This window comes from Erinaceus europaeus, chromosome 18, assembly GCF_950295315.1.
Source record: "Erinaceus europaeus chromosome 18, mEriEur2.1, whole genome shotgun sequence".
Classification (NCBI taxonomy): Eukaryota; Metazoa; Chordata; class Mammalia; order Eulipotyphla; family Erinaceidae; genus Erinaceus; species Erinaceus europaeus.
Window position 1 is genome coordinate 68,346,924 of NC_080179.1, and position 72,089 is coordinate 68,419,012.

General features: G+C 42.7%; 1 long non-coding RNA gene across 2 annotated transcripts; it reads left to right on the forward strand.

The window, feature by feature from the left end:
* Positions 1–14,523: 14,523 nt before the first annotated feature.
* LOC132534345 (uncharacterized) lies at positions 14,524–50,174 on the forward strand. Of its 2 annotated transcripts, none has more exons than XR_009546077.1 (3): positions 14,524–14,633; positions 47,560–47,698; positions 49,499–50,174. It is a non-coding gene; the product is annotated as an uncharacterized LOC132534345 (long non-coding RNA). The 2 variants fall into 2 exon arrangements; XR_009546078.1 differs by lacking the exon at positions 14,524–14,633 and adding an exon at positions 45,634–46,102.
* Positions 50,175–72,089: the final 21,915 nt, after the last annotated feature.

A 72,089-nucleotide genomic window follows, 5' to 3' on the forward strand; every position in this document is an offset into this window, starting at 1 on the left:
TTCACCCACTGTGCCACCTCCCTGGTTGCTGCTCCCCCCCCCCATGAGTTCTTTACTGACTAGGTCACTTTATCCTCACTGACATCCCTTCAGATATTTTTCTGATAACTTCCACTTAAGGAGAGCCATGAAATAACCCAGTAGCAAGAGTTGCCCAGAATTTGGCAGGATGTAAAGGAGAAGTTATTGTGACTACATAGTCATAAACAGTAATAGTGATTTTGTTGTTGTTGTTGTTGTTGTTACATAGGTTTCGTGACACCCTGTGTTGTCCATGCTTGTGGTCTTGGAGATAGAAATTGTGTATGCTTAAGAGAGGTGGGGGGATGGTCTCAGTAATGAGTTGCTTTGAATTTGTTCTGAGTGTTAGGACTGTTGGGAAACTGTTGGTTTGTTGGAAAAGTCATGACCCTATTTTTGCATAGGAAAATATGGAAAAGGACATCATGACTTTTCTGACAGCCCAACACTTACTTGATGCAGGAAGCTTATATGATCAGGATCAAAATGAATTAGAAAGTGGCCTAAATTGAGATTCTACTGCCAAGCCCAGCTTTGGGCTAATAGGATCTGACTCATGTTAAGGAGCAGGTTGGGCAGGAAGGATGTGTGGTCTGGATGTTGCATTAGCCAGCCTGGCATTTAAATACTGTCCAAGACTTTGTGGCATTACAACAGTAAAAAAAAGTCACCATGGCAAGTTTCTGTATTTGAGTCTCTGGTTACCCTGAATCCTAAGTTTTCATTTCATTTCATTTCATTTCATTTCATTTCATTTCATTTCATTTCATTTCATTTCATTTCATTTCATTTGCTAGGACAGAGAGAATTTGAGAGGGGAGGTGGGGCGGAGAGGGAGAGAGACAAAGATAACACCTGCAGTGCTTACTTCACCACTTTTGAAGCTTCCCCTCTGCAGGTGGGGAGCTGGGGCTTGAACTTGGGTTCTTGAACAGTTTACACTGAAAGCTAATTAAAGTTGTTTTTTAAAACACTTTTTTAATTTATTTATTTTATTCCCTTTTGTTGCCCTTGTTGTTTTATTGTTGTAGTTATTATTGATGTCATCGTTGTTGGATAGAACAGAGAGAAATGGAGAGAGGGTGGAAGAAGACAGAGAAGGGGAGAGAAAGATAGACACCTGCAGACCTGCTTCACCGCCTGTGAAGCGACTCCCCTGCAGGTGGGGAGCCGGGGGCTCGAACCAGGATCCTTAGACTGTTTTTTTTTTTTTTAAGCCAATGAAATAGCTCACTTGGATAGTGTATTTATTTGCCGTGTTCTTGGTCCAGGTATGAGCTAAATTCCCACTCACTGAAGGAAGCTTCAGTGCCTCTCCTCTCTCCCTCTCCCTCCCCTCTCCCCCCTTTCTCACTTTCCTTTTGTTTCTCTGCCTTTCTATCTCTACTTAAAAAAAATAACCTGGGAGCCAGGCGGTGGTGCAGCAGGATAAGCACACATGGCGGAAAGCACAGGGATCTGCATCAGGATCCTGGTTCGAGCCCCTGACTCCCCACCTGCAGGGGAGTCGCTTCACAGGCGGTGAAGCAGGTCTGCAGGTGTCTGTCTTTCTCTCCCCCTTTCTGTCTTCCCCTCCTCTCTCCATTTCTCTCTGTCCTATCCAATAACAATAATAACAATGATGACAAACAACAAGGGCAACAAAAGGGAAAAATGAATAAATAAAGTTTATTTTAAAAAATCTTTTTTAACTTTTCATTTTTATTAATAGAAGCTTGGGATCTTTTTTTACTTTCTTGGATGGGATGGGTTGTTCTCTTGAAACATGGATGTGTGACTTCTTGGAAAAATCACCACCATGGAGTTTTAAGTTAATGAAAACTGCATAAATAGGCAACTTTCCTAGGATGGATATAAAGGCCTGGGTTTTGCAAAGCTAAGTTTCAGGAGATCCCTGCTACTCTCAGGCCTTTTAACACCCCTCCCAATGCATGTGCACTTCACTCCCTCACTGACTTCTTGGAAGCCCCCCAGGACGCCAGCCATGGGACACTGGCTCAGATGTTCCCTTTGCCTACAGTGTTCTCTCCATTTCTCTGCAAGCCTGGCCCCTTCACTTCCTCAGATTCAAATTATGAACTTGCTTTTGTCTTATTTTATTTTACTTTCATCAGTGGGGCTTCGCTACTTCAGGCCCACGTTTTCAGGTAGAAAGATGGAGAGAGAAAGATACCATAGCCTCTAGCTTCCCTTCAGTGCTGTGGGAGCTGACCTCAACGCTGGGTTGTGCCCATGAGAAAGCAGAATATTATCCAAGGAGGCTGTTTTGCTGGCCCCTCATGTGAGCTAGCCAAGGATGTCCTGGGCTGGCCATGTATAATTTCACTTCCTCACTTTGGCTTTGTGCCATTTCAAACCCTGCTTCCCCAGTTCCCCAGTTTCTTTCTTTTTCTTCTTCTCCTCCTCCTCCTCTTCCTTCTTCTTTTTCATCGTCTTCTTCTCATTCTTCTTCTCCTTCTTCTCTTTCTCCATCTCCTCCTCCTCCTCTACTACCACTACCACTTCCTCCTCCTCTTCCTCTTCCTTCTTCTTTTTCATCATCTTCTTCTCATTCTTCTTCTCCTTCTTCTCTTTCTCCATCTCCTCCTCCTCCTCTACTACCACTACCACCACCACTTCCTCCTCCTCTTCCTCCTCCTCCTCCTCCGTCTTTTAATGGAGTCCTGATCAGCTCTGGCTTATGGTGATACAGGGGATTGAACCTGGGATTTGGGAGCCTCAATTATGAGAGAGACTCTTTACATAATCATTATGCTACCTACCCCAGCCCTCAATTTTTTTTTGTCTTTACTGTGTATAAGTATTCAAATACACTATAAATCGTACTTATTTATCCTGTCGATCTCTCCCCATCCTACCCTCCTCTCTCTCCTTTCTTCTATCATTCGGGCTTTATTTCCACTACATTCCTAGAGCCTGGACCATGATAAAAAAAAAAAAAGATGACATCATATAAAGTGCTTACTAAATAATGACTGGATGGAGGGGGGAGGGAAGGTTGTAAATGTCTCTCGTTGGCTTATTCTTGTGACTGCTGACCTTTCCACATTTCAGACAGATCAGTATATTCTAGCGCTGGACTCACTCTCTGCAGGGGACAGCCTGGGATTTTGCGGTGAATTCTGTAGCACCCTGGGTTCTGGCAGGCTCCACACTGGGTGGCTGTAGGATGTCCAGTCTCACTGGTAGTTGCTGTATCGATGCATGTTTTGAGAAGCCAGCAAACACCTCTGTCTACACAGTTTTCCGGTTGCCTCCATCTCTGAGAAGGCAACAGGTAGTAACAGATACAGCCCGGTTGCTTTCTGAGATGGTTCAGGCAAAGTGTGTTTGCTATGGGATAGGTAAATGGAATTTCTGGCACTGAGCTTCCATTCTCTTTTGTCCATGGATAAAAGGTGTGTATGGCTTGCTTAAGATTTAATCCCCCTACAGCATCAGCAGGACTGATAGGTGAGGGGGTTTGTAAATAGTGATAAGAGGGTGGAACAGAAAACTTGGTTTGGCAGGGCTGGCCTGGGATTTGGTTAAGGCCATAGTAATCATTAACTCTGTAAACATTCTATTCAAGATAAGACTATAACAGTTGCCTCGGGGAAAATTCTTTGAGTCAATATTTGATCCTTTCTGTCTTGTCTCGGCTTTGCTGTGCATGCTAAGGCAAAGTTCCTATCAGGAATGCCATTTTTGGGGATTTGCTATGTTTGCACCCCAGGTCAGTTTGGGAGAAGTAAAGGAATAGAGGCACTGTGGAAATAGAGGTTCCAAGGCAGGGATGGGAAACATCTTGCCCCCTGGACCATGCACAGCCTGTGACATAATTTGGTTTGGCCCTGCCAAGGCAACCACAGGTAGGACTCAAAATTCAATCAATAGAAAAGCTTTTCTCTATCAGATAAGAGAAAGGAAGAAAGAAAGAAAAAAAGAAAGAAAGAAAAGGCCACTAGAAACAGAAATTGATAGAGAGGGAGAGAGAGAGAGAGAACTGCAGCACTGTTTGACCATTTGAGAAGTTTCTCTCAGGCAGGTGGGGGGACCAGAAGTTTGAACCTAGGTACTTGCACATTGTACCATATGCACTCTACTGGGTGTGCCACTGCCTACTTCCATTTTTAATTCTTATCTTTCCAAAATTAATTTATAAGATTCTTTTTTGGTTAACATGTGCACTCAACCAGGTGCGCCATCATCTGGTCCCTATAAGATTCTCTTTTTTTGTTGTAATTAAAAAAGTAGGGACTAGGGCGGCCTGTCAATGCCCATGTTCAGTGGGGGAACAATTACAGAAGCCAGACCTTCCACCTTCTGCACCCCACAATGACCTTGGGTCCATACTCCCAGAGGGTTAAGGAATAGGAAAGCTGTCAGGGGAAGGGATGGGATACAGAGTTCTGGTGGTGGGAATTGTATGAAATTGTACCTGTCTTAGCCTATGGTTTTTGTCAGTGTTTCACTTTATAAATAAAAGTTAAAAAAAAAAAGAAAAAAGCTTTTCCCATAGCAACATTATATGATAATTTTTTCCCTTTTTTTTATTTAAGAAAGTATTAATTAACAAAACCATAGGGTAGGAGGGGTACAATTCCACACAATTCCCACCACCCATTCTCCATATCCCACCCCCTCCCCTGATAGCTTTCCCATTCTCTAGCCCTCTGGGAGCATGGACCCAGGGTCATTGAGGGTTGCAGAAGGTAGAAGGTCTGGCTTCTGTAATTGCTTCCCTGCTGAACATGGGCGTTGACTGGTCGGTCCATACTCCCAGTCTGCGTCTCTCTTTCTCTAGTAGGGTGGGGCTCTGGGGAAGCGGAGCTCCAGGACACATTGGTGGGGTCTTCAGTCCAGGGAAGCCTGGCCGGCATCCTGATGACATCTGGAACCTGGTGACTGAAAAGAGAGTTAACATACGAAGCCAAACAAGTTGTTGAGCAATCATGGACCCAAAGCTTGGAATAGTGGAGAGGAAGTGTTAGGGAGGTACTCACTGCAAACTCTAGTGTACTTCTGCTTTCAGGTATAAATTTTGCAGTAGTTTATGGATACGTGTGAACATATGCTCTCTCGCACAGAAACTGGTGTATATCTAGGTTTTGGGACTTTGTTAGAAAGTGAACCACCTGAGATGGAATTAGAGTATACTATGAAAGGAAAGGTCTCACCCGAGTAATGAAGCTGAAGGGTTGTCATTCCACACGTGAAGTCTCTGGACACAGTCTGAAGTGAAGCATGTTGAGGTGGCAATCGTTGTGTTGGTTAGGTTGTGATCGGCAGATGCAATATTATTTGATATGGATTGGGAGATGCATACGGGAAAGTGGGCCCTATCCAAGGGTTCCAGGACTGGGGGAAGTAGAGGCTCTATAGTGGAGATGTGAGGTTCCTGCTGTCTTAGGGTTCAAAAAGACAATCGATAGTTAATGTTATCATCACATTATTTGGTAATTGGGTTAACTTTGAAAAGTCCTTTTGTTAGGGTTTGCTGTACAGTACTCAGTATCTTGTATATAGCTGTGCTTATATGCTAATTTTTAAGTTGATGACTTTGGATGGTTCATAAGTGATGTTCTGAATCTTCAGATGACCCTTGGCAGGAAAAATAAATAAATAAATAAATAAATAAATAAATAAATAATTCCTCATTTCTGTTGTGAGGGGTCTTAAGTAAAATTTTAAAGGTAGAAATCCGTTGTTTGATTCAGTTGACAAATAATTACCAAAGAAGCAACTACCTGTGTTAAGGAATCTGGAGGATTCTAGAACTAAGGCTAGAACCTTTGCCCTTAGGCTGGTGACAAAGCTCCCTTGTATAGTGTGCCTGCTTTGCCCTGTGTGTGACGCAAGTTTGAGCCTGGCTCAATCACACTGGAGGAAGCTTCAGGGCTGTGGTCTGAGACTCTTTCCCTCTCCCTCTTTCTTTTTCTTTTTCTTTTTTAAAATCTATACCTCAATTATCCAAAGGGACTAATTGGAAGGGCCATATGCACCCCTATGTTCATAGCTGCATTATTCACAATAGTCAAAGAGTGGAAGCAGCCTAAATGCCCGTTAGCAGATAACTGACTAAACAATGGGATATGTATCTCATGGAATACTACTCTGCAACCAAAAAGGTGATATTATGTCCTAGGAGACAAAATGGATGCAACTGTAGGTGGTTATGCTTAGTGAAAAAGTGAATAAATGAAAGACAATTACCAGATGGTGTTACTCATATCTGGACTCTAGAGATATAATACACATGAATTTAATAAAAAAATAAGCAAGTAAACTAAGCATTGTGAGAACTATGGTGGTTATCTTTGGGAGGTGGAAGAGTGGAGATAAAATTTTAGTGGAGGGTGTGGTGTAATATTACAATCTTGCAACCTACTATTAGTCAGAAATAAAAAAAATTTTAAAAGCTTTGCCTTCAACTTATTCATAATCTAGCTGTAGAAGTAAGACTTTTGTTAGGACAGGGGAGATGGCACAGTGGTTATTCAAAGTATTTTTATGCCTGGGCTGTAAGACTTCAGGCTTAATCCTAAGCACCACCATCAACCAGAACTGAACGGTGCCCTGGAAAAGACTATGTTCAGCTTATATAATGCAAGTTACATATAGTTACATGTGTATACGAGATATATATTTATATACACGAACTATGACCAGGATTTGTTGGATACTTAACAGCAGTACCATTTTTATCTGGAACTCCAGCTTGAATTCTCCCCATAGTCCAGTGAGGTAGGTGGTAGATGCTATCAGCTCAGGTGAAATGGACAATACTGTGGGTATCTGGGGAAAGGAGAGACTAGCGAGCAGAGACATGAAGAGAAACTTTAAGAAGGGAGGTTTCTCAATGTGGATCTTAAGGACTGAGAAGGAAATGGCTGTGGAATGGTGAGAAGAAAAAGGTCATAAAGCACACTTGGTTTTGCTTGCAATATATATATTTCTCTGTTGGAAGTTATTTTTTTTAAATATTTATTTATTTCCTTTTGTTGCCCTTGTTGTTTTATTGTCATAGTTATTATTGTTGTTGTTATGGATGTCATCCTTGTTGGATAGGACAGAGAGAAATGGAGAGAGAAGGGGAAAACAGAGAGGGGAAGAGAAAGACAGACACCTGCAGACCTGCTTCACTGCTTGTGAAGCGACTCCTCTGCAGGTGGGGAGCAGGGGGCTTGAACCAGGATCTTTACGCTGTTCCTTGCGTTTTGCACCTCGTGCACTTAACCCACTGGGCTATAGCCCGACTCCCCTGTTGGATGTTATTTTTACCCAACCTAGATATGTACCTCTTGGTGAACAATTAGAGTGCAAAGAGACTCAGTTCTTAAACTCAGAGGAAAGCACTTGAGGTGATAAAAAGTTTTCTGCTGTTTCCTTCTATTCTTAGTAGAGAAAGCTAACTACTGGGGTGGGGTGGGGCCCACAGTAGCATTTTTCCTCTTCACAGATTTACTTGGCTCATTTCATAATAGAGGCCAGAAAAGCAGCTAGTCTGTGCAGGTATCAGCGTACACTTGCAAGTCAATTGTGCCACCTCCTGGGTCAGCTTTTGTGAATCTGGTGTGTATCAAGATGTGTCAGGGCTAGAGAAGAGTCACTGAGCTGAAAAATGTTATTATAATGAAATCATAAGGCCAGCGTAATATCTTGCTAGGATAGTGCTTGTGTGCTACCCAGACTGGCCCCCACAGCATTGAAAGCTGTGATCTCTTTCTCTTAATTTTTTAAAAAGTTATCTTTATGTGGTCCTGGATGTGGCACAATGGATAAAGCATTGGATTCTTTTTTAAATTTTAAATTATTTATAAAAAGGAAACATTGACAAAACCATAGGATAAGAGGGGTACAACTCCACACAATTCCCACCACCAGAACTCTGTATCCCACCCCTTCCCCTGATAATTTTCCTATTCTTTAACCCTCTGGGAGTATGGACCCAAGGTCATTGTGGGATGCAGAAGGTGGAGGGTCTGGCTTCTGTAATTGCTTCCCCGATGAACATGGGCATTGACAGGTCAATCCATACTCCCAGCCTGTCTCTCTCTTTCCCTAATGGGGCGGGGTTCTGGGGAATCAGAGTTCCAGGACATATTGGTGGGGTTGTCTTTCCAGGGAAGTCTGGTTGGCATCAGGGTAGCATCTGGAACCTGGTGGCTGAAAAGAGAGTTAACATATAAAGCTAAACAAGTTGTTGACTAATCATGAACCTAAAGGCTGGAATAGTGCAGATGAAGAGTTGGGGGGGGGCTCCATTTTGTAGATAGCTAATAGGCATATTTTAGTTATATTCCAAAGGGCCTGTGGCTATACTAATTTTTTTTCTTTTTTCCCCTGAGCCTGAGATTTGATATACAGGTGGATCCAAGTTATTGTCTGAGGAGATGATGTCATGGCTGGGAAAAGGACCAGAAAGCTGGATCAAGGAAGAGAGTAGCTTCTTAATATGGGAAAGGTGTATAACTATTGTTGACTGTAAACCCCATCGATTTGATGTGATTTGGGGCCCATATTCAGCTTAGGAGCCTATGTGACCTCTGCATCCCTGTAGATCTGAGCTCACATTCTGTGGTCATCAGTAGGAACGTTCCAAGCTGCCCCAATATCAGGACCCGTCTTCCTCAGGTGTAGCATAGAGTATATTGTCCAGCCTCCTTTCGGAGGATGGAACATTCTCTACCATTGTTGATCCAAGTTGAGGGCAAGGTCCTATGGGGCCCCAAAAGCATTGGATTCCTAAGCATGAGGTCCCGAGTTCAATCCCCAGCAGCACATGTACCAGAGTGATATCTGGTTCTTTCTCTCTCCTCATATATTTCTCATTAATAAATAAACACAATCTTTAAATAAAAAATTATCTTTACTTATTTATTGGATAGAGACAGCCAGAAATTGAGAGGGAAGGGGGTAGTAGGGAGAGAGGGAGAGAGACAGAGAGACACCCGCAGCACTGCTTCACCACTGGTGAAGCTTTCCCCCTGCAGGTGGGGGCTGGGGGCTTGAACCTGGGTCCTTGCACATTGTAACATGTGCGCTCAACCAGGTACACCACCATCTGCCCTCTCCCTCTCCTAGCAAGTGGTTAAAGATTTCCTCTTTGAGCCAAAATGATCATGGATTTAAGATATGTGGTTTCCTTCTAACTTTTCTGGGAAGTGGGCTAATGTATTAGATTTACTGAGCTTTCAGAATGTCTTAGGAAGTGTTTTTCTTTTTTAAAAATGTATTTTCTAGTAGGCAATTCACTCACATGTCTGGATATTTAAAAGTTGCAAAAGAATATTCAGTGACAATCCCCCTTCCCAGACCCCTTCTCCAACAGTCCAGTTTCCTCATCAAGGAGTTGATACCAATGAATATATTATATATATTTATTAGTTATATAGTCATTATGTAATAATTATATATATTCGTCATAGATATTAAGTGCTCAGCCAGTGTTAGTAAGACTAAGGAAAAACAAGGTGTCTTTTCTCTCTTTAAAGGTGTTATTTTAAAAAAGCAGCTGAGCTGTCAGTTATTTATAGCCATATATTGGGGATGTTTACTTTAAATCCGAGGATTACAAAATTCCTCTATTAGCTACTCTATTAGCTTGGTACTGCCCAGCCCAGCATCAGCCCCTGGGAGACTTTTTACAATGTGGTTCCACCCCAGGCCTCCTGGAGTGCAATTTGGATTTCACACAATTCATATGCTATGATTCAGAGACAGCTGGGAGCCCGAGTAACCAGTGTGTCTGTCATTTCTAGGGCACGGCCCGGCCCTTGGGTTTGTGGGGTAGGTAGCTTGGAGGTCATGTGGCTTGAAGAAGGGAGAGAGGTCTCAGCAGTAGAATGTGGCTCTTCCTGATAGCCCGAGGATTTTTTTTTAAATTTCTTTATTGAGGGAATAAATGGTTTACAGCTAACAGTAAAATACAATAGTTTGTACATGTGTTAACATTTCTCAGTTTTCCATGTAACAGTTCAACCCCCACTAGGTCCTCCTCTGCCATCATGTTTCAGGACCTGAACCTCCCCCCCAACCCCAGAGTCTTTTACTTTGGTGCAATACACCAACTCCAGTCCAAGTTCTGCTTAGTATTTTCCCTTCCGTTCTTATTTTTCAACTTCTGTGAGTGGTATCATCCCATGTTCATCCTTCTCTTTCTGGCTTATCTCACTTAACATGATTCCTTTAAGCTCCATCCAAGATGAGGTGAAGAAGGTGAAATCACTATTTTTAATAGCTGAGTAATATTCCATTGTGTATATAGGCCAAGGATTTGATGTAGTTGCTGAAGTCAGTGGCAGTTTTAGTTTTTATCCCCAGTTGAAAATGCTACAAGAACTTTTTGCAAAAAAGAAAAAAACAAAAACTTTTTGTGAACTTTTTGCAAAAAAGAAAAAAACAAAAACTTTTTGTGATTTATCAATAGATTTTTTTTTTTAATTTGGGAATTTCTCTCCTCGACTTCCTTACTCTCTTTTTTTTTTTAATTTATATTTATTTATTTATTTATTTATTTTCCCACTTGTTGCTCTTGTTTTTTATTGTTGTTGTAGATATTATTGTTGTCACAGTTGTTGGATAGGACAGAGAGAAATGGAGAGAGGAGGGGAAGGCAGAGAGGGAGAGAAAGACACCTACAGACTTGCTTCACCACCTGTGAAGCGACTCCGCTGCAGGTGGGGAGCTGAGGCTCGAACAGGGATCCTTATGCTGGTCCTTGTGCTTTGCGGCATGCGCGCTTAACCTGCTGTGCTACTGCCCGACTCCTGACTTTTTGTCTTTTTATGAGTTGTCCTTTTTGTCTTGTAATCACCACGATTCATTGCTCTGTGCTAAATAAAAAAATTAATATTTATTTATTTATTCTCTTTTGTTGCCCTTGTTGTTTTATTGTCATAGTTATTATTGTTGTTGTTATGGATGTCGTCGTTGTTGGGTAGGACAGAGAGAAATGGAGAGAGGAGGGGAGGACAGAGAGGGGAAGAGAAAGACAGACACCTGCAGACCTGCTTCACCACTTGAGAAGTGACTCCCTTGCAGGTGGGGGAGAGGGGAGGTGGCTCAAACCGGGACCCTTCCGCTGGTCCTTGTGCTTTGCGCCACCTGCGCTTAACCCGCTGCGCTACAGCCTGGCTTCCTGTGCTAAATTTTTAGACACATTTTCTCTCTCTCTCTCTCTCTCTCTCTCTCTCTCTGTCTCTCTCTCTGTCTCCCTCCCTCTCTCCCTCCCCCCCCTTCCTCCAGTGCAGTGAGGACTGGACTTAGCCTGGGTGAGCTATTTCTCTAGCTCCTTTGCTCAAAAATCGTTGGCACTGCTGTCTCTCATAGGGCTGTGTTGGTGTCAAGTAAATAAATAGAATGCAGATATTGATTTTAAAAAAAAGGTAGAAATACTCAATTAGACTTGGACAATTTTGATGTTGATGGATACTAATGTTTATGATTATGAGTTTAATACCTTGCTATGCAGTATGTACATTTTATTACATTTCTCATTTCTGAACAGTTTAGACTTAATGTTTGTTAAATCTTAGTGTGATGGGATTAAAGTATTTATGAGGTTTACAAAGAGTTTTAAATTTTTTAAAAATTGTCAAGCTTCTGATAAAAAAGATAGAAGGAAGCTTGCTTGTTTGCTATAAATGGGAAACTGGAAAGTAGAAATTATTGAAAGCTCTGTAGTGAATGAAGCTTTGATCTCATGCAGATGAGTTGAATAGGGCTGTTGACTGAGTACTTGTGGAAAATCTTCTAAAGAGAAAATTAGAAAGTAGGCCATTGGGCTATATTCATTTTGGGGGGTAGGTATTTAATAAGTATTTTAAATCACTAGAGGTTTTACATTCTATATACAAGATCTATATCTTGTATATAGAATGTATATATCAGTTGTGGTCCACATAGTTTATAAAGGCAATGTTAATGAATACATCAATTTTGTTGTTGTTGTCACTGGGCCTTCAGAGCTCTAAGTCAGCTTTGTTTTCTGTAAGATAGACAGACAGACAGACAACCACGTCACTGAAGCTTTATTCAATGCAGTTGAGGGCCAGACTTGAACTTGGCTCGTGTCCAAGACAAAGCAAGTGCACTACCGAAGTGAGCTATCCTGCTGACCTAGAGTGCTTTAAAAAAATATCATCAATAAAAGCAAGACCAAAGACCACATAGTTATATCAGTAGATGCAGAGAAAGCCTTTAACAAAATACAACATCCCTTTATGATCAAAACACTACAAAACATGGGAATAGATGGAAAATTCCTGAAGATAATGGAGTCTATATATAGCAAATCTACAGTCGACATCATACTCAATAGTGAAAAACTGGAAGCATTTCCCCTCAGATCAGGTACTAGGCAGGGCTGCCCACTATCACCATTACTATTCAACATAGTGTTGGAAGTTCTTGCCATAGCAATCAGGCAGGACCAAGGAATTAAAGGGATACAGATTGGAAGAGAAGAAGTCCAACTCTCCCTATTGGCAGATGACATGATAGTATACATAGAAAAACCTAAGGAATCCAGCAAGAAGCTTTTGGAAATCATCAGGCAGTACAGTAAGGTGTCAGGCTACAAAATTAACATTCAAAAGTCAGTGGCATTCCTCTATGCAAACACTTAAGTTAGAAGTTGAAATCCAGAAATTAATTCCTTTTACTATAGCAACCAAAACAATAAAATATCTAGGAATAGACCTAACAAAAGAAGTGAAAGACTTGTACACTGAAAATTATGAGTCACTACTCAAGGAAATTGAAAAAGACACAAAGAAGGGGAAAGATATTCCGTGTTCATGGGTGGGAAGAATTAACATCATCAAAATAAATATACTACCCAGAGCCATATACAAATTTAATGCTGTCCACATCAAGATCCCAACCACATTTTTCAGGAGAATAGAACAAATGCTACAAATGTTTATCTGGAACCAGAAAAAAACCTAGAATTGCCAAAACAATTTTGAGAAGAAAGAACAGAACTGGAGGCATCACACTCCCAGATCTCAAATTGTATTATAGGGCCATTGTCATCAAAACTGCTTGGTACTGGAACATGAATAGACAATACTGACCATTGGAATGGAATTGAGAGCCTAGATGTAAGCCCTCACATTTATGGACATCTACCTTTGACAAAGGTGCCCAGACTATTAAGTGGGGAAAGCAGAGTCTCTTCAACAAATGGTGTTGGAAAAAATGGGTTGAAACATGCAGAAGAATGAAACTGAACCACTATATTTCACCAAATACAAAAGTAAATTCCAAGTGGATCAAGGACTTGGATGTTAGACCAGAAACTATCAGATACTTAGAGGAAAACATTGACAGAACTCTTTTCCGCATCAATTTTAAAGACATCTTCAATGAAACGAATCCAATTACAAAGAAGACTAAGACAAGCATAAATCTATGGGACTCCATCAAATTAAAAAGCTTATGCACAGCAAAAGAAAGCACTGCCAAAACCAAGAGACCCCTCACAGAATGGGAGGAGATCTTTACATGCCATACATCAGACAAGAGGCTAATAACCAAAATATATAAAGAGCTTGCCAAACTCAACCACAAGAAAACAACCCCATCCAAAAATGGGAAGAGGACATGGACAGAATAGTCACCACAGAAGAGATCCAAAAGGCTGAGAAACACATGAAAAAATGCTCCAAGTCTTTGATTGTCAGAGAAATGCAAATAAAGACAACAAAGATATACCAACTCACTCCTGTGAGAATGTCATACATCAGAAAAGGTAACAGGAGTAAATGTTGGAGAGGGTGTGTGGTCAAAGGAACCCTCCTACACTGCTGGTGGGAATGTCAGTTGGTCCAACCTCTGTGGAGAACAGTCTGGAGAACTTTCAGAAGGCTAGAAATGGACCTACCCTATGACCCTGCAATTCCTTTCCTGGGGATATATCCTAAGGAATTCAATAGACCCATCCAAAAAGATCTGTATACACATATGTTCTTAGCAGCACAATTTGTAATAGCCAAAACCTGGAAGCAACCCAGGTGTCCAACAACAGATGAGTGGCTGAGTAAGTTGTGGTATATATACACAATGGAATACTACTCAGCTATAAAAAATGGTCACATCATTGTTTTCAGCCAATTTTGGATGGAGCTTGAAAAATTCGTGTTAAGTGAAATAAGTCAGAAACAGAAGGATGAATATGGGATGATCTCACTTTCAGGTAGAAGTTGAAAAACAATATCAGAAGAGAAAACACAATTAGAACCTGAACTGGAATTGGCATTTTGCACCAAAATAAAAGACTCTGGAGTGGCTGGGTGGGGCGGAGAATAAAGATCCAAGAAGGATGACGGAGGGCCTAGTGGGGGTTGTATTGTTATATGGAAAACTGAGAAATGTTATGCATGTACAAATTATTGTATTTACTGTCAAATGTAAAACATTCCCCAATAAAGAAATCTTAAAAAAAATTATAAAGAACGTGTTGTTGCAAGACTGGAGGGGAGGATAGTTGAAAACAGGTAGAAACAAAAGCAAACCTAAGGTTTCTCTCTTTTCCTTTCCCGGGTCAACTAGGAATACCAAAGGAGACCACCTGGGACCGCAGCAAGACAGGACTAGAAGGACTTCAGGAACCCACTAAGTCACCAGTGAGTGCAAACACGTGTGGCTCGTGGACAGAGAGGAGCCTGGGGAGAGATTAAGTGGCTGTTAACAGTCCGGCAGTTTACCAGTTGAGACATCACCTCCAGTCTGTTTCACCAACAAGGGGACGGCTGAAGGGAGGAGAGGACTCCCCTAAGACTCACCAAATGCAACTGTGAGTCTCCATTGCTACTGTCCTTCAGAGGCTGGAGCAGCAGTGGGGAGGAAGCCCTTTGTTGACACCAGGGGACAGAGAACAAACCAGGAAACTCAGGAGATGATCCACACCTCCGTGGCCTAGAGATGGGGCTGTGAGAGTCTCTTTGCATAACCACCGGATAATCTCTGCCCCACCCTATTTTATCTCTAGGTCAGCAGTCAGTAATAAAGTTAAGAAGCCTACTTACGAAGTTTAAAAGCCCTCAAAAGCAAACCTAAGAATCTTACCCTCTTAAAAATGAGACCATTAAGCAAAAGCACTTGGAGCTTTTTCTAATGGAGGCAGCAGGCTCGAGGAGGAGCCAGGCTCAATGAGAGAGAATAGGGGTTGATGGGAAGAATGGATTTCAAAGATGCAAAAAGGAAATGTCAGGGTTTAGCAGTGACATGAATGAGAACTCTTTGGGTAGCATATCAAGTGAAGGCTTTAAAATCAGTTGCCCATTTGGGTATTTCCTCACACCTGGAATACTTCTAACTCTAGAAATCTTTCTTCAAGAGTATATATGAAATTTAAAAAAAAGAGTTTGGCATAAAGATATTCTATATTATATCTACAAAAAGGAAAAACTGAAAGCAAGTTCACAGTTAAATAAGAAAGGAGTGGGTAAGTAGTTGATTTGTAGAATGAGCTAAAATGACACTGATGTGCTCTGAATGAAGTGGGCAGCAGGTTCAAAATTGTTTGGAAACGAAAGGAAGGTCAGTGTGCTTCTTTGTCTTGTCTGCAGCTCAGGTACGAGCCCCACCCCCACTGTATTGAAGAAAGTTTTGCTTCTGTGATCTCTGTCTTTCTCTCTCTCTCTGCCTGTCTCTGTCTTTAAAAAGAAGTCAGGAATGATGGTTGTTACATATACAGGATTGGATTAAAAAAATATCTTGGGCTATAGTGAGAAGAGAATACAAAGTAGATGGACAATACTGTAGTTTAACAAAAGAAAATGGGACGGGGCTGGGCGGTAGCGCTGTGGGTTAAGCGCACATGGCGCAAAGGGCAAGGACCAGTGTGAAGGATCCCAGTTCAAGCCCCCGGCTCCCCACCTGAAGGGGGGTCACTTCACAGGCGGTGAAGCAGGTCTGCAGGTGTCTATCTTTCTCTCCCCCTCTGTCTTCCCCTCCTCTCTCCATTTCTCTCTGTCCTACCCAACAACGACATCAATAATAACAACAACAATAATAACCACAACAATGAGGGTAACAAAAGGGAAAAAAGTAGTTTCTAAGAGCAGTGGGTTTGTGGCACCGAGCCCCAGCAATAACCCTGGAGGCAAAAAGAAAAAGACAACAAGGACCAAGACAGATGAAAAACTTGGTTGCCTTTGTTCCATGGAGGGTATTATCATGACGGTTTTAAGTCTGAGGTGTTCAGGGCATGTTTGTAAAATCTATTTGGTACTTGAGATTATTGCTGGTATTTTCACTCTTTTTTAAATTTTTTTTTTAAAATTTATTTTATTTAATTTATTTATTCCCTTTTGTTGCCCTTGTTGTTTTATTGTTATGGTTATTATTGTTGTTGATGATGTCATTCGTTATTGTTGGATAGGACAGAGAGAAATGGAGAGAGGAGGGGAAGACAGAGAGGGGAAGAGAAAGATAGACACCTGCAGACCCGCTTCACCGCCTGTGAAGCCACTCCCCTGCAGGTGGGGAGCTGGGGGCTTGAACTAGGATCCTTAATGTCAGTCCTTGCTCTTTGCACCACATGTGCTTAACCCGCTGCATTACCGCCTGTCTCCCGGTATTTCCCCTCTTAACAGAAGTGAAAATGGCCCTAAACCAAGAGGGACATGGCTTGCAGGTGTCCCCACCCACTTAGGCATTTGCTGTCCATGGAGATTGACAATGTGGCAGGAATGGTGGCCACAGATGATGTAGGCACCCCGTCCTGTTTATTGCCACAGCGTGCTGTGTCAGCTCACTCTTCCATTCCTGGGAAGCCCCTTGAAACTTAGCATGTAGCAGGTGTTCAATTAGCATTACATGATTGCCTTTCTGAGCCATACTAGCTAGGCAATCCCTGTCAGGGCTACACGTAGTCTAGATTTTTCTGGCTTTGGCTGTGATTCTGACTTTAGCCATAGCTGGCACACTACAGCGACTATTTCATACACCTGCAGGTAAGAGAAAGCAGAAATCCTGCGGAGGCTGGACTCTGAGCATAACAGCCACGGTCATGCTGCAGGAGGGGCTGGAGAGCTGTGGAAATCATTAGTTTGTTATCAGTGGGGAGAGATTGAAGACTTGGTTTAAAGAGTCCTCTGGACATAATTAGATGAACTCTGAACATGTATTCTCTTTGTATTTGTAAACCATTATATTTCAATACATTTTGGTTTTTCTCTCCTCCCCCCCAAAGATATGTCACAGATAGTAGGAAGTTGGTAGCTGTAGTCTCTTAAAGTTTCCCCAGCATGTCTCTTGAATTTCTTTTCAAAGGGCCATTTTTGAAGTGATTTTTAAGGGAGCAGCTATTAAAGTTCTGGTCCTTTCTTTTTTCATGTGTCTTGCACTTTCAAGTCAAGATGCTGAACAGATTCACGGGGAACAGGCCATTGTAATCACGCCAATTTTGAGCTTACCTGCACCGTAGTGCGAGATAATGCACAGGGCTTCTCATGGAAGATTTGTGAATTGAATGCCAAGAGCTGAAATGCCAAGATGCCACCACCGGCATCTAACTTTGTCGTCGGGCTGAAAGTCAGCTGTTGTTGTTAAAAAGAACAGAAACTGGAATGACCTGCAGACTTAATGATGCAGCTTGGGGCTAAAACTGGATCATTTGGGCCATAGAAACAAATGGTCGCTGTTTTTTGTTTTTTTTTTCCTGAAGGGCAGATCTACTGAAGATGTTTGGGAAGGACTTGGGTCATTCCAGGAAAGGCAGCTGTGGAACTGGGGTGAGGAATGTAACAGTCACCACTCAGCTTGCCTGGCAACCTCATCTGACAGTGCCAGCCTCAGAGCCACACTGTTGAATGTAAAACATTAATCCCCCAATAAAGAAATTAAAAAAGAACACCCATCCTGTTGGATCAGGGCCACCCCCCCACACACACACACATACACTCATCTTAACTAAGGACACCTGCCATGGGCCTATTTGCAAATAAAATTGTACTCTGGTTGGCTGGAGGATAGCATGTCAACATGTGAATTTGGGGAGAGGCACAGTCCATTCCCCAGCAGTAGTGAGACGCTCAGGGGTCTAAAGTAGCATGCTGTGCCATTTCTCTCATGTTGTCTGTTCTTCCTTAGTTTATTCCACTGTTGAGAGGGCTTCACCATCTGGCAACTTTTTTTTTTTTTTGGGGGGGGGGGAGAGAAGAGACCACAGTAATGATGGTGGGAGCCAGTGCTGTGGGAGCTGGAGCCCAAACCTGGTTAACATGCTTGGCAAAGAAGGAACCTTCCCAGGAGAGCTACCTTGCCAGCCCCTCCTTGCTTTTTACGACTCCAGTACACTCAGCATCCTTTCCTGAGCACAGCTGCTACCTGGCAAGGGCACAGACGGTCGGCAGCTGCAGACACAGGTATCCCTGTCACCAGTGTCATGGGTTTCCATGGTTCACTGGCTTCCTCCAGAACCCAGAGAGCAGATGTAACAGGCATCAAAGGCCTTCCTCATTATTCCTGCCAGCAGCTCCTGCGAGTGCCCGCAAGCTATTTGCCTGGCTATTGAAGGGAATTGTGTCTAATTTCATTTTACATATAGATTTTGGCTTGACCCCCAGTTGCCTTGAACTCGTCTTTAAGTGGATAATTTCATATAATACAGCCTTTTCTGTGATGCGTTTAAAAGTAGGAGTCAGACCTGTTGTTGTAGGAGTATTAATTTGTTGTCCTTTAAAAAAATTTTTTTTAATTATCTTTATTGGATAGAGATAGCCAGACATTGAGAGGGTAGGGGAGATAAGAGGGAGAAAGAAGGAGAAAGAGAAAGAGAGACACCTGCAGCCCTGTTTCACCACTTGCAAAGCTTTCCCCCTGCAGGTGGGAACCAAAGGCTCAAACCTGGGTCCTTGAGTGTTGTAACGTGTGCGCTCAACCAGGCACGCCACCACCCGGTCCCTTAATTTGTCTTCTGATGCTTAATTTAATTGTAAAATTGAAGTACCACTTATATTCAATGGTACACATAGAAGAATACAATTCAGTCTTTTTTTTTTTTTTTGAAAGATAGAGATAGCTAGGCAGAGAGAAAATGATAAGAGATCACAGTAGCGAAGCTTCCTCTAAAGCAGTTGCACCCTGGTTTGAGCCTCACTTGCACAGAGGGCGAAGGAACACACTATCTAAGTGAACGACTTTGGCAGCTCTAATTCTCTGTATTTGCATACCCCGAACAGGGCTTTGTATCCAGGACCTACTTCAGGCTAAGAGTCTAGCACCCAGCCACTTGTAGCTATTAGCCCCCTCAACAAAAGGGACCTTATTCTGAATTCCAGGGCCATGAAGGTGTTTTTCATTTTGAGTTTTCTGCACAGATCATATAATATGTTTTAAAGTTTTCAAACTTAATGCCTTTTACACAAATTTTATGCAGTGGAAGCACATGAGCACATAATGTCTTTATGACACCACGGAGCAAAATCTGGTGATTTCTAGAAATGTCCTGCTTTAGTGTCTGAATCTTTCTGCATGATAGTAGATTTCATCCACACTGCTCCCTGTAATTATGTTCATTCATTCTGTTGGGAGGACAAAATAATTTCTATCCTTCTGGGTTCTGTTCTTCTGAGACCCTCATAGGAAAAGACAAGTAAGAAAAAAATAAATATTAGAAGTTTATTGGATGAATCCTATATACATGGGGCATACTCTGGGAGAAATGAGTAACTCCCTGAGGTGGTTTAAAACTTGTGATTAAATATCTTGGTTTTTTTTTTAAATTAAAATATTTTTATTGCAAGGGGGGGCAGAGTACCACATGGTCACTTGTGGTGTCAGTTGTCCTAGTTTTATGTGGTGTAGGGGTGTCATGCATGCCAGGTACATGCCTTACCACTGAGCCATCTCCCTGATGCCGTACATTTCATCTTGATAAGAAAGGGGAGAGTCTGGAACGTGATGGCAAAGGAGGAACTAATGGAGGTTGAATTGTTATGTGGAAAACTGGGAGATGTTACGCATATATAAACTACTGTATTTTAATGTTGACTGTAAACCATTAACCCCCCCAACAAAGAAATTTAAAAAAAAGCAGGGGGAGACTCTGAAGTCTCAGGTTCAGTCCTTAGCACATAAATCAGAAGTGAGCAGTGCAGTAGTTCAGACCTCTGTCTCCATCTCCATCTGTGTGTCTGTCTCCCATGAAAGGAGAAGGAAGTTTCACGGTGAAATAGTGAAGCAGTGCTGTGGTGTTTCCCCTTCTCTCTCTCCCTCTCACCTTAAAAGAAAATCCACTGGAGCTTTGGCATTGTGCAGGAGCAAAAGCCCAGCAAAAACCCTGGTGGCAAGAAAAAAAAAAAAAAACGCAAAGAAAAATTAGCCACATCTGGAGAGCCATCGATTCTGATACCCATATGACAGACACTTGGAACCTTCCCAGATACAGAGTATATGCCCAGCGACTGCGAGTGTCACTGTTATTTATCATGTCAGATTATTTGGGGCTCTCCTAGAGTCAGCAGGGGCCCTGGGGCTGGACCCTGTGGAGGTAATGATTACCACACAGCCAGGCAGCGAGGCTATCCAGGCCCGACCATATATAACCATCCCTCACCTCCCTTTCTGCCTCACTGCCTGCAGGAAATTAGGCAGCCAGCAGGAGGGACACTCCCATACTGCCTGGCTGGCTTCACCCTTTGCACCTCTAGGAAAGGCCCCCAGGTAAGGAGAGCAGAAGACCCCCTGCGCTGGGCTGGAGTCTGATGCAATGGGGAAGAGACCCAGATGACCAAACCCTGCAGCCTCGGGGAGACTCAACTTCCTTATGAGTATGTGGCTGTAGCCGCACCTAAGGAATGAGGCTGGAACAAGATTGAGTTGGCAGCCAGAAGGGGCTTGAGACACTGCCAGGCCCATGCTGTTGACTGAACTTACTGCCCCTTGTTCCTTTGCATGCTCCTGTCCTTGAAAGCTAGTGGGGATGAAAGGGCACAGTAGCGTTTCAGGGCAGAGCAGGGGTTACAGACTGATCAGAGTGACCGGATACAAGAGTGTTTTCCGTGCCTGCTCTGGATCCAGCTGCAAGGGCTTCACACCCCTAAGTCCTTCAGAGGGCCGTTGCTAGGGGTCAGGGCCGTGTCCCTGTGTCACCATAATCTGTGTTAGACTTAGGGAATTTAGCTGTGATTCTATTGGGATGACCTAATCTCCAATCTAATCTTCATATTCCTGTGAATTTTCATATTCCTATTTCTAGAATATTCCATATTCTAGACATGTCTCACAGCTTTTCTTTGACACTGGAGTCAAGTCAAGGCTTATTTGCTGCCTTTGATTCTTAGATCTTTTTAGTCCGTTTGACCCTCAGCACAGCCTGTTCAGTTTCTTCTTTGACTTTTTAGAAGAGATAGGCAAGTAGGATTGGAGAATGCCCCACGTTGTGGGTTTCATTTCTCTTTAAGTATTTTGTCCGTTTTGGGTGCTGGAAGGAGATTCACCCAGTGGGAGACTGTTATCATGTATGAGGACTTAGGCTCTGCACCCCCTGCCCCCATACTCGTGAAAAAGTCCAGTCTCTCAGGGATTATCAGTTGCCCAGTTTAGTCATTTCAAAAAAGTTGCTTGTTAAAGGATAAATTCTGCTTGTAGAAGTAGAGAGCTGTTGAAAGGTTTCTCCCTTCTTTCCTTCCCTTCCTTCTCTCTCTCTCTCTCTCTTTCTTCCTCCCCCCACTCTTCCCCCCCCCCCTCCAGGGTTGTTACTGTGGCTCCATACTGCACAACACCGTTGTTTTTTTTTTTTTTTTTAATTGTAGGCAAGAAAATGGGGTGGGGTTGTTGGGAGGAGGAGAGAGAAGGAGAGACGCAACAGAACTGTTTCACCAGGCTCCGTGTAGTGAATGGGGGAAATCTTGGTTCTCGTGTATAGTGACATGCGCATTCTACCTACTGAGCCGTCTCCCGGCCCTTTGTTTAAAGGTTTGGGAACTATAGACAACTGGCTCAAAAAGCTGTGAGACTTAAAAAACTGGTTCAGGGAGTCGGGCGGTAGCACAGCGGGTTCAGCACAGGTGGCGCAAAGCACAAGGACCAGCACAAGGATCCTGGTTTGAGCCTCTGGCTCTCCATCTGGAGGGGGGTCGCATCACAGGCAGTGAAGCAGGTCTGCAGGTGTCTGTCTTTCTCTCCCCCTCTCTGTCTTCCCCTCCTCTCTCCATTTCTCTCTGTCCTATCCAACAACGACATCAGTAAGAGGAGGAGGAGAGAGAGAGAGACACAGAGCATCACTCTGCTACATGTATTGCTGGGGATTAAACTCCAGACCTCATACTTGACAATCTAATGCTTTATCCACTGCACTACCTCCCAGACCACATTAAGTACTATTATTATTTTTTAATTTTTTATATGTATTTATTTATTTTCCCTCTTGTTGCCCTTGTTGTTTTTTATTGTCATAGTTATTGTTGTTGTTATTGATATTGTCGTTGTTGGATAGGACAGAGAGAAATGGAAAAAGGAGAGGAAGACAGAGAGGGAGAGAGAAAGATAGACACCTGCAGACCTGCTTCACCACCTGTGAAGCGACTCCCCTGCAGGTGGGGAGCTGGTGGCTCGAACCGGGGACCTTACACTGGCCCTTGCGCTTTGCTCCATGTGCGCTTAACCCACTGCGCTACCGCCCAAATCCCATTAAGTATTATTTTAAGTAGGTAGAGGAAGTAAGTCACTAACTCCTGTTGTCTGTTAACAGTTCCTGGCCTGCTTGTTGGTTGTTTTAAATATTTGTTTAATTAATTTATTTATTGACTAGAGACAGAGAAATCAAGAGGGAAGAGGGAGATAGAGGAGAGAGCAAGTGAGAAGAGAGACATTTGCAGCACTGCCTCCCCACTTGTGAAGCTTCTCCTCCTTCAGGTTGCAACTGGGGGCTTTGAACCCAGGTCCTTGAGCATTGTAATATTTATGGTCTATTTGATACGCCACTGCCTGACACCTTGGTTTCAGTTGCTGCTGTGCAGTTTTACCTCTCCTGTGGCTGTGAACCTATTAGCATATGCACTTCAAAATATCTTAAGTGGTTCACTAGGAAAGTGACTTTATGTAAATATTCACACTTCTTGACTCCTGCAGAGGCTGGATGGGCAAGTGTTTGGAAACGGTATCACTGCAGCCAGCGTTGCTTACGTCTCTCAGCTCTGCTAGCCATCTCAGCTCTCTGTGCTCAGTTCACTTTTGTCCTCTTCAAGATGGACCTAAAAATAGATCATGAGGATGGAGATGGTCTGTTCTGAGGAAATCCATGGCTCTGCATTGGTTTGTGCAATGCAGGAGCCTGGGAACCCTGTAACTCTGCATATATTCCCACTGCTCCAGAGTGGTGGGGACTTGGGTTATCACACCGTGCTGAGTGAATAAGAGCAGGTGGCACCTGGAAAAACAAAAATAAAAACTAGCACATTTCAGATTTCAAGGGTTCACTCTTTGCTGAGCATAAATTCAGCCCAGGTCAATAACATAACAGAAGCACAAGTAAATATTGAGGCTTTTTAACAAATGGACTTCCTTTTCTGAGAACAGTTTGGGTATAATTTCTCGCTGTCCAGTGAGTCATCATGACTTAGATGGCAGAATGGAATCACCCTACAGTCAGTCAGTTAATGTGATTAAATCAGTCTTTCAGGGTCACTTCTTTTAATTGTAGATTTTGGCTTGGGCAAGATCTTGGCCAGGGGCATTTATCAAATGTTTGGAGTAGAAGTGATTTTTGTCAACATTGCTAGTACTTTCAACACCAGGCAGGGTTATTTATTATAAACCCTACATAATCAAATCTCCTCATAAAAGCTACCTAAATGAAAATAGTAGTTTTAATTAGTAAAAATAATCTACTTCGCAAAGTGCTATTAGACCAATGACAAGATAACTCAAGGCACCCAATGATACTGGGTACACAGAGCAAATGAACAAGTCACAAGTCTCTTTTCAAAATTGCTTTATTACCTTTATTTATTTATTGAATAGAGATAGAAATCAAGAGGAAAAGGGAGGTAGAGAGGGAAAGAAAGAGACACACTTGCAAAGCTCCCCACAGTGTAGGCGGGGGCTGGCGGCTTAAACCTGGGTCCTTGTATGTTGCAATATGTGCACTCAGCCATGTGCACCACCACCCAGCCCCAAGTCTTAAATCTTTAAAGCTTGTTAAGAAAGCACTGAGTTTCTTTATTCATTTAATTAGTTAACAGATCTCTTCTAAGTGCCTTTTATATAACAAACATTGATATTTTGAAACCTGAGTCTTAAAATATCTCCTATCTGTCTGTCTGTCTGTCTGTCTACCTATCTATCTATCTATCTATCTCTGTCTATCTTACTCAGGTACTCAAGGTGCTAAACTTGGTAACAAGTAAGACTAAGATATCAGCCTGTACCATGAATTTTGTCAGGTTACTTTTCTTTGAATCTGTTCTGATTTATACAAATTATCCTGAAAATATCTGGAGGCTCTGCACTAAGCACAGTGCATGCTGTATAATTTCTTTCTTTCTTTCTTTCTTTCTTCTTTTTTTTTTTTTTTTGCCTCCAGGGTTATTGCCAGGGGCTCGGTGCCTGCACCACGAATCCACTGTTCCTGGAGACCATTTTTCCCCTTTTGTTGCCCTTGTTGTTTTATCGCTATTGTGGTTATTATTATTGTTGTTGTTGTTGTTGTTGTTGCTGTGGTTGGATAGGACAGAGAGAAATGGAGAGAGGAGGGGAGATAGAGAGGGGGAGGGAAAGACAGACACCTTCAGACCGGCTTCACCGCCTGTGAAGCGACTCCCCTGCAGGTGGGGAGCCGGGGGCTCGAACCGGGATCCTTCCGCCAGTCCTTGAGCTTTGTGCCACGTGCGCTTAACCTGCTGCGCTACCGCCTGATCCCGCTTGCTATATAATTATACATGAAGTAAATCCATTTGTAAAATGTTTTTTAGCTCCACTGCCTATTGTTCATGCCTGGCCAATTTATATCTGGCTCAGGTCTTGGGCATTTATACAGGTAAAAGTAGGTGGGCACGTCTCACATCTGCAAGGTGCCCTTCGTATTGTTTCTTCAGTGTTGACTCATGGTTCATGGGCTCAGCTATCTGAGGCACTGTCACAGGGCCACTGCTATTTTAGTTATCTTGACTACCTACTCACTCAGCTGGGCGTGATAGTAACGTGCAATCAGCTACGTATGTGCGACCACCCGACCCCTCATTTGTGATTCCTACCAGTGACTTTAAGATGCCTCTACACCCGATTCATTCTTCTAATAATCATGGGGAAAGAGTTTTCTTGACTTATTTTTGTTCTTGGTACATTCTAATAGGATAGCACTTTAAAACGGTGCCATTGAAATAATGATGGGGCAATAAATGGCTAAGATAAGCATGTACAATGAATGAGAAGCTTTCCTCTGGCAAAGAAGAAAATAATCAGCTATGTGATTTTTGGTACTGTTTTAATTATTTTGGTCCTTGTGTGTGAATGAATAGAGGCAATAAATATTCCACACAGTAAAAGCACTTTTGCCTTTCTAAAATGCTCTACTAAGAATCTGAATACCAGTCTGCAGTTTTACTGCATAAATGTGAATGGATTTTCGACATAGGAATGAGTGGACTCTGACTCCCTGAAGGAAAGTTTGAACAAAGCCTTGTAATTTCACCTTTTGGGATACCAGGCACATGATGTAATCTTGGGGGCATAGTTTACCTGTAAAGGTCCTAATTAGATATGTTGAACCAAATATGTCAAGAATTGTCTTGAACCTCAGGCAGGTGGAAATGAATAGGTGGGAGACCGTTTTCCTGGGGTTTAGCCACAGTACAATTAAGCTCGGGCTATGGTGCCTTTTACAGCAGGAGGGCTGTTATGTATTTCCTGTGTCACTGGAATTCCTGGCTGCTTCTCATGTTCTTTCAGATGGATCCATCACCATAAAGAACAGCAAATAAAACCACTTTGAAATGATTGAACAGCAAATCAGATTTCTAGGAAAAAAAAAACACACAAGCACCATTTACCCTGTTTCTGTGTGTGAACAGATAGACCTAATTTGCTAGTTGGAATGAAAGGCCTTCAAGCCATATGTGATGGCTTTGTTTGCTTGACATTACTTGCTTAGCTACTTGTCCAAGGACTTTCATGTAGGATGGGCATGTGTCAAGTAGAAACCCCAAGTAAATAAATACAACTTTGAGGATATAATTATATTGTGACACTATTCTGGCTTGCCATTTATCCTTTATCTCCCTTCCTCCTTCCCTCCCTCCCTCCCTCCTTTCCTTCTTCCCTTCCTTCCTTCCTTCCTTCCTTCTTTCCTTCCTTCCTTCCTGTCACTGGACCCTTGCTGCTCCTGACTGACTTTTTCAGATAGAAAGACACCACAGTGCTAAAGTTTCCTTCTATTTACTGGGGAGAGACGGGGCTTGAACCTGGGCTGCTTGGCAAAGCAAGCACACTGTCCAAGTGAGCTATCTTTATCTTGCCAGTCCTGTTTGTTATGTCTTTATGCACATGGATTTGTTTTTAGAAGTTGATGGACACCACAGCTCGTAAGGGGACAGTTGAAGAAGACCATATATAACGGCTTATAGGGTCAGAGAGATAGCTCACTGGGTAGGGCACCTGTCCTGCCATGTATAACGTTCATGTTCAAGCCCTAGTACCACATGGGTGATGAGATGTCTCTGGCAGAAGCTCCAGTCCTATGGTGTCTATATGAATGAAAATGTGGTCCACTGAGGTGAAATTTGCTATGTGTGAGACTTCTCTCTCTCTCTTTCTCTCTCTCTCTCTCTCTCTCTCTGTCACACACACACACACACACACACACACACACACACACACACACACACACACACTTTCTCTCTTTGTTTAAATAAATAGATAGATAAATAGATAATAGATGGCATGCTGTTCCATGCGATGCCATGTTTTTATATAAATGCATTTGAAGACATTTCATCTTGCAGCGAAAAGTGTGTGTGTGTGTGTGTGTGTGTGTGTGTGTGTGTGTGTGTGTACATGTAGCTGAGTATTTTTTCTCTCCCAAATAGGAACTTGGTTAAGCATGTCAGTGCTTAGTGGTTTTTAGGCTCTTGAGTTAAACAGTAAACAATATTTACTCTTAGAAAATCTACTTAACTGTTGCTCTGTGCTTTCAGATTCTGTGAGGTGGGGCAGGGGACTGAGAACAAGATGAAATAGGGCCATGCAAGAGTTCTCTAGAAGGTGGGCCACTTAGAGGAAATGAAAGGGAGAGAGGGTCTGCAAGGAAGTGATAAAAGAAAGTGTGGGAAGGAGAGACCAGGCATGCACAGACAGACAGGCAGACACACGCAGGAACTTAAGATATCCAGACATCAGGCACAGCTCGATGAGGCCTAGGGGGAGAGAGAGAGAGTGAGAGTGAGAGAGAGAGAGAGAGAGAGAGAGAGAGAGAGAGAGAGTGAGACAGACAGACATGGGAGGAAGGAAGTCAGTCCACAGGCTGAGGAAATCTTGTTTGTGTGATGGCCCCTTGGTAATCAACTCAACTCTGCTTGGTGAGTCGCCAACTGACACCTGTAGGTTAAATTTCCCTGGTTTCTTCCTTCATCTCTGTTTTCAGAGCCTGAAGTTGGGTCCTGAGCCACGTTAATCATTACAGAATATTAGTGATACCTGAAGGAGTTGACCCTGTTGCAAGTTCCCGTTTCAATCAGTAAGTAATTATGAAAATGAGTGGAAACGGAACTGGAAAAAAGGGTGTTGCTTTCTAGGCAATAATTAAGCCTCTCAGTCATCCCTGGGAGGTTATTATTATTATTATTTTTTCTCCTTTCCCTAAACTTCTGTGCTGCAGGTGGGAGAAAATAGAACTCAAAGCCTGTTGTTAGTGGAGTAGCAAGTTTCCTGCAAGAGGAGAGGAACAGAAATTTAAAGAGCTGAAGACAAGGAAAAATAAAAAGAGATCACCTTTTTTTCTCCTGGACCCAAGGAAAAGAGTTTTTGTTTTTTTTTTTGTAAGTGTGAATAGAACCTTTAAAGCTCTAGTTGTTTTCACAGAGGCAGTTCTGAGCCAGATCTCACAACATGGGGCTGAATCTCCGCTCTCAGTAGGAGCTATGCAAATATGCTCTCTGATTTCAGCTTAGGGCAAGTGGAGAACAGGTGCTCAAACAGCTCTACACAGTTACACTCAGCTTCCTCCTCACCATTCTCCATGGGAGGGCCAGGTAGCTCTGCTCACTGCCCAAGTAGAGGCTGAACGACTGGCAAGCGCTCGGTGCTCTCTGCTTCTTCTTCTAGCGTTTGCCCTTCTTCCGTAGCCAGTCAACAGCGTCAGGTTGAGCCTGATGTCAAGTTTCGAGACCTCCTTTGAATCTGGAGAGGTGGCAGTCGTTGACTATGTGGGTCATAGTCTGTCTGGAGCCGCAGGGGCAGTTCGGGTCGTCTCTGGCTCCCCAGCGATGGAACATAGCGGCGCACCGGCCATGGCCTGTTCGATAGCGATTGAGGAGGGCCCGATCATAACGTGCTAGGTCAAAGCCGGGTTGACGCTTGCAGGGGTCTGTGATGAGGTGTTTGTTCTTTACCTCAGCTGACTGCCAGCTCTGTTTCCAAGAGTCTGGAACAGAGAAGTTCAGTGTAGGCGTAGGGGACCAGATTGGGTGACGAGACGTCAAGCGTTGGACAGGGTGGGCGAAGATATCCGTGTATATTGGCAGGTCCGGTCGAGCATAGACGTGGGAAATGAACTTAGATGATGCCGCATCCCGACGAATATCTGGCGGGGCGATGTTGCTAAGAACTGGCAGCCATGGAACCGGGGTGGAACGGATGGTTCCAGAAATGATCCTCATGGAGGAATATAATTTGGAATCGACCAAGTGGACATGGGGGCTGCAGAACCATCCTGGGGCACAGTATTCTGTAGTGGAATAGCATCATGCCAGAGATGATGATCGGAGTGTGGAAGCGCTCGCGCCCCATGAGGAGCTGGCCAGTCTTGCAATGATGTGATTCCTCACGCCCACCTTTGCTGCAGTTTTTATGAGATGTTCGTGAAATGACAGGGTGCGATCGAGAGTAACGCCAAGATAGACTGGCTGGGCTTCATGCCGGATTCTCGTATCGCCAAGCTGCACATTAAGCTCATGCGAGGCCGAGGCATGGTGTAGATGGAAAACAGATGATACTTTTTTTGCAGTGCTAGGGATTAGTCGCCATTTTTTACAGTAATCAGATATCAGAGACATGTCTTTCGTGAGTGTTTCCTCGAGGATGTCGAACTTGGATGCCTGAGTTGCACAGCAGATGTCATCGGCGTAGATGAACTTCCTTGAAGAAGTTTCTGGGAGGTCATTGATGTAAATATTAAATAGCGTAGGAGCCAGAACAGAGCCCTGGGGAGGCCACTTGAGACAAGTCTCCATCAGCTAGACTTGTCACCCAGATGTACCCTGGTGCTCTCTGGTGATCCTAGAGACCTCTGTCCTATTCCTAAGGTCCCCTACACACACACACACACACACACACACACACACACACACACACACGATCCAAAAAACCCTGTTGAAAAACTAGAGAAAACTACCTTGAAAACATCCTTAAAGGGGGAGATTTTTTAAATTACTTATTTATTTGATAAGCAGAGAGAAATCGAGAGGAGATAGAAAGAGAGGAGGAAAAGGAGAGGGAGAAAGGGAGGAAGAGAGAGAGAGAGACCTTTAGCACTACTTCACCACTTGTGAAACGTCCCTCTGTAGGTGAACGGATGGATCCGTGAGTATAATAACGTGTGTACGTAACTGCGTGTGCAGAAAGAGGACTTTCAGGACATTATGTAGACTTAAGGCTGCTCTTCAGTTTTATGTCTGTGGATGTTGTATCATCATATCTTTCTTTCAGGCTAGAGAGATACCACAGAGGTAGTGATACAGACTTTCATGTCTGAAGCCCTAGGGGTCACAAGTTCCATTCCCAGCACTGCCATAAGCCAGCACTGCCATTTCTCTCTCATGAAAATGAATAGGGGCTGAGTGGTAGTGAAGTTGATAGAGTGAACATGTTACTGTGTGTGAGGACTTGGGGGCGGGGGTCAAGCCTTTGGTCCCCATCCAAGGAGAGAAGCTTCATGAGCAGTGGAGCAGTGCAGCAGATATCTCTCTTGTCTCTATCTCTGTCCTTCATTTCTATAAAAAAGATTTTATTTATTTATCTTTTACTTATAAAAAGGAAACATTGACTAAACCATAGGATAAGAGGGGTATAATTTCACACAGTTCTTACCATCAGAACTCTGTATCCCCTTCTTTCCCCTCCCCTGATAGCTTTCCTGTTCTTTAACCCTCTGGGAGCATGGACCCAAGGTCATTGTGGGATGCAGAAGGTGGAAGGTCTGGCTTCTGTAATTGCTTCCCTGCTGAACATGGGCATTGACAGGTTGATCCGTACTCCCAGCCTGTCTCTCTCTTTCCCTAGTGGGGAAGGGCTCTAGAGAAGCGGACACATTGGTGGAGTCATCTGTCCAGGGAAGTCTGGTCGGCATCATGATAGCATCTGGAACCTGGTGGCTGAAAAGAGAGTTAACATACAAAGCCAAACAAATTGTTGACCAATCATGGACCTAAAGGCTGAAATAGTGCAGATGAAGAGTTGGGGGCCCCTCCATTTTGTAGATAACTAGTAGGCATATTATAGTTATATTCCATAAAAAAGAATTTAAACAAAACAAAAAACATAAAAATGACTATCAATGACACAGAACCTCCCGATAATGGAATTGAGGAGTCCTATGAGCTAGGGATGGTCTCACCAGAGTAATGAAGCTGGAGGGTTGACATTCCAGGCCTGGTGTCTCTGGACACAGTCCGACGTGAAACATGTCGAGGTGGCACTGGCTGCATTGGTTTGATTGAACTCCGCAGCTGCAGTATCAAATGTTCTGGACTGAGTGACGTGTTCAGGAAGATAAGCCATGCCCCGGAGTTTCCAGGACTAGGAGAAATACAAATTTTATAGAGAATGGGGAGGGTTCCTGCTGTCTTAGAGTTAAGAAGGCAATAGATATTATTGTAACCAAGAAGGGGATTTGGTTTACAACCTAGCGGCACCACAAGCCAGAGCTAAACAGTGCTCTGGTAAAATAAAATAAACATCTGTTGTGCATTCATATTACCCTGTGGCGTGAGATAGGGTTGCCAGAGAAAATACAGAAAGCCCATTGACAGTAGAAATGCAGGCAAACAAAGACTACACAGCATCACATGTGTCTCAGCTGAAACTCAGACTCAGTTCCCCTCACTGGGTTTGATTTGCTGCTACCCTCCTGGGCATGTGCCCAGGTCTCTGATAGCCCAGGTCCAGTACTGAGCCTGTCTGTCATTCTTGGGGCTGAGGTATCTCCTGTGTAAGGGTCATCCTGTCTTCTTGCAGAGGGTAGAAACATGCATGTCATTAGGCCCAGTTGTACAAGGAAAAAGGCACAGATCTGGCTCAGAGATCCTCAGGGGTTGTGACTACCAGAGCAGGCAGTAATACGTCTCTTAAATAAATCAGGTTGTTTTTATTGGTGTGGGAAAATGTCACTGGCAGTTGCTCTGTCTGTGAGCGATACATGTGTGTTTGAACCTAAACAGTAGCTGTTTTCTGGGGGGCTATTTAGTCATTCTATCCTATGCCCTATGTGACTTAATTTTTTAATTTTATTTTTTTAATTGCCACCAAAGTTATCACTTGGGCTCCATGAGCTACTTGATAAACCCACTGCTCTTGGAGACATTTAGTTTTCTTTTTCTTTTCTCCTTTACTTCCTTTTTTTTTTCTTTTTTTTTTTGCCTACATAGTTACAGCTGGGGCTCAGTGCCTACACTACAAATCCACTGTTCCTGGCAGCCATTTTTAATTTTTTCCCCTATTTTATTGAATAGGACAGAGAGAAATTGAGAAAGGAGTGCCAAAGAGAGAGAGAGAGAGAGAGAGAGAGAGAGAAGATAGACACCCCTAGACCTGCTTTGTGAAGCGACCCCCTGCACATGGGAGCCAGTGGCTGGAACTGGAATCCTTGGGTACGTCCTTGCGTTTTGCACTGTGTGCACGTAACCTGGTGCACTACCACCCGATCCCTACGAAATTTCCTTTTCTTTTCCCCCCATTATTTGATAGGGCAGAAAGAAATTAAGAGGGTAGGCGGGAGATGGGTAGAGAGAAGAGGAAGCGTCGCATCATGAGCAGTGAAGCAGTAAGGCAAGTGACTCTAGTACTGCTCATGACGCTTCCTCTTCTGCAGGTGGGGACTGGGGGTTTGAACACAGAGCTTGGTGCTTGGTAATATCTGTGCTCAACCAGGTGCACCACTGCCTCATCCCCACTGAGCTTTGCTTTGAATGCTTGAGGCTTTCATTTCTTTAAAAAAGATTTTATTTATTTGTTCATGAGAAAAGATAGGAGAGAGAGAAAGAACCAGACATCACTCTGGTGCATGGGATTGAACTTGGGACCTCATGCTTGAGAGTCCAAAGCCTTAGAAATATTTTCTAGGTCTCCCTGACCTTCTTCACATTCTCAAACTAACCTGGAGCCATGTTGTAGCTCTGTTTTCCCTGTGTGAGTTCTGTAGGATAGGATCAAGGCGATCGGTACAAGAAAGACAAGTTTACTTCGACCTAAATATCAGCAGTTTTCTTGGGCTATTCAATCACTGAAAAAAATTGACTTGCTTTCTCCAATTCTTTTGTGCAAGTTAAACACGTCTACTGTAGAAGAACTTTAGAACTTTGGATCTGATGCCTGCTTGTCGGTATTTACATGGGTGTCAAGATAGATGGTTTTTGTGAGACTGCTGTCATGGTGGAAGGTGGGAAATGGTGAAGAAGTGATGGACTTGGATGCACAGGCACCTTTACAAGGCTCCCAGATGCCTTTTCCACATACTGAACTCTCAGAGCAATAAGCACTGGTTTAGAACACCCTCTAAATCTTTGACCAGCTGCCAAAACAATCGCTTAAGTAATGTTTCCTAATGTCCAATGATAATTAACGCCCCTTCCCCCACAACTGGTGGTATGTCGCCATTCCCTAGTGAAATCCCTAACAAAGCTCCCCTGCTACTCTCCACTGAGCTGTGTTATTTCCTCGGCTGCTCTTTCTAGAAATCTGTACACAACAGCACCCTAGTGGGGCAATTAAAACTGGTCTCACTGCAGGTGAGTGTGTGAGTGGAAAAAGTAGAGATGAAAGACGGCAAGGGGATGGTTTCACTGATACCTGGAGTCCACAGAACTGAAACACATGGACTTGTAAATATAAGCAAGCAAACAAAACGAAGCAAATGAACTGTCTTGAAAACTTTGAGAATTATGGTGGTTACTATTGGGAAGTGGGGGGAATAGAACTTCGGTGATGGGTGCAGTGTGAAATTGGACCCTGTAACTTGTAAACCAGTATTAACCACAAATAATATTTTTTTATTTAAGAAAGGATTAATTAAAAAAACCATAGGGTAGGAGGGGTACAATACCTACCACCCAATCTCCATATCCCACCCTCTCCCCTAATAGCTTTCCCACTCTCTAGCCCTCTGGGAGCATGGACCCAGGGTCATTGTGGGTTGTAGAAGGTAGAAGGTCTGGCTTCTGTAATTGCTTCCCCGCTGAACATGGGCGTTGACTAGTCGGTCCATACTCCCAGTCTGCGTCTCTCTTTCCCTATTAGGGTGGGGCTCTGGGGAAGCAGAGCTCTAGGACACATTGGTGGGGTCTTCAGTCCAGGGAAGCCTGGCCAGCATCCTGATGACATCTGGAACCTGGTGATTGAAAAGAGAGTTAACATACGAAGCCAAACAAATTGTTGAGCAATCATGGACCCAAAGCTTGGAATAGTGGAGAGGAAGTGTTAGGGTGGTACTCATTGCAAACTCTAGTGTACTTCTGCTTTCAGGTATTTATTTTGCAGTAGTTTATGGATACGTGTGAACATATGCTCTCTCGCACAGAAACTAGTGTATATCTAGGTTTTGGGACTTTGTTAGAAAGTGAACCACCTGAGATGGAATTAGAGAATACTATGAAAGGAGAGGTCTCACCCAAGTGATGAAGCTGAAGGGTTGTCATTCCACACGTGAAGTCTCTGGACACAGTCTGAAGTGAAGCATGTTGAGGTGGCAATCCTTGCGTTGATTAGGTTGTGATCGGCAGATGCAATATTATTTGATATGGATTGGGAGAGGCATACGGGAAAGCCCTATCCAAGGGTTCCAGGACTGGGGGAAGTAGAGGCTCTATAGTGGAGATGTGAGGTTCCTGCTGTCTTAGGGTTCAAAAAGACAATCGATAGTTAATGTTATCATCACATTATTTGGTAATTGGGTTAACTTTGAAAAGTCCTTTTGTTATGGTTTGCTGTACAGTACCCAGTATCTTGTATATAGCTGTGCTATTGGTTGCTTCTGATCTACTTGGTCTAGGCTTTTGAGAGAGTCTGCATATCAATTACACAGCCTATATAGTAAAAAGATTCAGTTTGTGTTTTGAAAAACTTCGAGACATACAATTGATTTTCCCCCTCTCATTAATTAACTAGTGATTTATATGACTACATTTTACTAGGAGTGTACATAAACACCATTCCCACCACCAAAAGACTGTGACCCATCCCTCCCACCCACTCCCACCCCCCACTGTCCCAGGAAGCTGCATGTCTACCCCTTACCACAGGGTTTTTACTTTGATGCCCTACTTATAATTTGGTCAGGTCCTGCTTTTAGTTTCCCTTTCAGATCTTCTTACTTAACTTCTGTTGATGAGAGGAATCATCCCATACTCATCTTTATCTTTCTGACTTAGCTCACTTAACATAATTCCTTCTAGCTCTGTCCAAGATGGGTTAGAGAAGGTGGGTTCATTGTTCCTGATAGCTGCATAGTATTCCATTGTATATATATATATATATATATACCACAGCTTTCTCAGCCACTCATCTGTTGTTGGGCACCTGGGTTGCTTCCAGGTTTTAGCTATTATGAATTGCGCTGCTATGAACATAGGAGTACACACCCCTTTTTTGGTGTTATGGAGTCCTTGGGGTATAACCCCAGGAGAGGAATTACTGGATCATATGGAAGGTCCATGTCTAGCCTTCTGAGAGTTTTCCAGACTGCTCTCCACAGAGGCTGTACCAATTTACATTCCCACCAGCAATGTAAAAGGGTTCCTCTGTCCCCACAACCTCTCCAGCATTTGTTGCTGCTGTCCTTTTTGATGTATGCCATTCTTACAGGAGTGAAGTGGTATCTTAGTGTTGTCTTAATATGCATTTCAATCAGTGACCTAGAGCAGTTTTTCATATGTTTGTTAGCCTTTTGGATCTCCTCTGCAGTGAATGTTTTGTTCATATCCTCTGCCCATTTTTGGATGGGGTCATTTGCTTTTTTGGTGCTAAGTTTGCTGAGCTCTTTATATATTTTGGTGATTAGTTTCTTGTCTGATGTATGGCATGTGAAGATCTTCTCCCATTCTGTGAGGGGTCTCTTTGTTGGTTTAATAGTTTCCTTGGATGTGCAGAAGCTTTTCAATTTGATGTAGTCCCATTGGTTTGTTTCTGCTTTAGTCTTCCTAGCAATTGGGTTTGATTCATCAAAGATGTCCTTGGGGTGTAGGTGGGAAACTGTTTTACCAATGTTTTCCTCTAAGTATTTGATTGTTTCTGGTCTGACATCTAGGTTTTTGATCCATTTGGAGTTGATTTTTGTTTCTGGTGAGATAAAGTGGTTCAATTTCATTCTTCTGCATGTTACAACCCAGTTTTACCAGCACCATTTATTGAAGAGAGCCTCCTTTTTCCATTCCATCCTTTGGACCCCCTTATCAAAGATTAGATCTCCATAGGTGTGGGGATTTATTTCTGGGCTTTCAATTCTGTTCCACTGGTCTGTGTGCCTATTTTTGGTCCAGCACCATGCTGTTTGGATGATAATGGCTTTATAATATAGTTTAAGGTCTGGGAGTGTGATGCCTCCATTTCTGTTTCTTTTCCTCAAGATGGTTTTGGCAATCCTAGGTGTTTTCAGGTTCCAGATAAATGATTGTAGTGTTTGTTCTATTCTCTTAAAGAAGCTTGGTGGAACTTTGATGGGTATTGCATTAAATTTGTATATGGCTCTGGGGAGAATATTCATTTTGATGATATTTATTCTTCCAATCCATGAGCATGGGATGTCTTTCCATTTCTTGGTATCAGTTTCTATTTCCTGGAGTAGCGACTCATAGTTTTCAGTATACAAGTCTTTCACTTCTTTGGTCAACTTTATTCCTAGGCATTTGATTGATTTTGCTGAAACAGTATATGGGAGTGTTTTCTGGATGTCTTTTTCTTCAGATTTAGTGTTTGCATAAAGAAATGCCACTGATTTTTTACATTGATTTTGTAGCCTGATACCTTGCTATATTGCCTAAAAACTTCCAGTAGTTTTCTGCTGGATTCTTTAGGTCTTTATATGTATACTATCATATCATCTGCAAATAGTGAGAGCTTGACTTCTTCCCTTCCAATCTGTATTCCTTTGATTTCTTTCTCTTGCCTGATTGCTATGGCAAGAACTTTCAATACTATGTTGAAGAGTAATGGTGACAGTGGACAGCCCTGTTTAGTCCCCGATCTGAGGGGGAATGCTTTCAGCTTCTGTCCATTGAGTATGATGTTGGCTGTAGGTTTGCTATATATAGACTCCATTATCTTGAGGAATTTCCCATGTATTCCCATTTTTTGTAGAGTTTTGACCATGAATGGGTGTTGGATTTTGTCAAAGGCTTTCTCTGCATCTATCGAGATAATCATGTGGATTTTGGCTTTGCTTTTATTGATGTGGTGAATGACATTGATTGACTTACGGATGTTGAACCAGCCTTGCATTCCTGGGATGAATCCCACTTGGTTGTGCTGAACAATCTTTTTGATATGTTGCTGTATCCGGTTGGCCAAGATCTTGTTTAATATTTTGGTATCTATGTTCTTCAGAGATATTGGTCTGTAGTTTTCCTTTTTTGCCCTGTCCCTATCAGCTTTTGGTATCAGGGTGATGTTGGCTTCATAGAAGGTGGAAGGGAGTATTCCTGTTTCTTTAATCTTATGGAAAAGCTTAAGAAGTATTGGTACTGTTTCCTGAAAGTTTTGTAGACGTCGTTTGTGAAGCCATCTGGTCCAGGACTTTTGTTGTTACGGAGGTTCTTAATAACGGTTTCAATTTCTTTGTCTGTGATTGGCGCATTTAGATTTTGTAGTTCTTCTTGGTTCAGTTTTGGAAGGGCATATGCTTCTAGGGATTGTTCCATTTCTTCCCGATTCTCTAGCTAGGTGGTTTATAGTTCTTCATAGAAGTTTCGCAGGATTCTCTGGATTTCTGTGGTGTCAGTTGTGATATCTCCTCCATCGTTTACAATTCTATTAATTTGAGTCTTCTCTCTTTTTGTTTGGTGAGTCTGGCTAGGGGTTTGTCAATTTTGTTTAATCTTTCAAAGAACCAACATTTGGCTTCATTGATCCTTTGTATGGTTCTTTTATTTTCGATGTTGTTTATTTCTGCTCTAATTTTAGTGATTTCTGTCCTTCTAGTTGCTTTAGGGTTCCTTTGTTCCTCTTCCTCTAAGTCCTTGAGGTGTGCAGTAAGGTCGTTCATTTGAGCTTTTTCTTGGTGTTTAATATGTGATTGTATGGCTATAAGTTTCCCTCTCAGTACTGCTTTAGCTGTGTCCCAAATATTTTGATAGGTTGTGTCTTCATTTTCATTTGTTTCCAGGAACATCTGAATTTCTTGCTTGAGTGAATCTCTGACTCAGTGGTTCTTAAGGTATATGTTGTTTAGTTTCCAAATTCTCTGACTTTTAATAATTTTCTGTTTCTTGTTAAATGTTAGTTTTACTCCACTGTGGTCTCAGAAGATACTTGGGATTATTTCGATGTTCTTGAATTTATTGATGCTGTCTTTGTGGCCTAACATGTGGTCTATCCTTGAATATGTGTTATGTGGATTTGAAAAGAAAGTGTATTCCAGTTTTTTGGGATGAAGTACTCTGAAAATGTCCAAGAGGTCTAGTCTGTCAATCTCTTCATTCAACTCTCTTGTATCTTTGTTGGTTCTCTGCTTTGTTGATCTGTCTAAGTGAGAGAGTGGGGTACTGAAGTCTCCCACTATTATTGTATTACTACTGATGTATTTTTGAAATTCTTTCAATAAGTGCTTGACGTATTTAAATGGTCCCTCATTGGGTGCATAGATGTTAATAATTGTTAAGTCTTCTTGGCTGATTGATCCTCTAATCATTATGTAATGTCCATGCCTATCTTTTATTACTTTAGTTAATTTAAAATCTATCGTGTCTGAGATGAGAATGGTTGTTCCTGCCCTTTTTTGAGGTCCGTTAGCCTGTATGATAGTTTTCCATCCTTTCACTTTAAGTCTGTGTTTATCTTGTTGTGACAGATGGGATTCTTGCAAGCAGCATATGGTTGGGTTATGTTTTCTGATCCATCCTCCCACTCTGTGCCTTTTGATGGGTGAGATTAAGCCATTGACATTTATTGATATGATGGATTTAATGTATTGTAGTGCCATTGTTCAAAAAAAATTTTTTTTTGTTTGCTCTGATATATTGCCAGTATTATAGTGATATTCTTGTTTATAAGAGGTCTTTTAGAACCTCTTTCAGGGCCGGTTTGGTGATGGTTGCCTCCTTTAACTGTTGTTTGTCTAAGAAGGTTTTGATCCCTCCATCTAGTTTGAATGAAAGTCTAGCAGGATATATTATCCTTGGTTGAAAACCTTTTTCATTCAGGGCTCGATAGATATCTTGCCATTCTCTTCTAGCTTTTAGAGTTTGAGTGGAGAAGTCTGCAGATAATCTTATGGGTTTTCCCCTGTATGTGACTTTTTGTTTCTCTCTTGCAGCCTTTAGGATCCTTTCTTTATCCTTACTTCTCATTGTGAGTATGATATGTCTTGGTGTCTTCAGGTCTGGGTTGATTCTGTTTGGTACTCTCTGGGCCTCTTGAATCTTGATGTCCTTTCTGTTATTCAGGTCTGGGAAGTTTTCTTCTATTATTTCCTCTAGAATGTTTGCTTCCCCTTTCTCTCTTTCTTCCTCTGGCAGGCCAATTATATGAATGTTACTTCTTTTGAGATCATCCCATATGTCTCTGTTGTTGTTTTCAGTGTCTCTCAATCTCTTTTTAAGCTCTTTCACCTCTTTCTTAGTTTTCTCTAACTCATCCTCTGTCTGACTAATTCTGTTTTCTGCTTCTGTTAGTCTGCTTTTGCTTGCCTCAGCTTCTTTCTTCATTACAGCTATTTCAGCTTTCAGTTCTCTGATTGCCTCAAGATAATCAGTATTTTCCTTGGGGGTCTCAACTGTTGTTTCCCTAATACTGCCATTCCTTTCCTCCAATGTTGTTTTCATTTCTGTGATTAATAAGTTTATTATTGCTTGCATACTTTTCTTATCTTTGGTTACTTCTGGCTGATTTGTAGTTTCTTCTGGGCTCTTGTCTTCATTCATTGGAGTAGCAGATTTATTTGTTTTTGATCTACCCATTTTTTTTATTTATGTGTTTCTTTTTTTATGCTCTGTTGTTCCTCAGCTGTTGTGTCTTGAGTACAAGCAACACTGTACTAAATACGTTTATGACAATTGCACTCACCAACCTCAGGAATTACAGTAGCAAATGAAGCAAGTATTGAAGCAGTTTAATCACTGCCATTTAGCCAAACAATGTCTCCAGTCCGTGAAAAAATAGTAACCAAATCCCAGTGAAGAAGAAAGAGAAGAGAAAGAAGGGATAGCAAGAATAGACAGTTATGCAAATCTACTATGTACTGTATATTCTAGGGGTAACAAGAGGGGAAAGGGAAGCAGAGCAGAGATACACACATAGAGAGTCCACTCTGAGTCAGATTTCTTCCCCAAAGTAATTCACAAATTCAGAAAGGCAAAGAAGAAGGAAGGAAGAAGTGTATGACAAGATAAAAAAAAAGAAAACAAAGAAAAAAGAAACAAGAGAGAGAAAAGAGAAAAGATAAGAAAAGGAGCTGTAATTAAAGAGCAGTGAAAGGAAAGTTTTTTTTTTGATTAATTTATTTTTAATTTAATTTTTTTAATTAGCTAGGAGGAGGGAGGGAGGGGAGAGTCTGTAGAGGAAGTAGGAGTAACGAGACAAGTTCCTCCCACAATAGATAAGATGCCCACTACCCTAGCTACCCTAAGAGTTAATTATGATCAACCTAAAGGGGGGGGGAAGATATATGCCTTTATATAATATTAATAATAAAATAGAGCAGGGTAAAAAAAAAAACCCTGTTCCAGATTACCTCAAACCTCATGATCAGAGGCAGCTGATTGTTAAGAAAGAGAAAAAAAATTTAAAAAAAAACACCTCAGGACTAGACAAGGATAGCTGAAACAGACAGTTATGCAAATCTACTATCCACTGTATATTCTAGGGGTGGCTAAAGGAGGAAGGGAAGTTGAGCAGAGACACTCGCAGTGAGAGTCCACTCTGAGTCAGAATTCTTCCCCAAAATAATTCCCAAATGTGTTATCAGTGAATTCTAAAAAGCACACTGTTTGGTGGTATGGGGGATGGGGCCTGTGGCTTTGGAAGCTGTAGGATTAAGGAAGAAAGGATGACAAGAATTAGAAAAAGAAAAAAAAAGAAAGAGAGAGAGAGAAAAAAAAATATAAGAAAAAGAACAGTAATTAAAGAGCAGTGAAAGGAAAGAGTTATTTATTTATTTTTAATTATTTAATTAGCTATGCAGCGTGGGGTGTGGGCGTTGGCTACTTAGAAAGAAAAAAGGCCAGAGGTTTCAGAAGGGTATAGACTTAGAATGAATGATACTCCCTGGTGGGACAGGAATCTTGGTAAAGAAAGAAGCTCAGCAGGGGAGCCTGCTAGGAGCTGGTCCCCAGGGACTGGTTATGGGGGGTGGGAGGTGTGCTTTGGGATTAATAATTTAAAAGAAAAAAAATTTTCCCCTTTTTTACTACTCTATTTTTTAACCCAAATTAAGTTATAGTCACCTCCTTGGTGTCACCGCTAGGACCCCTTATTGACTGGCCTACTAAAGGGAGAAAATCCTACCGTTTCCAGAAGATGTGGTCAGAGCTCAAGCCACTAGCAGCTTCTCAGTCCGCCATCTTCCTGGAACCCACAAATAAATTTAAACACACACACACACACACACACACACACACACACACACACACACACACACAGAGTTGATAAAATAGGTTTTGGGGGCAGTTGGTGGCACACTGGGTTAAGTGCACATAGTACACTGCACAAGGACCCATGCAAGGATCCCGGTTCAAGACCCTGGCTCCCCACCTGCAGGGGTTCGCTTTACAAGTGGTAAAGCAGGTCTGAAGGTACCTGTTTTTCTCTTCCTCTCTGTCTCCCTCTCCTCTCTCAATTTCTTTCTTTTTAACATTTTATTTATTTATTAATGAGAAAGATAAGAGAGAGAAAGAATCAGACATCTTTCTAGCACATGTACTGCCGTGGATTGAACTCAGGACCTCATGCTTGAGAATCCAGTGCATTATCCACTGTGCCACCTCCCAGACCACTCTCAATTTCTCTCTGTCCTATTCAAAAAAAAAAAAATGGCAACAGAAGCAGTGGATTTGTAGCCCCAGCGGTAACCCTAAAGACAAGAACAGAACATAAACAAGAAATAAAAAACAGAGGCCTCAAGTTGGCGTTAACAGAAAAGTCCTTCCTCCAGAGGCAGGAGTGGTGGCCAGTTTCAGTGGGGGTCAGACTAGTCCCTGAGATCCTCTCACCTAGTCACCAGTGGCCTTTGTTCTTCACTAAGAGACCTGGTAGAGGTTTAACCAGGCAGTCAGACCTTGTCTTGAATAAGTTTATTGCTTATAACTGCCCTTTCCCACATGGCTTTACGAACCATGACTTATATACACGGCCTTTTAAAATGGCTATTTCATGGACTGGGGAGATAACATAATGTTCCTGGAAATGACTTTCATGCCTGAGGCTCTGAGGTCCCAAGTTCAATCCCCAGTACCTCCATAAACTAGAACTGAGAAGTACTCTGGCAAAAAAAATAAAATAAGAAAAGTAAGATAAAATAAAATGCTGGCTTAAGTTATTCTATGGGTATGGGTAGGAGGACGGGCTTCTTGCAATATGACTTCATTACTTCTGGCCCACTTTTTCAGTCAAGTGTGTGTGTAAAGAGAGAGAGGAGAGGCAGAAGGGAGAAAGACAGAGGAGGGGAAACACCACAGGAGTTTCCCCTGGTCCTGTGGGTACATCTTTATGGTGTTTTGGCTCAAACTTTGTCATGGGTATGGGAAAGCATGTGCACTATTCACTGGGCTACCTCCACAGTACAGTGTATAAGCAATTCAAAAAGGATCAATGAATTCACCTTTGAACTTGCAAACATTTCTACATGCCCCTGGCAAAATTACATGCTGGGTGGGCTGTGAGGAGCCCAGAATTTGGAATGTGAAAAGGCCATTCGAATGAAGCTGGCTTCCCGTGTGCACTCGTGGCCCAGCTCCTTGGAGCAGCTGGAATCCACAGGCTGGAGTTAGAACCCTTTTCCTTAAACAGCGGACCTTCTTGTTGTCAGCTTTCAATGATGTACCTTGACGTGAGTGTGTTAGTGTGTGCCTTTGGCATGAGGGATTCTTTCCCATGCAACTAATGGCTCATCTGCTCAGTGCTGTAGACTGCAAGGAACTTGCTCATCTCTGTGGACACAGCCTCAGCCGTCTCAGGTGAGGCCACAGGCAAGTGGTGATGACCCAATACCAGCAAGAATCAGGACTCCCTTCAAGGGAACTGCTAGTCCTTCCTTTATTTCTGGAATATTCTCTCTTTGCGTCCACATGAAGGACAACAGACCTCGCAGCCTAAAATACAGCCTAAAAGCTCAGGATGAAAAGTGAATGGGGGAAAAACTGGTAGGATACCCCAAGTCGCCTCAGAAAGACAGTTCCTGACCTTAGAATGTGGTAGCAGCTGGTGGAAATGTTGGGGCTCAGCTAACACTTGGCAAACCAGCAGGTAGAGTGGTGCTTGTTGTTGATTAAACAAGGGCGCCGAGCCAGAGGGTGAAGTGTGGCCACACTCCAGGTCATGCTCTTTCCTACTAGGAGGCCATGGTAGCTAGGAGAGAGGGAAACCTATTTATGTGTTTATTTATTAGATATTTTGCTTTGGCCACCAGAGTTGTCGCTGGGCCTCAGTGCCCATATAATGAATGCAACGCTCCCTGAAGCCACCCCACCCCCTTCTCTTTTAGTTGATTGGACAGAGAAATTGAGAGGGGAAAGAACATAGATAGATAGATAGATAGATAGATAGGAAGATAGATAGATAGATAGATAGATAGATAGATAGATAGATAGGTAGATAGGGACACTTGTGAAGCTTCTGCCCCTGCGGGTGACTTGAACCTAGGTTCTTGAGCACTGAAATGTGTGTTTACCAGAAGTGCCACCGCCCAGATCCAGGAAGCTTCTTCAAATGTTGAAACGCTGTTTCTTCTACAAACCACGTACGCACACATGCTCATCTGCCCAAGTAAGCACCTTCTATTGTTATTGGTGATTGAATAGTGGCTCACAAGACTATAAGGTACAGTTCCACATAGTACCCACCACCAAAGTTTTGTGTTCCTCACTTCCCCCCCCATGAAAAAAAAAAGATAACCACCTTAGTTCTCACAGTCTTAGAGATGGTCCAGCTACTGTTTCTTTTGCTTTTTGTAAGTTCATGTGTTTCATTTCCCTATAGTCCGCACGTGACTGAAACCATCCAGTAGTTATCTTCACACCCTTGCTTACTTCACTAAGCAGAATTGCCTCAAATTCCATCTGTTTTGTCCCAGAGGACACAGTCTCATCTTTGAAAATTTCAGGGTAGTTTCTCACTGGGTATATATTTTGTAATTTCTTTATAAAGTCATCTGTCAGTGGCATTGGGCTGCTTCTGCCCCTTAGCTGTGAACACAGGGGAGCATATGTCCCTTAGAATTAGTGCCTTCCAGTCTGCCTCTCTCTTTCCCTAGTAGGGTGGGTCTCTGGGGAAGTGGAGCTCCAGGACACATTGGTGGTAGTCAACGCCCATGTTCAGCAGGGAAGCAATTACAGAAGCCAGACCTTCCACCCTCTACAACCCACGACAACCCTGGGTCCATACTCCCAGAGGGATAGAGAATGGGAAAGCTATCAGGGGAGGGGATGGGACATAGAGATCGGGTGGTGAGAACTGTGTGGAGTTGTACCCCTCCTGGCCTATGGTTTTGTTAATGTCTCCTTTCTTAAATAAAAGAAAAAAAGGAAAAAAAAAAAAGAATTAGTGCCTTCATGTCCTTTGGGTAAGGAGTGGTGTTGCTGGGCCATAAGGTGTTTCCTTGTTTTGTTTGTTTAAGGGTTCTCTATAGAGCTTTCTATACAGGTAGGTACCTTTAAAATTGTGCATCATAAAGCCACATGAGCTAGTGGGAGCCCTAATACTTCCCGGTCTTCTGAGTAGGTCTGACTTTTATGCGAATTCTGACCTTGATATGCGAGTCAGAGAGCCTGGGGTGATCAGGCAATAACCTCAAAGGCACATGGTGATTTCACGGGGCACACAACAACACTGATGAGAAGTTGTTCATTTTCACCTCTCTCTTCACCCTGTTTTGTTAGGCAGGACGAAAGCGTTGGTTGGTTGGTACATTTGCTATCAGGAAGTGCTACAGCTGCCTCAGTTTGCCACACCAGCTCCGAAGACAGCCCTGAACTTAGACCCAGAGACTTCTGGGAGGGCCTATAGGCGTTTGCCCTCAGCGTTCATAGTCACTGTATTTATGCTGAGCTCTATCTTCTCCCTTTGCTAAAGAATATTGACTTTCTGCTTAAAAGAAGCGAGGAAACATTTAATATGCAAGTATTAAAGAACTGAGTCGATGTCTGCATTGCTTTTGTCATGTGCATGCTGTATCTGTCTTGGGCTGAAATGAAGGGATGGATTCCAGGAGAAGAGACCAAATAATAATGGGGTAGAATAATCTGAGGCTGAGACACAGAGTCTCTTCAAGGTAGCACAGGCTTTTAACAGCTTCTAAGAAGCAAATAAAAGGAAACATTTGCATTGTTATGGGGAGGGATTTAGGTCCAGCTATGCTTGAGAGTTCCTGCATTTGTGTGTGCTTTCCCCATCAAACGAATTGATGGCGTCTACTACATCTTAGGGCTGGAATTAGAAGAGACAGGAGGGGCCAGGCGGTAGCATACTGGTTGAGCACACAAGTTACCCCGTGCAAGGACCCAGATTCAGCCCCCCTCCCCACACACACAAGCAGTGAAGCAGTGCTGCAAGTGTCTCTTTCTCGTTCCCTCTCTGTCTCCCCTTTCCCCTCTCAGTTTCTTTCAGCCCTATCAAATATAAGAAAAATAAAGCTAGGTAAACTCTTAAAAAATAAATCAATAAGAAATAAGAAGAAAGATGAGGTATTTTGGAGCCAAGAAATTGGCCTCATATTTTTGCTGTAGTGACTGCATTGAAGCCATTGAAAGTTCCAGGGGGGAGTCGGGCTGTAGCGCAGCGGGTTAAGCGCAGGTGGCGCAAAGCACAAGGACCGGCATAAGATCCCGGTTCGAACCCCGGCTCCTCACCTGCAGGGGAGTCGCTTCACAGGCGGTGAAGCAGGTCTGCAGGTGTCTATCTCTCTCCTCCTCTCTGTCTTCCCCTCCTCTCTCCGTTTCTCTCTGTCCTATACAACAACGACGACAACAACAATAATAACTACAACAATAAAACAACAAGGGCAACAAAAGGGAATAAATAAAATAAAATATTTAAAAAAAAAAAGAAAGTTCCAGGGGTGGGGTTACATCAATTAATTTCTGTTAATTGACACTTAACGTAAGATCTCTCCATAGATCTCTCTCTCTCTGTGACACACACACACACACCTCTCTCTCTCTTTTTCTTTCTCTCTAAACTCACCAATGATTCAGATCTGTGCTCTGCCTTGTAGGAGAATTTACCGCAGAAGCCACAGTACATGGCAACAGTCCTGAGCTGGGGGCAAAAGGTACTCTCTGTCCACAACCCTCTCCAGGTGAAACAGCACATTCAGCTGTTGCTTTGCTGCAGTCAGATCATTGTTTGGTATCCAGGGGCAACTTAGCTTGTGTTTACACAGAAAGGAAAAAACAAATGTATCCTGCGATATGATCTCAGAAAACTGCTGCCACTGGCCTTCCAAACAATTAGTTCAGACCATTTCACAGAGCCTTAAGCTTAACAATGTCAGTCTTTGTCTAAATGCTCTTCAATAACATTTTCCCAACGAGGCCAAAGTCTAGGCTGGCAGAAAGACAGTGCCATCTTGGTACCTTGTAAGCACTCTTCCTGGAGATATAATTGGCCTACAGTGAGCAACACATACTCAACATAAAAATTGATAAGTTTTCACTTGTCTGTTTTTGTGAAATTTTCATCATAGTCCACATAATGAATCTCTCTCTCCTGAGTTTTTTTTTTTTTTATAGCCTCTTGGACATTCTGCCTCTAGCTCCTGTCTGTTTTTTTAAATTTTTTTTTTAAATTATATTTATTTTCCCTTTTGTTGCCCTTGTTGTTTTTACTGTTGTTGTTGGATAGGACAGAGAGAAATGGAGAGGGGAAGAGAGAGAGGGGGAGAGAAAGACAGACACCTGCAGACCTGCTTCACTGCCTGTGAAGCAACTCCCCTGCAGGTGGGGAGCCGGGGGCTAGAACCGGGATCCTTATGCCAGTCCTTGCTTTGTGCCACATGCACTTAACCTGCGCTACCGCCGGACTCCTGGGAAATGTCTTTTGCCGCTATAGATCAATTTGCATTTCCTGGAGTTTATTTTGTTAAAAGTATAAAATGCTCACTTTTGTCTGATTTCTTTCAGTATACTTGTCTTTTCTTTTGCCGTTAGGTTATCTTGGGCTCACTGCCTGCTTGACTCTACCACTCCTGGCAGCCTCCCCCCACCCTTAGATAGTGGGTAAAAAACAGAAATGGGGAGAGAGACAGAAAGAGGGACACTGCAGCACTGCTCCATTGCTCATGAAGCCTTCCCCCCTGCAGGTGTTCCCATGTGGTGGCTTTGGCTCGAACCCAGGTCCTCAAGCTGGCTAAGGTCTGTGCTTTACTGCACGAGCATCTCCCAGTTCTTGGACATGGTAATGTGTGCTTAACTAGATGCACCACCACCAGGCCCCCACACAAGTTTTGTATGGATGTATGTTTTCTTTTCTCATGAATAAACATCCAGGAATGCCACAACTGGGCCATATGGTAGTTGTATATGCGGTTAATAAGCGATCGCAATGTCTTGTCAAGTGTTGGACCACTTTATATCTCCATTAAAACGAGAGTTCAATTCCCTGTGTATGAGAGTCCTAGTTCTTTCCTATCTTCAGCCAGTACTAGGTGCATGAGCCACTTATTTACTGTGGCTTGAATCATATCCCTCACTGGGGCCTCATTCATATGTGATTCCATCATTCCTGGACTGACCTTTTTCATTCTTCTTATTTCAGGTAGTGAGGAGGGGGGAAGAGCCAGAGAAAGATGAGAGATGATCACAGCATCACTTCACTATCCTTGAAGCAGCCCATGCTATCCATGCTGCTCCCGTGTGGGAGAGGGATTTAAAGTCAGGACCTCACACATGCCAAGGTGTGTACTCTACCAGGTCAGCTTCCTCCCTGCTTCTATATTGTTACCTTCAACTTCCACTTAGAATTTTCACATCTGTTGGGGATGCTGATTTGCAGTTTCCTCATGTCTTTTGGGCGTCAGTGTCATTCTGGATAGATGGAATGAGTTGGGACATGTTCTTTCTGTTTCTGTTCTGAGAGTTGTATACAGTTTTTTTTTTTTTTTTTTTTTAACAATTATTTATTCTTCAACAACGGTAGAATTTACCAATGAAACCATTTAGCTCTTGTATGTGCTGGTGGAAATTTAATTACGAATTCAAGTTCTTGAATATATTCTGGGCTATTGAGATTATCAGTTTTACTTGAGTAAACTTTGATGATTTATGTCTTGCAAGGGTTTTTCCAAGTATTCTGGGTTTTTGAAATTCTTGCAAAAAAAGTTCCTAGTATTTCATTTTATGCTCTTACTGTCTATAGACTGTTGTGATGACAATTTTTTTCCTGCTGTTGATAACTTGGATTTTTCTCACATTTTTCTAGTCGAGGATATGGTTATTGATTTTTCCCTAAGATAAGTTTGCTATTTTTTTCTTGTTTTCTCATTTTTCTTGTTTAATTTAGGCTGTTTTTTTTTTTTTTAAATTTCTTTTCTCCTGCTTACTTTTGGGGTTAATTTCTTCTAGTTTTTTTTTTTCCTTTGTTGTCATTGAGATCATTGACTTTAAGCTTTCCTGTCCTAGAGCAGACATTTAGTTCAATAAGATTTTCTTAGATGTTGTTTTCGCAGCACCCCCTAAACTGGATATGCCGTTTATATTTTTTGTTCAATTTAGACTACTTTATAATTTTTAATTCCTTTCATTGACCCATGGTTTATCTGTAGAAGAACTGTTTTAGTTTCTAAATATTTGGGAAATCCTGAGAACTTTCTGTTGGTGCTTTCCAGTTTACTTCCATCATAGCTGAAGGGCATACTTTTCCATGACTTGAAATAGTTTTCACCTATTTAGTCTTGTTCTATTGCTCAGAATATGTCCTGTCTTGGTAAATACTCCAAGCGCATGTGAAAAGAATGTGTATTCTACTTCTGATGGGTGGTGTTGTATAATTGTCAATTATTGTTAGTTAGCAGGTCCTTTTAAAAGTTTATATTAGTGATTTAATAATGATTAATAAGATTGTAAGGTAACGGGTACAATTCCATACAGTTCCCACCACCAGAGTTCTGTATCCCATCCCCTCCATTGAAAGCTCCCCTTTCCTTTACCCCTCTGGGAGTATGAAACAAAATTCTTTATGGGGTGCAGAAGGTGGGAAGTCTGGCTTCTGTAATTGCTTCTCTGCTGGACTTGGACATTGACAGGTCAATCCATACCCCCAGTCTGTTTCTGTCTTTCCCTAGTGGGGTAGGGCTCTGGAGAGGTGAGGGTCCAGGACACAGTGATGAGGTCATCTGTCAAGATAGCATAAAAATAGCACCTGCAACTTGGTGGCTGAAAGGTGGTAAGATATAGAGCAGGATAAATGGTTTAATAAATAGGAACCCAATGGTAGAAATAGAACCGATGAAACCAGGGGTCTTCATATGGGAAGAAGCTGGGAAATCTATTTTAGGTATGTCCCAATGGTCATATAACGTCAGTCATTTTTGCCTGAGCCCAGTAGCTAACATGGAAGTGGACTAATAGTATTGTCAGGGAGATGGTGTCAGAGTTAAGAATAGGACTAGAATGCTGTATTAGAACAGAGAGTAGCTCCCAAATATGAGGGAAGTATATCAATACCATTAACAGTTAACCCCATTGATCTGACCTAGGACCCATATCCTTAAAGATGTCTGATGTTTAAATGGAAAAGAATTCCACCAACATTTTCCTCTAAATACCTGATAGTTTCTGGTCTAACACCCAAGTCCTTAGTCATTTGGAGTTTACTTTTGTTTCTGGTAAGTTGTAGTGGTTCAATTTCATTCTTCTGCCTGCTTTCAACCCAATTTTCCCAACATTGTTTATTGAGGAGACTGCTTTCTCCATTTAATAGTTTGGGCTCCATTATCAAAAATCAGGTGTCAGGTGTAGGGGTTGATATTTTCTTTACTGATATTTCTGTCTAAAATTTTTACTACTGAGAAAGGATAGTGAAACCTCAAAATAGAATTATAGCTTTATCTCTCTTTACATTTCAGTGAGTGCTTTATATATTTCAAAGCCCTGCTAGCAGAGTCACACATGTTTAGGATTGGTATATCCCCCTGCTGAAAAACTACTTTACTTTGATGAAATGGCTATTTTTATTTCTGTACATTTTTGTGCTGAAATGTACACTACCTTTTAATAATGTCATTACTTTTTTTTCTGAAAAAATTCTCTAATCATTATATGTAATGCAATCTTTTAAAAGCTTCTATATTGGGGCACCTGGTTAAGTTTACACACTACAGGGAAGCCAGGACCCATGTTCAAGCCCCTGGTCCCCACCTGCAGGGGGAAGCTTCAAGAGTGGTTGAACAGTGCTGCAGGTCTCTCATCCTATCTCCCCTCTTAATTTCTTATTTTTAAAATTTTTAAAAATTATTTATTTATTTATTTATTTATTTATTCCCCTTTTGTTGCCCTTGTTGTTTTATTGTTGTAGTTATTATCGATGTCATTGTTGTTGGATAGGACAGAGAGAAATGGAGAGAGGAGGGGAAGACAGAGAAGAGGAGAGAAAGACAGACACCTGCAGACCTGCTTCACCGCCTGTGAAGCGACTCCCCTGCAGGTGGGGAGCCGGGGGCTCAAACCTGGATCCTTTTGCCAGTCCTTGAGTTTGGCGCCACCTGCGCTTAACCCGCTGCGCTACCGCCTGACTTCCTCCCCTCTTAATTTCTTTCTGTCTTTATACAAAATTAAATAATTTTTTTGTTGTTATTGATGTTACTGGTGTTGTCATTGTTGGATAGGACAGAGAGAAATGGAGAGAGGAGGGGAAGACAGAGAGGGGAGAGAAAGACAGACACCTGCAGACCTGCTTCACCGCCTGTGAAGCGACTCCCCTGCAGGTGGGGAGCCGGGGGCTCAAACCTGGATCCTTTTGCCAGTCCTTGAGTTTGGCGCCACCTGCGCTTAACCCGCTGCGCTACCGCCTGACTTCCTCCCCTCTTAATTTCTTTCTGTCTTTATACAAAATTAAATAATTTTTTTTGTTGTTGTTGATGTTACTGGTGTTGTCATTGTTGGATAGGACAGAGAGAAATGGAGAGAGGAGGGGAAGACAGAGAGGGGGAGAGAAAGACAGACACCTGCAGACCTGCTTCACTGCCTGTGAAGCGACTCCCCTGCAGGTGGGGAGCCGGGGGCTCGAACTGGGATCCTTATGCCGGTCCTTGTGCTTTATGTCATGTACACTTAACCCGCTGTGCTACCACCCGACTCCCCAAGAAAAGCTTTTGTATTTATTAATGGGGACAGAAAGAACCAGAGCATAGTTCTGGCACATATAATACTGACAGTCAGACTGGGGACTTTGTGAGAGCCCTTCGTGCTTTCTCTACTGCACCACTTCCTGGATTACTTTTAATGTTTTTTTTTTTTAACTTATGTTTTTTTCAAATATTTTTTTCTGTCCCCTACCCTCATTGCTCTCTTTCATTTAAAAATCTCTTTATTAGGGAGCCGGGCGGTGGCACAACGGGTTAAGCGCACATGACACAAAGCACAAGGACCGATTTAAGTACCACTGGCTCCTCACTTGCAGGGGAGTCGCTTCACAGGCGGTGAAGCAGGTCTGCAGGTGTCTGTCTTTCTCTCCCCCTCTCTGTCTTCCCCTCCTCTCTCTCGATTTCTGTCTGTCCTATCCAACAAAAATGACAGCAATAACAACAACAATAATAACAATGATGACGATAAGCAACAAAGGCAACAAAAGAAAAAGTTAAAAAAATAAATAAAAATAAAAATCCCTTTATTGAGGGAATGTTGATTAACAGGAGGACTGTTGTCCTGGGACTTCATCTTCAAGTCTTCCCAAAGTGAATGTCAACACTCTTCATCCTCTACCAGACCCCCATCCTAGTTCCTCACAGGGATACAGTAACAAGCATCTTGCCAGAAGAAATGCTGTTTTGCAGTTCATTGGTATACATTCCGTTATTCAGACCTAGTGTTTCCTTTTGTTTTATTTTTTATGGTCTTTATCTCTGTGTTGTCAGCTACCCCAGCCTTTTGTTCTGTGGTGTTAATTAGCCACTGTTCTCATCCAATGCGCTTTTCATCTTATACACATTATATTTTTCTTTTATAGAGGTTTGATTTGGGTCTTTAGTTTCCCCTCATAAATCTCTATTTCACCTCTGAAGACATAGAAAACAATTATGATAGCTCTAATGTCTTTGTATGCTAATGCTATTTTTTTTTTATTAGTGATTTAATGACTTGACAAGACTGTGGTATAAATGAGGTACAATTCTATACAGTTCCCACCACCAGAGTTCAGATCATCTCCCCTCCATGGAGGTTTCCCTATTCTTCATCCCTCTGGCACTAGAGACCAAAGATCTTTGTGGGGCGTGGAAGGTGGGAGGTCTGGCTTCTGTAATTGCTTCTCTGCCGGACATGGGTTTTGGCAGGTTGATCCATGCCCCCAGTCTGTTTCTGTCTTTCCCTAGTATGGGGTAGGGCTCTGGGGAGGTGGGATACTAGGACACATTGGTGAGATCATCTGCCCAGGAAAGTCAGGTTGGCATCGTGGTAGCACCTGCCACTTGGTAGCTGAAAAGCATTAAGATATAAAACAGAAAAAGTTGTTTAATAATCAGGAACCTAAATAAAGGTAAGACTATAGCAGATATTTGGGGTCTTTGTGTTGGAAGGAGCTAGGAAGTCTATTTTAGGTATATTCTAAGGGGGCCTAGACTAACAGCTAACATGCAGGTGGGCTAAAAGTATTATCTGGGGAGATGGTGACAGAGTTGGGATAGGACTCGAAAGCTGGGTCAGGGAAGAGAGTTGCTCCAAGATATGCTAATTTTACCCGTTTCTGCTTTGAGTTTGGAATGATGCTGTGCTTTTCTGTTTCTTACGTCAAGTAAACTTTGACTGTATACCAAATATTGTGTATTTTACCTTCTTGGGTACTGGATATTTTTGTAATCTTCTAATTATTTCCTTAGCTTTTTAATAAATAAATAAATAAATAAATAAAGTGAAATGAAATCAAGCCAGGTGACTGACTGGGGAAAGGACATTGCAGGTATGTTGCTGGACACCTGGGTTACTTCCAGATGCTGGCTGTCACACAGTATGATGCTATGAATATAGGTATACACACAGATTTTTGGATGGGTTTGATTCCTTAGGCTATAACCCCAGGAGAGGAATTACCAGGTTGTAGGGTACATCCATCCAGCCTTCTGAGAGATCTCCAGACAGCTCTCTACAAGGCTTGGACCAATTTACATTCCCACCAGCAGTGCAGGAGGGTTCCTTTGTCCCCACAACCTCTCCAGCATTTGTTGTTGTTGTCCTTTTTGATGTGTGACATTCTCACAGTGGTGAAGTGGTATCTCAGTGTTGTCTTTACTTGCATTTCTCTGATATTGAATGACTTGGTGCATTTTTTTTCATGTCTGTTGGCCTTTTAGATCTCTTTGGTGATTCTGTTCATATCCTGTCCCCACTTTTGAATGGGGTCTTTTTTGTTGCTGCTGCTGAGTTTGGTGATCTCTTTATATATTTTTGGTGATTAGCCTTTTGTCTGATGTGTGGCAAGTAAGGATCTTCTCCCATTCTGTAAGGGGTCTCTTTGTGTGGTGGTTTCTTTTCCTGGGCAGAAGCAATAAGATTATTTTAAAAACTGATTTCAATTATAAAGAGTCATTAGGGTTTGGGTCAATATTTCCCAAGTTGAGGTCTACCCATGAGGCTTCTAAAGAGGCTGGTTTGTAAGGACAGTTCCAATCAACTATTGTACTGGTATAATTACCCAGAGAATTCCCCACTTACTTCCATTTTGGATGATAAATTATGTAATTCTTCTGCTCAAAGGATGTGGAACTCTTAAGAGATTTCACAGAGTTCAGTGATACCCTTTGACAGTTTTATTCAAAGATACACATTCTAGGATGATAGAAAAATGAGATTAAAGGGATATCAAAGTCAGCTTCCAGATTAAATTTCTCTGATGATGATGAGAAAGATAAATGAGAGTTGGATAAGAAGACAGACTGCAATAAAGCTTAGGCCTAACTGAATGGATGGTCTGAGGGTAGCTTCTTCATATAGACTAGGGGAGAGAAATGTTAAGTGCAGTATGTTGCAAGCCATGTGGTCTATTCCAGTGTAAAATACATTCATTTGTAGTATTATTATTATTTTTTTTGTCTCCAGTGTTTTTCCGGGGCTCAGTGCCTGCATTATGAATCCGCTGCTCCTAGAGGCTATTTTTTTTCTTTTGTTGCCCTTGTTGTTTATCACTGTTGTTGGTATTATTATTGTTATTTGTTGTTGAGCCAGATGTTGTTGTGCGCGGGCCGCAGAGAAGAGAGAGGGGGTCCGGAGTGAAGAGGAAACACAAATCTTTATTTGCGCTGGCACCTCAGAGTTGGGTGCTAGAGAAGCAGGTTGGGCCACGTGGAGGTAGCGAAAATGGCTGCCTCACGCAGTAACCTTTCCTGCGTCTGAACACCGGAGTGAAGCGCTGGCAAGAGCACGAGGTGCGGAAGAAGAAAGGCTTTTATAGGAGTAGCTTTCTCGAAAATGGGAAGGGGGAGGAGTAACCATAGCACTCCAGGATAGGATAATAACTCTCGTGAGAATGGGAGGGGGGAGGAGTGACCAAAGCACACCAGATATCGCAGGGATATAGACAATGTCCTGAGGGCATAACATGGCTGAACAGGCACTCCGAGAATGTCCCAACTCTCGTGGGAACTAGTAGCCTGAGGGAAAAACATGGCAAATGTGACTGCATCGGCATAATTTCCCAGCATCTCCCCCTTTCCTTTTATCTAATGCCCAGGGCAACAGTGTGTAAAGTCTGTGAACTACTCAGGGTCAGTCTATGAAAAACCAGCAATGTGAAGGGAAGAAAGCTGCTGTAAAATTGTCTAAAGTGTCCAAAGGGTATACCAGCAAGTCCAATAAAAGTCTCAGTCCAAAGTAGGTGACTAGGGGGAGAAATGGCAGGGGATGAAATGCTGCATGAGGAAGGTTAGCCTCTGGAATTCTGCTTCTCTGTAGAGAGTGAGCTGGAACTGCCAAAACGTGACAGGTCAAAGCAGAAGCAGGAAAGGCAGACAGGCAGTAAAAAAGTTCTGTCCTTGGAGTCTGTGAATCAGGTTCTTCAGATCGCGTCAGGTGACATCTAGGGTTTCGGGGGGTTTGCCATTGTTGTTGTATGCTTTACATTGGGTTGTTCTAGTCTCCCCCGCCAAGAGAATTGGATCAGTCCAGTTAGTTTCGCGGGCCCTCTTGGCCTCGCCCCTAGGAACCCCGACAGAGTTCCAGAGTTGCAGAGTTCGAGAGTAGGAGAGAGTGCTTGCGCCGCGGCAAAGAGACAGCAGAGTTCTGTTTGGTGATTAGTTTGGTTTAGTTTATGAATCGTTGTTCCTGAATAAAGAAATACAGCTTCCCTGCCCAGCCACTGTCTCCGCGTCTCTGTTACCCGCCCGTGAAGCTAGCCTGGCCAGCTAGAGCCGCCGAATTGTAACAACAAATGGCGCCCAATGTGGGGCTGACCTGCGCATCTCTCAGATAAGTAAAGACAATTTGGCTACCTATGCACTATGGCCTTCTCTTCTGCTTGGAAAGAGATCTCCAAAGGCCTCTGCTCTTTCTTCACGAGACTGTTTTGCTGTTTCTGGAACATTGATTTCTGGACCACTCTGTGGTTTCCACTCGCTTGGGCGAACTAAGAACAGCCAGCGAGAATAGCCAGCAGGCGGGAGGCGAGGCACGGAGCTGCTGTTTCCACCTGGTTAAACAGCCAACCAGCCAGCTGCGCCCAGACAACCCCGTGCACCGCGCCTGCAGCCCCACAGCCCCGCAGCCCACAGGAGGCCGATGCCAGCACACAAGAGGCTGATGCCACCACACAGGAGCCCGACACCAACACGCAGGAGCCCGATGCCAACACGCTGGAGCCCGATGCCAACATGCAGGAGCCCAATGCCAGCACGCAGGCCAGCCCACAGGAGCTGGCTCTCCACCGCTTGGCGCAGGGCACTGGACGTGTGATCCCTCCACACTGCTTGGCCACTGCAAGCAGGGTAGCAGACATGACAGGGCCATGGGGCAGGGCCGCGGCGGTCTATCATGGCCGCCACCCCTGGGCACCTAGGCCCATGCCTTCTACAATGCTGGCCTGCCCGCCCTCTTGCTATGAATTCTGGAATGATCCCGGACCTCCCGGATCCCCGGGCTTCCTGCCGAAACTGGGCACACGAGATCTCCAGCTGCTGGTCCGGTCTGAAGGCAGACAAGCTAGAGTACACAGAGATTCGTGCAGAGATCGCAACCTGCAATTCCTAGAAGTGAAGCTGCCCAAGAGACCACCACTGGACAATGCACCCCCCCAACAATTAAGACAGTTCAGATTTAAATTCGTGTTTAAAATGACATGTCTTCGTAACAAAGGTTTCTCTCCTTGTGTATTAATGACTATGTTTATGTGTATGTTTAAAGTTTGGTAAACAGTAACTTTAAGGCTAAATTCTTACTAGTCAAAGTTAAATGAAAAAGGTTTTCAACGTAATTCTCATAAAGATAAAATTAACTTACATTTAAAGTCTGAGGTAAAAATTAGTTAACAATCAATATATTTTAACTAAGTTGGTCTAAACAAAAGGTTAAATAGACTTGCTGATATGTAAAACTCTTCATTACCTTCTCTATTAGAAATGGTAGATCGCACAATGGCTATGCTAATTATTCTCATGCCTGAGGTTTCCTTTCCTGCGCAGCACAACTAAGGTGTGACTCCATCTTAAATGGGTGTAACAAAAGGTTAAAAGACGATGTTGATATGTAAAAGTCTCAAATTCCTTCTCTATTAAAAATATGCTAATAACAAGTTTTGTTTCATAGTAAGTAAGTTGCAGCCAGCTGCCTTTGGGACTCTAGGCCATTCCCCGGCCCCATGCAAATGCCCGTCGAGGCAAGTAGCCCCCCAGAGGCAAGAAATGTTTTTTTTTAAGCTGATAAAGTTTTGCCCACAGAGGCAAAATATGGCCGGCCCCCTCAGGCCTTCCCTTGGCAGCACACTGGTTCTTGTTACTTGCTTACATGTTTCTCCATGTTTGTGCCAGTTTCTTTTTTTTTAAAAAATGCCTGTATGATATATGTTTCTGTTCCCCCCACACCCTTGATACTGTAGTCATTTAGTTAAAAAGAAGAGGGGGAATTGTTGTGTGCTTTACATTGGGTTGTTCTTGTTCTCCCCCACCAAGAGAATTGGATCAGTCCAGTTAGTTTCGCGGGCCCTCTTGGCCTCGCCCCTAGGAACCCTGACAGAGTCCCAGAGTTGTAGAGTTCGAGAGTAGGAGTGAGTGCTTGCGCCACCGCAAAGAGACAGCAGAGTTCTGTTTGGTGATTAGTTTGGTTTAGTTTATGAATCGTTGTTCCTGAATAAAGAAATACAGCTTCCCTGCCCAGCTGTTGTCTCCGCGTCTCTGTTACCCACCCGTGAAGCTAGCCCGGCCAGCTAGAGCCGCTGAATTTTAACAACACATTGTAGTCATGCCATCTAGTGGGTGATGTCAGGGTGTGCAGGGGTCCAGATGTTTTTTTTCTGGGATTCCTATGGAAGAAACACAAACAATCTGCTTTTCGTGGTTAGCAGGGCATCTGATTTGAATGCTTTATAGAAAAAGAGGTTTGGTGCCTTGACCAACTGAGTATTGGGGGATGTATCTTTCCTATTCATTTATGATTATATTTTATATTATTTGGCATGGTAGTCAGCCGTTATCTGGAAGGTCCTGGGTGATTCATGGGGAAAAATAACTTATCTTTTAACAAAGACTCTAAGGTGTAGGGAAGCGGGAACTATCTTATCCCTTTTTTTTGTTATCTTGCCTTTTGTTGCCCTAGTTGTTTTATTGTATGTAATTATATTGTTGTTATTACTGATATTGTGGACATTGGATAGAACAGAGAGAAATGGAGAGAGGAGGGGAAGACAGAGAGGGGGAGAGAAAGATAGATACCTGTAAACCTGCTTCACCACCTGTGAAGCGACTCCCCTGCAGGTGGGGGGGCTGGGGGCTCGAACTGGGATCCTTGCGCTTTATGCCACCTGTGCTTAATCCGCTGTGCTACCGCCTGACTCCCCTTTTCTTAGTTTTGTTCTCATTCACAAAGGCCACCAGACTGAAGTACCTGGGGTGACAGTGCCAACCATTCCTGAGTCAGTCTAGTAGACCCAGTTATATATGGCCATAAAGTAAGAGATGTTGGGGAATTGTGAGGATGTGGTTGAGCTTGGAAGGGCTTGAGCTTGAGGGGTGTGTCAATCCTGTTAGTCTCTCTCTCCACGGAGAAGTTGAGCAAGGAGGCACAGTAGAACCCCAAAAAGGTGTGCCTCTTATCAGTCTCCCTACCTCACAAAGTGCCCTGCAATCCCGATACTGTGGCCATTAGTTAAAAAGAAAGGGGGAATTGTTGGTATCTTCTAATTCTGCTTTTAAAAACCCCTTCTGTTTCATTTGGTTTAAATCCCCCCTGCTTAACACTATTCTATTTACATAACCACTTCATTCTATTTACATAACCGCTGTTAACAAGCACCACCCTCCCTCCAGGGCATTAGTGGTTCAGTGATAGAATTCTTGCCTGCTCCACCCCCTCTCCTTGTCACACCCTGATCCTCTCCTTGTCACACTCTGATTTTCACCAGTCACTTTTCTCTCCACCCTCTCTATGTCACATCCTGTTTCCACCCTACTTGGCAAGTATATATAAAGACAGCATTGTGAGTTTTACGGTACCTTTAGTTTAGCTTAGCTCAGCTTAGATTGTGCTGCGTCCTGCATGAATAAAGAGATACTGCCTACAGCTCAACCATGAGTCCCTGGTTGTCTGTTACCCACCCATGAAGCCAGCCCGGCAAAAACAACATAGCCCGGCGAAAACGACAGTTATTGCTGTCATTGTTGCTGGATAGGACAGAGAGAAATAGAGGAGGGGAAGACAGAGAGGGGGAGAGAAAGATAGACACCTGCAGACCTGCTTCACCACCTGTGAAGCAACCCCCCCCCCCCCCCGCTGGGGGCTCGAACTGGGTTCCTGACGTCAGTCAGTGCGCTTTGTTTCTGTGCACTTAACCCAGTGCGCTACCACCCGGCCTCCCATTTGTAATATTCTACTTGAGTTCAACATAGTTTTTCAAATAGATATGGGACTAGCTAATAAAAGCTGTATTTCCTTATGTTCTTCACCTGTATATATCCTGGGATGAACTGCATAGTTACTTTTAAGGGGACCGAGTTGTCTCTGTACTAAGGCACATCTGCTGTTGGGAGTACTGAGAAACAGAGCTTAAAGTGGAAGTCCTTGCTCATTTCGAAGAAGCTTTAAAGTCAGCAAGCCTAGAGTCTGGGAAACAACACATCTTATAGAGTGGACATATTATTACTGTGTGCAAGGACCCTAGTTCAAGCCTCTGGTCCCCACCTGAAGTGGAAGGAAGTTTCATGAGTGGTGAGGCAGTACTACAGGTCTTTCTCTCTCCCCTCCCTTCCTCTATGTCTCTGTCTAAACAAAGTAAATACTTAAAGTTAACAAACCAGTATATAAACAGAAAATCACATTACAGTATGCAAGGATGCAGGTTCAAGACCCTGGTCCCCACCTGCAGGGGGAAAGCTTCATGAGTGTGGTGAAGCAGGGTGTTACGGGTATCTTTCTGTCTCTCTTCCTTTCTGTCTACCCAACCCTCTCAATTTCTCTCTGTCTCTGTCCAATAATAAATAAATAATAATAAATAAAATAATATATATAATAGAACAGACCTAAAATAATAAATATATAATATATATAATATAATATATATAATATATATACAAAATAATATATATATAATAGAACAGACCTGATACTATCAGCAGTCCTTTGTACTTCACTCATACCGACTTCTAAATCAAGGATCAAAATATGGAATTTAAGAATTGAAAGAAAAAAAAAAGACAGTTTATAGCTAATTGCTCTCTTAAGTTTTTCTGAGTACACAATCATTGGAGAAATGTCTTATCATTATAACTCATGCTTTTATCTCAGTGCCAGGTGACAGCTCATTTTGATCAAGGAATACACAGTTTGGAGAAAAATAGGTCTTTAAAAAAAATAGCAGTTTATGTTTCTGAATTAAGTGCCTACTGGTAAAGACCAAGAAAGAAAAACAAAAAACAATTCTTTCCTACAGTCCTAAAATCATTCCAAGTCCTCATATTTCTGAAAGAAAGGATACTTTAAGACTTAAAGCAGAAATGTAAAGGCTGCTCTTCACAAAAGCAGGGCTGCCAGCAGCCTGCAGATCAGAGCTGTGAGGACTGTTGAAACTTAGAAGTTCATCTTTAACATGAAGAGACTTCACAGGACGCTCTTCTGAAGGCTAATCTTTAGTGACAGATGCGTAGAAAGGCACTTGAAGAGATTCTAAGAAAACCCAGGCCTTCCATCCTAAGCTCCTTTGTCTTCATTTTGGGCAACACCAACCAATCATTGCCAAGATCATGTCTAAGGGGACTGATGCCAGCTGTCTCACTGGGCCTGCTTTTGTTTAAGGTACTTACAGGATCATGCAGTATTCTGTTCTGTGGTAAACCCTATATATACCATAATCACCACAAATATCAGTGATGTTAATGATTTTTTTTCTCTCTCAGGTTAATAAAATTTTCCCCAGGGTAATGACATCTTGAAAATAAAGCCTAGGTCAGTGAAATAGCTCATTTGAAGAGTGTGTCGCTTTGTCAAGGAATCTTCAGTGCTGTGGCCTCTTTGGCCTCTTACTTTCTCTGCTTCTGTCTCTCATCTTAAAAAAAAGGGGGGGAGAGAAAATGAAGCTTCTAGAACTGGAGACAGTTTTTAGTACAATAATTTAAACTAGGTTTTACCACTAATTAGATAAATCACTTAAGCTTTCTTATTGCCACAATTAAAAAAAAAAAAACATGGCAGCAAAACAAGGAAAGAGGGAGAAATTGCCTAGTCATGTGGTGTGAGCCACAGTCCTTAAGCATTGATTACCAGTGTTTAGCTAGATGGTACAAGTCCCAGGGAAATGGCTTCATTTGGGTGCAGGGGAAAAGGGGAGAGGAGAAGACAAGACAGCCTGGTGAGGGGCAAGCAGGAGAAGAGGGCGACTTCTGCCAGACACTCATTTAAGTAACTTTGTATACCCACAATCCCTTGCGAGTTAGTGTATCTCTGTTATGTGCTCTTGCTGTCAGGCTGACATCAGCTGTATGCAAATTATGTTCACATCCTATAATTCCATTTGCTCATCATAACTGAACAGTGCTCCTAACAATTTTCTTATTTTCATTTTTTGGTTTATCACTGAGGCTATAATACTCTAGGACAAATTTTTCAGATAGAAAGAGAAGGCGATGGATACAGACACCGTAACATCAGAGTTTCCACCAATGTGGTGGGGCTCAGACTCAAGCCTGAGTTCACACTTGGCAAGTCAGAACACTAAGTGAGGTGTTTTGCTGGCTTCATTATTTCCATCTTTAAATATGGCAAAAATGACACCTGTGGTAAATCTTCCACAGTCATATGTTGACCTTGCAAATAAATTATTGAGTTGAACATGAACCCCCCAGGTATGGCTAAGTCCAACATTAGGGTTACTTTATCATCTCATCATGTCCCATTGAAATGAAACACACATAGAATGTTTGGACAGCAGTGAGCTGAAAAGTGGTTTTGTGTTATTTCAAAATAACTGTCAAAAGTAAAAAAACACAGAAGGAGATAACTCAGATACAAAGCACTTTGAAAGTGAAAGTGCTTTATAAATGTAAGGTGGCAGTATTATTAATATTTTTCAACGTAGAGAAGAAAAATAATCATATATAATTCTGTTTTTTCTTCACTCATATTATATAACCTAGCATCTGCCTACTAATCTTTATCCTGTTAAAACAATAGCTGCCTACCTACCTAGTGCATTGGAATAAATGTGTAATTAGAGAAAAATTATCATCCACTCTGTTATGAAATAGGAATAGCAATATTTCAAGCTAATGTATATTCTCGACCAATAGATGTTTTCAATTAGGCAACATTTCAAAAATACACAATTTGGGAAGCTCTTCAGTCATGAGTTTAAAATTACAGCATTTATGAGCTTTCTGTCTGTAGAAGTGCTGTGTTGTAATGTCGATCGGGTGTCACAGTTATTTCCAGTATCTAGACTGCCTCTCTGACAGCCTCTGTTTTAAAAAATATAACAGTAAGTCTGCGGGTGGGGAGAGCATATGGCTCTTGGGTCTTCCTGTTTTTCTTGTGTTTGTTGTTGAAGGCATTAAGACATTAACAGTGAACCAAGATGCTAGTGTTGGGGTGGGGGGTACATAATTCTCCTCACAACTTCTTGGCACCTGGCCCACAGACGCCAACAGCTCAAGACTTGATTGAACTTTTGAAGGAGATAGAAGAAAGTGAAGAAAGTTATGGCCATCCATCTGTTATCACTCCACTAGAGGAGAGCTCTTTAAGGAGGCACATGAGACACATCTTCACCTCCAGTGAAGACCCTCACAGGATGATGCTTCGCTTACTGCCTTCTAACTAGTGTGCCCAGTCTTTGAAACAGAGCTCGTAAGGGCTGCACCACAAGATTCTGTCCAAGGAAAATGCTTTTGTTTCAAATGTTCTCAGCACACGGTGTGGCACATGGAGTATCCAGTGAGGCAGGCATATGAGAACAAAAATGTCTTGGGATCCCATTGGGAGTTAACTTTTTTTTTTTACAAATATTTTATGTATTTTTACTTGTTGGATAGAGACAGAAATTGAGAGGGAAGGGGGAGATAGGGAGAGAGAAAGACTCTTTTAGCACTGCTTCACCACTCATGGAGTTCCCTCCTGCAGGCAGGGACTAGGGGCTTTGACCCAGGTCCGTGTGCACTGTAGCACATATATGCTACCAAGTATATACCACTGCCTGGCCCTAGGATTTATTAATTTTACACTTCTCTGAGTGGGTTGGTAGTATCTGGCTGCAGAGGGAAAAAAGAGACAAACTGAATTTGTGTCCTGCTTAAGGCTGCTGATTATTTGGAAAGCAGGATGTAGTTCAGAGGAGCCCTCATATACATTAACTAGGTCGCATTCCTCACCTACAATGCCGCCTGCCCTATTATTTGCTATGGCCACGCTGTCTCTAAATACTATGCCCTTTTAAGACTAATAATAACTATTATTATTGTCATTGTCATTGTTGCCATTGCTGGGGCTTCACCACTTTGAGCCAACTTGATTTTTGTTTAGATAGAGACAGAAAGACAGAAACAGCAGGAAAGACACCATAACACTGAAGCTTCGGCTAGTGCATTGGGGGTCCTGGCTTACTGGGTCACGCACATAGATACATTGTCCGCACATAGATACATTGGCTGGCTGGGCTGTCTTGTCAGCCTACTTTTGTTTTGTTTTGAAAGGATGTTTTTGAAAGATATTTTGGAATTTGTGTCCTCTAGCAAAAGATTTAGCTTTGTGAAATGTTAGCTGATGTTTCAGTATGTGCATATTTCTTTTTCACCTAATTAGACTTACAAAGCATGTCCAGAATATCTGTGCTACTTACCACTATGATAAACTTTGTGTAACATTTTTTCCCCTGCGACAAAGCCTTCAAACTATTTCATTGTAGCATCATAGCCATCAGTTTGAAAGGTCCTAATTTATCTAGGTTGCTTCTGAAATCTTCTCTGCTATAGATGACAAGGTAATAAGTTCTTCATGATCATAGTTTTCCTCCCCTAAGGTATTGTTTTCCACAGTTAAAATTTTCACAAGGAGATTTAAAGTGACAAGACCACTTTTGTTGTTTATATGATTAATTTTCTTCCTGGGTTTACATACCTGACAGATGGTGAGTGCTTTTTCCTCTTTGTTCTGTTGTTAGTTATCAAAACTCTAATCTATGCCTAGGAATTTACACTGTCTCAGTTTGACTGAGAGAATCATGTGCTTGTATCAGTTCTGGTGCAGATACAAGAGCACAGTATTCACCCTAGTGAGAGAAGAGTACTGAGAAGAATTCAGTGCAGGGCGGAAGGTAGATAGCATAATGGTTATACAAAGAGACTCTCATGCCTGAGGCTCCAAAGCCCACAAGTTCAGTCCCCCCCATAAGCCAGAGGTGAACAGTGCTCTTTGTAAAAAAGAATTCAGTGTGTGTGGGACGAGCCACAGAGACATTTACACACTGAGTTACCAAACCAAGGCCTTCAACCCTGGAAAGCCATGAGCTGTGTAAAAGAGGAAGCAGCACTACACCATCAACATTCAGGTCCGCCATGGCTGGGCCCTCTCTTATAGGAAGAAGCGTTAGTGTTGTGCTATCTTTCTCTCTCTCACTCTGTGTCTCTCTTCTTAGCTGAATAAAAGCGGATTTCAAGAATGAAGACTCCTAATGACAATAAAATAAATAAATAAAAACCTCTGTCTATAATTCAAGTTGAGCAATCACTATTTAAAGTTAAGAATGTGAGGTGGGTAATTTTAGCCTCTTTGTACTGATTTTAGGAAGAAATTAAGAAAGCAAGGTCTCCTTTCACTCTAGAAAGACTCGTAAGTCTCCACTTAAAGAATTACTGAAGTCTCAGATGATTCAGTAGCGCATAATTAGAAAATAGTCTTTTGGGGTGGGAATGGTGTTTATATACACTCCTATTAACTTGTAGTCATATAAATCACTAATTAATATGAGAGGGGAACATTGATTGAATATCTCAAACTTTTTAATGCACAGACCATAGGCTGAGTCTCTGAAATGTTGACTCTCCTAAAAGTTTAGACCAGGGAGAACAGAAGCAACCAGTGGTGTTACTCTGTAAGACACAGCTACATATAAATAATGTCAAAGGACATAAATTATGGTGAGGTTGTGTATGATACAGCAAATCCTAACAGTGGGATCTTCATAGTTAACCCAATTGCCAAATAATTTGATTATAGCAATAACTATCTATTGCCTTTTTAAATCCTAAGACAGTAGGAACGAACCCCCCACTAGGGAAAGAGAGAGGCAGGCTGGGAGTATAGATCGACCTGTCAATGCCCATGTTTAGCGGGAAAGCAATTACAGAAGCCAGACCTTCCACCTTCTGCATCCCACCATGAACCCTGGGTCCATGCTCCCAGAGGGATAAAGAATAAGAAAGATATCAGGGGATGGGATGGGATATGGAGTTCTGGTGGTGGGAATTGTGTGGCATTGTACACCTCTTATCCTATGGTTTTTGTCAGTGTTTCCTTTTTATAAATAAAAATTAAAAAAAAAAGTCACGTGACTATAACAAACTGGATTCCTCAGGCTTATTTGCTGCATGTGTCTTTCTATAGAATTCCAGGCTTCTGTTGTTCGTTCTCCCATGGCCAAGTAGCATGGTGAATTCTCATAAATCTTTGTTGACTGATTTTTCTGAAGCATGTTATTAGTTGAAAATACTACAGCATGCCTCACAGCGCTTCTCAGGAAATACCAGTTTGTTAGGCCTCTTTGTGGCAGGGGAAAAAAATGACCTTGAATGCTCAAATACAGTAATTATTTCTTTGGGTGTTGTCTGCTGTGTCTGTAGGAGAGAGAGAATATCAGTACTTAGGGCAATTGCATGTGCAGGGGGAGAGCAGGTAATGGTGTTTTTGATAGTAACAACATGGTTCTGTCCTGCAGACAGGTTATAAAACATATTGCGTAATGAGCAAGCACAGGTGTGCATGCTAGAGAAGCCCAGTGTCCTCCTGTCACTAGTGACTGTGAAGCATAACTTCCAGCTCTGGTGATGTTGTGGGAATAAGGCATTGATGAACTGCTGTTGCTGTGCTCAGAGTCTATCAACGAGGCTCATCAGAGGTAGAAAGAGCCCATATAATTGATAGTTCCTAACTGTCAGGGAACTGCTCTTGCAACGTATGTGTATGTTTCCCCCTGGCCACAGAACCTTCCCACTGTTCGCTTAAGGCTTCTATGCAGAGGTGCCTGCATTCCACAAGGGAGGACTCCAGTTGTAGCGCAGCTTCTGCCCAGCCCTCTCCTCAACTCAAGCACCAAGCCTGTTGCCCCAACGGTTGTAGAAAGAAAGTGATGAAGAAATGGTCACAGGCTACTCCTACGGGTCATTTTCCTGTAGGCCAATCCACTGCTCCAAAGATTCAGATCTAGAATCAGTTTGCTGTGGTCTAGCTTGAAGATGCAGAGTCATGACTATGATTTCTCATTGCCCAAGAGGCAGGTTGATGGTGAAGGGAGGAGGCCAGGCTGTTGCTAGTAGGACAATCTCAGAGGAAACTGGGGTTTTGCCAGGCAAGCAGATGTCCTGCTTCACTCCTGTGCTCCCCCAAACTTCTGTTGGGCAAGCACATCTTTGCCTTCCAGTCAGTGCAGATGGCTGCAAAACTGTTGGCTAAAGTCAAACAGGGCCTGGCCTCAACAAAGTCCTCCGCAAACAAAGCCGCACCCCACAGGGAGATTACAGAGACTACTGTCTAGACTGAGCTGAGTATTTGGCTGCTCAGATACCAACTGCCTTTCCTGAACCTCGGGGTCCTTTCTTTTGCTTACAGCTTCTTCCGGCTCCTCTACCTTCAGGGATCAGGGAACCTGAACTCAGGGAGTCCTTTCTGTCAGGAGACATATCAGATTTGCTGCTTGTGGGTCCTGGTTTGGGAGGCCTGGGCCTGGGGAAGGAGGAGGACAAGTGGTGAGTGAATACAGGGGTAGTCCAGGACTAGGGGCAATTGCAGCCCTTACGAATGAGGTTGATCAGTAGCATAACACTTTAAAAAAAAAATATTTATTTATTTATTTATTCCCTTTTGTTACCCATGTTTATTTTATTGTAGTTATTATTGTTATTGATGTCATCATTGTTGGTTAGGACAGAGAGAAATAGAGAGAGGAGGGGAAGACAGAGGGGGGAGAGAAAGACAGACACCTGCAGACCTGCTTCACTGTTTGTGAAGCGACTCCCCTGCAGGTGGGGAGTCGGGGGCTTGAACCGGGATCGTTAGGCCGGTCCTTGCGCTTTGCGCCATGTGCGCTTAACCCGCTGTGCTACCGCCCGACTCCCAGCATAACACTTTTGCCATATAAATCACTTGGTGTGCTTTGTGCTTTATAACTCCCCCCGGCCCTTCCTGCCCCCCCATACACACACACACTCTTTGCTGCCAGGGTTATTGATGAGGCTCACTGCCTGAAATGGCTTCACTGCCCCCAGCAGCCATTCCAATGTGCCCCCCCCATTTCTTCTTTTTGATAGAGAATGACAGAGTGCTCAGGAGACAGAATAATTATGCCTGAGGCTCTGAGGTCCCAGGTTCAGTCCCCAGCACCACCATAAGCTAGAGCTGAGTAGTGCTCTAGTCTCAGTCAGATAGTCTTTTTCTCTCTCTTTCCCCCTCCCCCTCATAAATTAAATAATATAGATATTTAAATTTTTTATTAGCTTTATATATTTATTGGATAGAGAAAGCCAGAAATCGAGTGGGAAGGGGGTGATAGGGAGAGAGACACCGGCAATACTGCCTCACCATTTGCAAAGCTTTCCTGCTGCAGGTGGGGACCTGCCTGGGGCTCAAATCTGGATCCTTGCACATTGTAACATGTGCACTCAACCAGGTGTGCCACCACCGGGTCCTAATACAATATATAAAAAAGAGAAAGAAAATGAGAGACGGAGAAGAGACACCTGCAGCACTACTCCCCAGCTCATGAAGCTTCCCCCTGGAAGTGGGGGCCTGGGACTTGAACCTGAGTCCTTGAACGTGGATGTACACTGTTGGGTGAGCTACTTACCCTGCCCCTTTAATGAGTCTCTCTTTTAGAAAGTAGCATGTAATTAATTAGCATCAAATGCACAGCACATTGGTTAGCTACTACATCCGTTAGCACACAGGTGTTTTTCAATGATGAGTACTTTTACGACTTGCTTTCTTGGGCGGGGAAGATAGCTCTGTGTTAGCACATAGGACTTGCATGCAGGCTTGAGTCTGCAGAGGCCCCATATCCAATCCTCAGCACTTACTTCCATATTGCCAGAGTGGAACTCTACTCTCTTTCTCTGTCTCTCTTTCTATCTCTTTCTCTCTCCCGCTCCCCCCCACCCCCCATTAAAAATAGTCTCAAGAGAGAAAAACACTTACTTAGTTTCTTTCATGCCTGTCAGTCCTGTGCTCTAGTGCTGAGCCGTCTCCCCAGCATCGCGGCCTTCAAACACCCCACTCTGCTGTCACCATGCTGCACGGTGCTTTGCTAGACCGGCTTCTTTCACTAGACGTGTACTTTCTAGTAGTCCCTTTCACTCACTTGTCTCCTCTTCCTCTGTTTCTGGAAACCACCATTTATTCTCTGCATATGAATTCTCTTTTCTTTTTAGATTCTGCATGAGACCATGTAGAACTTTTCTTTCTTGAAACAAAAAAAATTATTATCTTTATTTATTAAATCGAGAGGGAAGAAGGAGAGGGAGAGAGACAGAGAGACACCTTCAGCACTCACTGCTTCATCACTTGCAAACTTTTCCCCCTGCAGGTGGGGACTGGGGGTTCAAACGCAGATCCTTGTGCATAGTAAGTAATGTGTGCTAACCAGGTGTGTCACCACCTGAACCTTTCTTTCTCCATCTGACTTTGACTTATTTCACTGAATATAATGCTCTCAAGGATTTTTTAAAATATTTACTTACTTTTTACCACAATACTGCTCAGCTCTATGGGAGATTAAGCCTAGGAATTTGGAGCCTCAGGCATTAACGTCTTTTTGCATAACCATTATGCTATTTCTCTGTCTCCGTGGTCTAACATTTATTTCATGTTGTTATGAGGGGTGACATTTAAAATTATTTTATTACTTTTATTTATTTATTGGATAGAAACAGCCAGGGATAGAGAGAAAGGGGGAGGGAGAGAGGGAGAGAAACAGAGAGACACCTGCAACCCTGCTTCTCCACTTGAAAAGTTTCCTCCCTGCAGGTGGGGGCTGACTGGGGCCTTGGACCTGGGTCCTTGTGCATTGTGAAATGTGCGCTCAACCAGACACATCACCATCCAGCCCTGGGATGAAGGTTTTTTTTATTTATGGTGGAAAAATACTTATGTGTATGTCCTTCTGTCTGTCTGCCTTTCTACTACCTATCACATTTCTGTCACCCATTGCTCAACAGTGGACATCTAGGTTGCTTCCCCAACTTGGCTTTTGTAAATGGTGTTGCAATAATAATGAGGCTGCAGATAGATTTTTCTTTTTTTTTTTTAACTTAAAATTTTTTTTCCCTTTTGTTGCCCTTGTTTATCATCCTTGTTGTTATTATTATTGTTATTGCTATAGCTGTTGGATAGGACAGAGAGAAATGGAGAGAGGAGGGGAAGGCAAAGAGGGGGAGAGAAAGATAGACACCTGCAGACCTGCTTCACCACCTGTGAAGCCACTCCCCTGCAGGTGAGGAGCTGGGGGCTCGAACTGGGATCCTGATGCCACGTGCACTTAACCTGCTGCGCCACTGCCCGGCTCCCACAGATATATTTTTCTTTCCTTTGGACAGAACTAGAATTGCTGAATGTTGTGGTAGCTTTTTTTTTTTTTTTTTTTACTCTCCTAAATAATAGGTTACTGTCTAATATTTTAGTTTTGACTTCACCACTATACGACATACTTCATTTGATTATGATTTTTCAGAGACAATGAAAAAACATCTGTGTGTGTGACCCATGTTCGAGCCAAGCCCCCACTGCATTGAAGGAAGCTTCAGTGCTGTAGACTCTTTAAATCTCTCTGCATTTGTGTCTCTTAAAGCAAACAAAAAAACAAACAATAAACTTGTGTAATTACTTCAATACTTATGGACTTTCCTGCTTGCTATTTCTTGCATGTTAGATGTGCTGTAGACTCATTCACTCTCTCTGCATTTGTGTCTCTTAAAAAACAAACAAACAAACAACCTATGTGATTACTTCAATACTTATGGGCTTTCCTGCCCTTTATTTCTATTCCTTGCATGTTAGGTATTCCTTCTGTATTCATCTTCTTCCTTCCTAAACTACACCTTGTAGCTATTCCCTTAGTGAGATTCTGTTGATAGGAAGCTGTTTTCATTTCAAATTCCCCTTTAAAAAATAACTTTGGAGTTCAGGAAGAACCCATTTGTGCAAATGGTCTATGGCTCCATGGCTGAGCTGCCTTCCCAGCTGCAGAAGGTGGAAGGTCTGGCTTCTGTAATCGCTTCCCCGCTGAACATGGGCGTTGACAGTTCGATCCATACTCCCAACCTGTATCTCTCTCTCCCTAGTGGGGCAGGGTTCTGGGGAAGCGGGGCTCCAGGAAACATTAGTGGGGTTGTCTCTCTAAGGAAGTCTGGTTGGCATCATGTTAGCATCTGGAACCTGGTGGCTGCAAAAGGTCTCTAAGTTTTTTAGGTTGATGTGAATTAAATGTAACCAGGTATAAGCTCTGAACAGTGCGCCGCTATGTTCCATCTCTGGGGAGCCAGAGATGACCCGAACTGCCCCTGCGGCTCCAGACAGACTATGACCCACATAGTCAACGACTGCCACCTCTCCAGATTCAAAGGAGGTCTCGAAACTTTACATCAGGCTCAGCCTGACGCTGTTGACTGGCTACTGAAGAAGGGCAAACGCTAGAAGAAGGAGAAGGAGAAGGAGAAGGAGAAGGAGAAGGAGAAGGAGAAGGAGAAGGAGAAGGAGAAGGAGAAGAAGAAGAAGAAGAAGAAGAAGAAGAAGAAGAAGAAGAAGCTCTGAACAAAAGTTATTGAAACATAAAGCAAAATTTCTTAGTTGAAAGGTGCCAGCAAAATAGAAGCTGGATTATAACTCTAATGATCTAATTCTGAGCATTCTCAGATCTTGAACATCAGCCCTGTACTAAGGTTGCCTTCCAAATATAATACTGCTCAAAGGACTGCTCTAGATGGGGGAAATGTGGGCCGTCTATCTGGGTATTTAATTCCTTGAAAAGATTCATTTTCAGCTAGCATATGCAATTCAATTTATTACTGTACTTTAGAGAAAAAAATAGAATCTTTGCATTTAAACATGATCACCACTATCATTTGCTTCTTGAAGCAAAGTTTTATGTCTTGGATTTCTTCTCATACCTGGCTATACCTACTGTGTCAAACTCTCCTGAAATGAAATTACATTACTTTCCCCCAGGTGACTTGACAAGAGATCTGGGTCTGGCCTTTGGAGCTGTGACTTCAGATTAAATTTGGAGACACCAGGGAGGCTGACCTCAATTAGTGGAGCAAGTTGTTTGGTGCCAGTAAATAGATTAAAAGCAGAAGCATCAAGAAAGTTCTTTTTTTTTTAAAAAAAAATTATTATTTATTAGTGTTTTAATAATGATTGACAAGATTGGGGTAGAAGAGGGGTACAATTCCATAAATTTCCCACCACGAGAGTCCCCTATTCCCCTCCCCTCCACTGGAGGGTCCCCTATTCTCTATCCCTCTGGGAATATGGACCAAAGATCTTTCTGGGGAGCAGAAGGTGGGAGGTCTGGCTTCTGTAATTGCTTCTCCACTGAACATGGGCGTTGGTAAGTCAATCCACACCCCCTGCCTTTTTCTATCTTTCCTTAGTGGATTAGGACTCTGGGGAGGTGGGGTTCTAGACATATTGGTGAGGTCGTTTGTCCAGGGAAGTCAGGCTGGCGTCATGATAGTATCTACAACTTGGTGCTTGAAAAACACTAAGATATAAAGCAGAACAATTTGTTTAATTATCAGGAATCTAAAGGTAGAAATATAGCAGATGAAATTTGGGGATAAAATGTTGGAAGGAGGGAGTCGGGCTGTAGCGCAGCGGGTTAAGCGCAGGTGGCGCACAGCACAAGGACCGGCATAAGGATCCCGGTTCGAACCCCGGCTCCCCACCTGCAGGGGAGTCACTTCACAGGCAGTGAAGCAGGTCTGCAGGTGTCTATCTTTCTCTCCTCCTCTCTGTTTTCCCCTCCCTCTCTCCGTTTCTCTCTGTCCTATCCAACAATGACAACAACAATAATAACTACAACAATAAAACAACAAGGGCAACAAAAGGGAATAAATAAAATAAAATAAAATAAAATAAAAATGTTGGAAGGAGCTAGGAAGTCTATTTTAGGTCTATTCCAAGAGGCCCATGACTTTACTAATTTTTGACTGAGCCCAACAGCTAACATCCAGGTGGGATGAGAGT